The sequence below is a fragment of the Mustela nivalis genome, assembly GCF_964662115.1.
Source record: "Mustela nivalis genome assembly, chromosome: 2".
NCBI classification, from domain to species: domain Eukaryota; kingdom Metazoa; phylum Chordata; class Mammalia; order Carnivora; family Mustelidae; genus Mustela; species Mustela nivalis.
In genome coordinates this window covers 97,740,096-97,812,184 of record NC_139021.1, presented here as the reverse complement: position 1 = coordinate 97,812,184, position 72,089 = coordinate 97,740,096, and the positions used below count along the sequence as shown (strand labels likewise).

The 72,089-nt window shown below is 46.8% G+C and overlaps 1 protein-coding gene across 1 annotated transcript; it reads right to left on the bottom strand.

The window, feature by feature from the left end:
• Positions 1-25,073: 25,073 nt before the first annotated feature.
• KCNK1 (potassium two pore domain channel subfamily K member 1) lies at positions 25,074-67,467 on the bottom strand. The gene is made up of 3 exons (XM_082718944.1): positions 67,029-67,467; positions 29,335-29,730; positions 25,074-26,026 (listed from the first exon to the last, which is right to left on the bottom strand). The coding sequence occupies exons 1-3, from the start codon at positions 67,381-67,383 to the stop codon at positions 25,767-25,769; spliced, it is 1,011 nt and encodes a 336-aa protein (XP_082575070.1). The 5' UTR covers positions 67,384-67,467; the 3' UTR covers positions 25,074-25,766.
• Between the last annotated feature and the right edge of the window lie 4,622 nt (positions 67,468-72,089).

The window sequence follows — 72,089 nt, the reverse complement described above, 5'->3', positions numbered from 1 at the left end:
ACTTGTCTTGGCTTCCCTACCTCCAGTAGAGACAGCAAGGATGATCCCTCTCCTTTCTGGTCTTCGCCGGCAGCCCCGGTCCGCTCAATGAATGGTGGTCCCACTTGCCAGTTTCCAGATATGACTTTGCATCATAGCCAGGTCCCTGTAATGTCAGGAATTCTGGATGTGTTTGACTGGAGTCAGGAGATTGGGGCGGGGGGCGGGGGACAGGTGGGGGGACACAGCTCCCACCAACTGCATCTCAATCCTTGAACACCCACCTGGGTCTCTACCAATCAGCCTTCAAGAAACAGAACTTTCTTAGAGTAATTTGGACATTGTGGATACCTTTCTTACATCTGACTTATGAAACCAGCCAGCCTCCAACTCAGACCGCAAAGTTAGAGGAAGAGACTTCTCTGACCCTTCTGCTCAGCAATGGATTTAAGGATAGAACTTTCTCAAATAGTACTTTTTTTTTTCCAAATGCCTTTCCCTATAGGAATTCTAGTTTTTATATTATCCACTACACCAAAAGTCCTGCTACATTTTACATGGTGGAGAGTTTAAACCGTGATTGCTTGTGGTGGAGAGATGGGGGGAGGGCCCTGGGGAAGGGGAGGGAGGTGCTCATCTCAGATACTGAGATAGTGGGGATGGGCCACATAGTGTCCTACAGAAGAGACACCCTTGGGACGCCTGGGTGGCTCAGTTGGTTGGACAACTGCCTTCGGCTCAGGTCATGATCCCGGAGTCCCGGGATCGAGTCCCGCATCAGGCTCCCAGCTCCATGGGGAGTCTGCTTCTCCTTGTTCATGCTCTCTCTCTCAAATAAATAAATAAAATCTTAAAAAAAAAAAAAAAAAAAAAAGAAGAGACACCCTTGCTTTGAGTTTCCTTCAAGAAGTACTCATGGATCACCCACTGGACCTGGGGAAGAAATGGAGAAGCCAAAGCCCTGCTTTCTGCAGCTTATGTGCCATAGGGAAGATGGACAACAAACACGTAAACAACGATGCTTTTTTAAATTGCAAAAAAGCAATGAAAGGAAATGAACAGTATGATGAGGCGGGAGTGGGAGGAGACCTTCAGAGCATCTGCTCGAGCAGGAGGAGGTCAGCGGGCTGGAGCTGGGACAGGGAGGCCAGAACCGAGCCAGCCACACCAAGATTTGGGGGGTGAAGAGGGCACTACTGTCTATTTTTTCCCCACTGGATTTAAGACACCACTAAGAAAGAAAAAAAGCAATGTGATTATCATTGCAAATCACCATTGATTGCAAAACACATTTTGATTCCAGAGAGATTACAATGTGTTAAAATTTATGTTTTCTCATCAGTATAATACACCAAAGCAAACGCTTAGAAGTGAAAAAAGGCTTGGCTGGTTGGAGTGACTGAAAAAAAATCTGATAGGTTTGTAGCCAGTGAATTGAAGGAGAAAAAGGTATGAGGTTTCAGGAAGTAAAAGGACAAATCTTGGTTTTTTTTGCTTAAGCATCAGGGTATGATGCTGATGCCACCCGCTGAGATAGGAGAGACTTTGAACTTGCCCAGATGTACATTTTAGACTGATCTTATATATTTTAAGTGGCAATTAAGACAAGGCAGGTTAGAAGGAGATTTAATACTCATTTAAACCTCAAGGCTTATAAAAAGGCTTTTGTACCATGTCTATCACGAAACCAGGGGTCCATGAAATTGTTAGCTGAAGAAATTGAATAAGATTAACGCTGCTTTTTTTAATACATATTTTTATATCATCTGCATACTGTGTCACCATAATCAGTAAACTGATAAAGGGCCATAAAATGCTTCTACATTACTTTCCTTCTGATAGGAGGTAGATGGAATTGGCGTGTCATCCAGAAAGCCAAGTTCCTCCAAGATTTACAGTCCAGTTCCTCCGACAAACTATTTAAAGTGGTGAATTTTTCATGGAGGCCGTTGACCGGCACAATCATCGGTCTGTAGGGCTGTTTATAGCAAATGGCATGGCGTATCTTCTATCATTTCCATGCTATGACCTTCCCAAAAGGCACCTGGCAACGGGAACTGTTCTCTACAATTATATAGATGAGAAAAACTGAAGTCTGGCTCCTGACGACATGCGCAGGTACTGGAAGGGCTGGAAAGTGAACCAGAGCTCTACAGTTGCAGCTATGGTCCCAGATGCTGCAGTCCTTGGTTCTTGATCACCTACTGGCGTCATCCCGCATCCAGGCTCATTTTGTGTTTCCTACAGTGAAATCCAGGGTAAGTCCCTCCCCATGCTGTACTTTCTTAAATAGATTTTGCTACCGACATTTGCTCCCACCACCACAAAATGACAAAATGCAACCAGGTTTAAGGTTGCCAAAAGCCCATTTTAGGTGGGAATGAAGGTTGCTACCCTCTCTTAGAAATTGATCAGCCTCGCCCTTTGGACGTTGTTTGAACAGAGATCAGAGATTAACCATCTTGCTCTCTGCTTCCAAGTACTCAGGCCAAGAATGTATTGTTTTCATCCCTAGGAAGTGTTACAGTGTTAATTTTCTGGGAAAGAGGAAGAGAAAGTGCTTTTTCATCAGTTAATGAATATTCAGCCAATAGTTTTGAAGCTTGGATAATTATCAGACTTCCTTGGAGGATTTTAAAATAATGCCTGCTACTGCCTTTTTATTATATTGAAATCTCCATATTTATTAAACTTGATCCTGCACGAGTGGAAAGAAAGGGAGACATTTGATTTTTCTAAGCTCCCTAGTAATTCTGATGATTATGCATTTGGGAAATGCAGCCTTGAGGATTCCTCCTAAAATGATTTCAGCTGTTCTCCGGATTAAGCCCCTTGACCCTCAGCCAGCTCTCCCTCCTTGGAGTCTTCTAGAGAACACACTATCCCATCCCTCTCATAAATTATACCCTCTTCCCCTCTTCTGGTTCCTTTGTAAGCATTCACCAGGTTCCAGTCTTCCATCTTTAAAAACAACAACAAAAAAGTCTTTCGACCCCATATTTCTCTCAAGCTAATCTCTTGTTTTAATCAGAAAAGGTTTGCTTTTCCACGCCATCTCCAGCCCTCTACCTCCTAGGTTCTGCTCACGGCCCCCTTTGAGCTCCACAAAGTCATAGTCACTACCTTTTGCTGGTAACTGGATGCACACTTCTCAGCTTGTATCTTCCCGGGCTTCTTGGCGTCCATGACCATCAGCCTCCCCTTCCATGCTAGAATACTACCTGCTTGGCTTTCACGAAGACACATACCTTGGTTTGGTTTTGTTTTTATAGTTGTTGTTTTGGACACCACTTCTCAGAGAATTGAACATTCCCCTTCCTATGGCCCTTAAAATTGTAAAAAAAAAGATTTCATTTATTTATTTTAGCGGGGGGAGGAGCGGAGGCAGAGGGAGAGAGAATTTCAAGCAGAATCCCCATTGAGCTCAGAGCCTGATGCGGGGCTTGATCCCACAACCCTGAGCTCATGACCTGAGCCAAAATCAAGAGTCTTGTGTTTCTTAAAGGAAGATCTTCAGCTTACCTGGATCAGAATCATTGCAGGTGCTAATGAAAACTCTGGGATTCTAGACTTGCCAAAGCAGAATCACTGAGAATCTGAATTGTTAGCATACATTTTAGGTCAGAACTTCCCAAACAGCCTGCCACAAATGAATTAAAGAAGATACAGATACCCACCCCCGAGCTTACTCGGGGCTGGTGACAAAGGCCACAGGCCCTGGGCTGACTGTGCTCTCACATGAAGAGCTTCATTCATTTATCCCAGGGCTCTTACCAGCAGGATCATTGCTGGGAATGCCAAGATGTGCGGAAGTTTGGGAAGCACTGCCCTGGGCAATTTCTAAGCACAGTCAAGTTTGAGGACCACTGCCTTCAATGTTGGTGTCCCTTGGGTTCTCCTGTCTGGACCAGCTTCTTTCCCTACTGCTCTTCACACTAGACCAGGACAATCCCATTCACTCCACAGCTCCAGCTCCCATGGCCACAGATTTGACTGGATCTCCTGTCTGAGACCCATATGCCTAAATGCCTTTTGGCTGATACCTGGAAAATGTCCCAAGGGTCCCTCAAAAGCAGGCTGTGTCAGCCCAGGATGAAAAGCGAGACTCCATAGGCCCTATATCAATGTATCTGGTCTCTAGTTTGTTTCCAGAGCCTAGTAAATTGCTTTAATTGTTAACAGTTGGGATGAAACTGTGATCGTGAAGTCATTTATGGCAGGAACTTCATTTCTGCAGTTTCAATCTATCTGTCCTATTACACTTTACATAAAAGATACTCAATAACTTCTACTGGAACCTTTTCTGAGTTAGAAAAAGGAATCAGGCAGGAGATGGTTTGAGTTCATCTCTGCCGCTTAGGAGCCATGTGACTTTAGATAAGTTATTCTAGTATTCTGATAACTGGGTTTGTTTTTTTTTAACTTGAAAATGGAGACAAGAGCTTACAAAGAAGCCAGCAAACATGCCCGGCATATAGCAGGTGCCCAATAATGATTAGGGTCCTCTCCTAACATGTGCCTTAGGAGGCAGACATTAACCCCCCACCACAGAAGAGAGAAGGAAGAATCTGTCAAAAGAACATTCTCAAAGCCATCTGGGAATCAGATAACATATGTAAATTATCTAAGCGGGGCCTGGCACATGGTAAGTATCTTCCTAAATGTAAGCTTAAGACATATTTTGTTGCTGAAATAAAGTTATTTTAGAGTTGCTAAAAAAGTCACTATCCTCATTTCCACATTTCTCGGCGTGAATACATCATTATGAGTTTTCCATTCCCCACGTAGCTTGCTTGTCTTGGCCATGTATACAGGACACTTTTCCCAGACACAAGAAATAAGGTGGGATCTGACCGGGCTTCTGTTCATAGCCTGACCAAATCACTTAATAAATAGCAAAATACAAAAATTCATCTGGGAGGAAAAAGAATACAGTGTGAGATGCAGCCAAACCACGTCGGGGAAGGGATTAGGGAAACAAGGGATTAGAAAACATCGAGATTCAAAGCATTACTCGAAGGAGCAGTTTTGAAGCAGCAGAAGAATCTAGAGACGGATGTCACATTGGACCTGGCGGGTGGTGGGGCGGGAAGGAGGAGGCGGGAAGAGAAAATTGGAAACAGCAGGGTCAGAGCCCTAACTGGCATCAGCAGAGACACAAAGGTGAAAGCTGGCACTGGGACCGCGTACCAGTAATGAGAATACCAGCTGACGCAGTCAGGAGAAGTGGACACCGAGTTAGTGCCAATGATGACAGCATAAAAGAAAGCGAGGGGAACCTGAAGGGGCAGTAAAATCGAAGTCACTCAGGTGAATGTGCATTTGAAGACCCATTCATTCATTCACACACACGCCATTTCCATACCAATTCGGTTGGTCCTTACTGGGCGGTGGGCGCTGTACTAAGCGTGGCCCCTGGGACTTTGCTGATATGACACAGAGTTGAAGGGTTTACATGGCATGTTCTTTTCCTCCTCCAGAGCAGGTCTGTTTTCCCCTAAATACCTAAAAGGAATAAACATAAAAGAAGTTACAGAGTATGGCTCTTCTGGGATGCCACACACGAAGCAGCTTATAGAACACCCAGACCTCCTAAGAGGATGCTTCTGCTTCTGTAGCGACCACAGGACTCTGTGTACGTCCTGATGTGTCCTGCGGTGAATCACAGACGAGCGTATCCGTGCTCTGAAGAAATGAGAGGAAGGTCGAAGGAGACCTGCAGGAGGTCGTCAGTGTTCGGTCAGTAGAAGGTAAGTGGGAACTTGCAATGCGCTAGAAGGTTTTATATTGACCCGCAACTTCGAAAGAGAATGTAAAAATATAGTATTTCTCTCAGGAAGCAAGACCTGCTTTGCAAGAGAACCTATCTGTTCAGTGTTTAGAGCTCTATGTACTTATGCATCTAGACAGGACACATTGGGTCTCTGGATGGCATGTCAGACTGTCGCTCGTAGAGCATCGGTTCCCATGGCCTGATTTCTCACGGGCTGACACGCCCAAGGTCTGATGTCCCCGCATAAGCAGGGATGCACCATAAGGGGGCAGAACCTTGAAACTAAGGCGCTCTGAGCTCACGTACAGTAGGTGGCTGGCGCATCTGTTCTTTCCTGTTCTGGTGGGATGGGGGAGGGTAGGTAGGCTGAGCGAGAAAGAGACCTTTGCTCTGGAATGTATGCAAGCACTCTCTGGGAAAGGAGGGAATGTTCCTACTTTTTGAATCACCCACTTGAATGTAAGCAAATGATTCCACAGGAGAAAACACTTTAAATTCTCCAGAGCAATACACGATCTCTAACTTCCAAGGTATATTTGTCATTCAAGCATCCTTTAGTCCAAGTGGCCAGGAATTTTTGCGCAGAAGACCCTGACTGCAGATAAATAGGAAAATATTCATGGAGAGTGATGTGTCTTAATGCTTGAATAAATCGTATTGATTCTCTACGATCATACCTATTTTCCAAATATTTCCATTTCTAATGCGTTTGTACAACCTTCCCTTCATACCCTTTATTTGCATTGCTCCCTTCCCACACCATGGTTCACCACCTGCTCTTTCTAGAGTCCTGGTGTTTCTGCAGTGGGCCCCATGGAACTCGAGGGAAGCTGAGATGTAGAGTAAAGGAAGGGCTTCTCTCTTTGAATCTCACCCATTTCATTACCCAAACATCTGTAGTTTCACTTTTATCTGTTCTATTTATAGGGTGATTCCACATTTTAAAAATAGTTTTTATATAGGGTGCCAGGGTGGCTCAGTGGGTTAAGCCTCTGCCTTCAGCTCAGGTCACGATCTCGGGGTCCTGGGATCGAGTCCCACATAGGGCTCCTTGCTCAGTAGGGTGTCCTCTGCCTGCCACTCTGCCTGCTTCTGTTCGCTCTCTCGCTCTCTCTCTCTCTCTGACAAATAAATAAATAAACAAATCTAAAACACACACACACACACACACACACAATACCTTCTCGCCTAGCTTGAGATTCTTGGAGTATTTTCTCCTTTTTTTTCTAAGTGTCTCCTAGTTCTGTGTTTTATCCTTAAGTCCGCATTCCATTTTTAGTTAATTTTCGTGTAACTGTACAGTTGTGAAACTTACGTCAATATAGTTTTTGGGCCTCAGGGTATCAATTGCCCCATTTGTATTTGTTCAAAAAGCTCTATTTCCTTGATGAAATTATTTTTATACCTTTGTCAAAAGTTAGTCTATCAGATTAATGTCGGCCTGGGTTCTCTACTCTTGTTTCATTGATTGATATGTCTAGCCTCTATCAGGACCACCCGATTCGACTGGCTGTGTAATGAATCTTAAAGAATCAGGTAGATTGATTCTTTCCACTTCATTATTTTTCAAAATTGGTTTAGCCTTTTAAGTTCCTTTTCATTTCCACATAAATTTTTAAATATTTTTTAGAGATCTTATTTATTTAGAAAGGGAGAGCCTATGCAGGTGAGCGGGGCAGGGTGGAGGGAAGAGCGGCAGCGGGCAGAGGGACAAGCAGACTCCAAGCCCAGCGTGGACACCGATGCAGGATTCCATCCCACCACCCTGAGATCATGACCCGAGGGGAAACCAAGGGTCAGACACTTTAACAGATGAGCCCCCCAGGCGCCCCTCCATATAAATTTTAGAATGATTTCGTCTGTATCTACAAAATATTAGTCTGAGATTTGGTAAAAATTTGGATTAAACTTGGGTATCAGTTTGAGGCAAGTTGACATTTTTACTATATTGATCTTCCAATCCATGAACATGATATGTCTCTCCATCTAGTTATATCATCTTTAATATCTTTCATTAGCTTTTGTAGTTTTCAAAATACAAGTTCTGTACATATTTTGTTAGATTTACATCTAAATAATTCACTTTGAGTTGATTAAAAATGGAATTATATTTTAAATTTTGTTGTTTATATGTTCATTGTTAGTATATAGAAATACAATTGATGTTCATCCTATACCCTGTGACTTTCCTGAACACATTAGTTCTAGAAGAATTTTTTATTGTGATAAAATATGCATAACATAAACTTTATCATTTTAACCACATTTACGTGTATAGCTCAGTGGCATTAAGTACATTCGCCATCACCACTATCCATCTCTAGAAATTTTTCATCATGCCAAACTGAAACTATAGCAGTTAAATAATAACTCCCCATTCTCTGCCTCTGTGGGCAGGTACAGCCTATAAGAGGAATCGTACACTATTTGTCTTTTTGTGTCTGAAGTGTTTCACTTAGCACATCTTCAAGTTTCATCCCTGTTGTAGCATGTGTTAGAATTTCTCTCCTGTTTCCTTCTTTAAGCAACCTAGATGTCTGTATCATTTTATTTTACAAAGACAAGTCCTCTATAATACCCGAACACATGGATATTTTCCTTCTGTCCTTAGATTGAACTACATCATTGCCCAGGATTTTGAAGACAAACAAACCATTGGTTAATTTTTTTAAAAAAATTCAATTTCTTGGGACACCTGGGTGGCTCAGCAGATTAAGCCACTGCCTTCAGCTCAGGTCAGAATCCCAGGGTCCTGGGATCGAGTCCTACATCAGGTTTCTTGCTTGGCAGGGAGCCTGGCTTCTCTCTCGACCTCTGCCTGCTTGTGTGTTTTCTCTTTCTCTCTCTCTCTCTCTCTAACAAATAAATACATAAATAGATAAAATCTAAAAAAAATGTCAATTTCTTTTCTTATTTTTTAAAGATTGTATTTACTTATTTATTATTTTAGAGAGATAGTTTAGATATTTTAGAGAGGCAGAGAGCACACCTGAGCAAGGGGAAGGACAGAAAAAGAGGGAGAGAGAGAATCTCAAGCAGATTATGGACTGAGCACAAAGCCCAATGCAGGGCTCAATCCCATGACCCTGAGATCATGACCTGAGCCAAAATCAAGAGGCAGACCCCCAACTGACTGAGCCACCCAGGTGCCCCTTAAGTTCAATTTTCTTAAAGTAGAAAAGATACTATAGAGATGCAGCTAAAACTAAATTCGCCATCTTACTGGAATGAAGAATTTCTTCCCTTTCAAAAACAAAATAATATTTTATTGTATGTGTATACCACATTTTGTTGATAGACATTTGGGTTGTTTCCACTTTTAGCTATTGTGATCAATACTGCTATGAACGTGGATGTACAAGTGTCTCTAGAGACTCTGCTTTCAATTCTTTTGGTATAAACACAGAAGTGGAATCACTGGATCATATGGTAATTCCATGCATATTGTTTTGAGCAACTACTCTACTGTATTTTACATCAACTATGCCATTTTGCATTCTCACCTACAATTTACAAGGGCTGCAATTTCTCCACATCCTCACCAACTGTGTTTTTTCCTATGAGATTTTGCTTTTTAAATAATTGCATCCCAATAGGTGTGAAGTGGTATGTCATTGGGTTTTGCCTGCATCTTCCTAATGCCTAGTTATCATCTTTGCATGTGCTTGTTGTTCATTGGCATATCTTCTCGGAGAAATGTCTTGTCAAGTCCTTTACCCATTTTTAAATTTTATTTATTTATTAAAAGATTTTATTTATTTATTTGACAGACACAAATCACAAGTAGGCAGATAGGCAGGCAGAGAGGGGGGGGGAAGCAGGTTCCCTGCTGAGCAGAGAGCCTGATGCGGGGCTCAATCCCAGGACCCTGAGATCATGACCTGAGCCAAAGGCAGAGGCTTTAACCCACTGAGCCACCCAGGCACCCCTACCCATTTTTTAAAAATTGGGCTGTTTGTTTTTTGTGATTGACTTGTAGTTCTTTGTATATTCTAGATATTTATCCCTTATCAGATATGTCATATGCAAATATTTTCTCCATTCTCTGTGTTGCCTTTTCACTCTCTTGATAGTGTCTTTTGATGCACCCAAGTCTTTAATTTGAAGAAGTCCAGTTTATCTATTTATTTGTTTGTTGCCTGTGTTTTTGGTGCTGTAGCCGAGAAATAACTGTCACGTCCAATGTCATGAAGCTTTTCCTGTTTTCTTCTAAGATTTGTTTAGTTTTACCTCTTGCATGTAAGTCTTTGATCCATTTTGAGTTAACTTTAGTATATGGTGTCAAGGTAAAGGTCCAACTTCCTTCTTTTGCTTGTGAGTTCTAGAAAGTATTTGTACATTCCTTAGGCTTTTTCTATGTAGAACATGTCATCTTCAAATAGAGACAGTTATAGTTTTTCATTTTAGATACTTACACATTTTATTTCCTTTTCTTGCCTTATTGCACTGGACACCAGTGTGTTGTCCAAAATTATGATGAATAAAAGTGGTGATGGCAAACATCCTGGTATTCTCGATCTTAGGAGGGGAGTATTTGGTTTTTCATTATTAAGCATACCATTAGCTGCAGGTTTTTAAAATTTTTTGTATATGCTTTTTTATCAAGTAGAGGAAATTCTCCTCTTGGTTGAGACTTTCTGTTTTTTCATTTGTTTCAGGTGTGTTCCTAACTGAGTTTTATGATGGCTGCAGTAACATCTTTTTCAGATAATTCTAACATCTGTGTCATGTTGTCATTGATGAATCTTTTTCATTCAGTTTGAGATCTTCTGAGTTCTTGGTGTTAGTGTTTTTCAATTAAAACCTGAACATTTTTGTATTCTATAATATGAATTTTATTTAAACCTTCTGTTTTAGTTGGCTTTCTCTGATACAGCTTAGGCGGGGGAAGGTGAGGGACACAGCCCTGTTACTCACAGGAGCGGTACAAGTTCAGGTTTGCCATTTGGCTTCACTACACCTGAGAGGAAGAGGGCTCAAAGTTACCTCTAGATGGGGTGGGAATTCTAGCTTTCCACGCGGTCTCCACTGATGCCATTGTGTGAGTGGTCTGTTACCATGGGTGGTGATTAAAGTCCTGACCTGTCCTAAGTAGTAGGAAGTCTAGGCTTCCCAATCTGCCTTTGATGGCATAGATGAAATGGGATCACCGTTCTTTTCTCCCTGTGATGTTTTCTTGTCATGTCATCCTGGCTCCACTGTTCAGTCTTCTATTTCATTTACATGTAATTAGTGAGAAGAATAAGGAGAGAAAATATTCTATTCTATCTTCCTGGATACAATTTTTTTTTTTTAGATTTTTAAAAAATTTATTTATTTGACAGAGAGAAAGCAAGCACAAGTGGGGTGGGGAGGGACAGACGGAGAAGGGCAAGCAGACTCCCACTGAGCAGGGAGCCCGACACAGGACTCCATCCCAGGACCCTGGGATCATGACCTTAGCCGAAGGCAGACACTTAACGGACTGAGCCACCCAGGAGCCCCATGTCTTCCTGGATACAGAATTCCAAGTTTACTTTTACTTCCTTAGAGATTAGATCTTAATTATTCCAACCATAGAAAAAGACATGGTAATTATGTGGTGTGATAGAGGAGCTAGCTAACTCTATAACGGCAATAATATTGTAATAGGTAAAGGTAACACATCAACACATTGTACCCCTTAAACTTACACAATGTTACACATCAAATACATTTCAATTAAAAAAAAAAAGACAAGAAGGGAAGGCAAAGCCAGGAATGAGAAAATGAAGCTTTATTAGTTAGACTTAAGCTTCAGACCCCCCACAGAGCCTGTGGCAAAGCCTACAAAGAACTCCCATCATCTGAAGATTCTGCCTCATTTTAAATTATGTCCCCTGCGATTGTGAAAGTGTCAGACCTCCTCAGGAGGTTGTGAAACAGTATAAACTTGAGAAAAGAAAGTCATGTCAGAGATGTTGAGGAAGTGAGCTTCATCTATATTTAAAAAATCAAATTTGTGGGGGTATCTGGGTGGCGCAGTCAGTTAAGCATCCCGCTCTTGGTTTTGGTGCAGGTCGTGATTTCCAGGTTGTGAGATCGAGCCTTCCATCAGGCTTTGAGCTCCATGTGGAGTAACAGACTCTCCCTCTCCCTCTGCCCCTTACCCCTACACCCACTCTCTTTCTCCTTTCAAACAAATAAATAAATCTTAAGAGAGGAAGGAAGGAAGGAAGGAAGGAAGGGATGAATGAATCAAATTTATGGCCAATTTAAGCAGAAGTCAGCATTGAAGTGCTGTGAGCAGAAGTCATGAGAGGTCACCTCAGCATTTCAAAGGGCTCCAAATGTCCTTGGCGTCTCCCCTACATTTATCTTTTTGGCTTACCTTTATCTACAATACAAGCGTATCTCTTGCCCAGATATTGTCTACACATTGATCCTAAAATGCCTCTCTAGATTTTGATAATAACAATGAGATCCGCCCCCCCCCCCACTTTAGACTTCCTTTAGCTCAGGTCAGACACTGAGTTAAGGAAAGTGGATGAGACAGTCCCAGCTCTGCCTCCCTGGGCTGTGGAGTGACCACGCCGCGTGGGAGGCTCTTCCCCGTGTCAACAAAGAGAGTTCACAGCTCTCAGGGCTTTCAGGTTCCCAGCATGATGAGGAGGACAGGTTACCGGCTCACCTTATCAAACACCCTGAGGCAGATGCCACAGTCGTTCCAAATCTTGGTCTCGAATGGAGATGATGCGATTTGAAGAGCTGACAGAAACTTCAGCTTTCCGTTCTGCCACGGTGGGGTTTTCTTCTGAAATAGAGCATGGTGACCTATCTTCAAACACCTCACGGAAGGACATCTTAGCTTTCTGTCCTCTCCCACGACAGGAAACTGGATTCACACAGAAGCTGCTGTGGCTTGGAAGCCAACACGCTCCTCTCCATCGCAGCCACGAATCTGTAGACCTGATAACATACTTTGAGCTTCAAGTTACATGGGGGGAAAAAAAAAAAAGATACCTGTATTTTGCTTTACTGAAGGAAGGCTTACATTTACTTATTTTTAAAGACGTATTTATTTACTATTTGGGAGGGGGAGCCGCAAAGGGAGAGGAAGAGAGAAACCCAAGCAGACTCCACACTGAACCTGGACCCTGTCCCGGGGCTCCATCCCAGACCCTGAGATCAGGACCTGAGCCAAAAGCAAAAGTCAGTCACTCAACTGGCTGTGTCACACAGGTGCCCCAAGGCTCACATTTCAATAGGTAAATTAACATACTCTAAGGGTATTCAATCAGAGTTTTATTGCCTTCTCTTGGAAAGAAACTTACTGTAAAGAAAAGTATGAAGGGTACAGAGATGAGAGAGTTTTTCAGAAAACTGAATAATGCCTCCCTTAGAGAGAAAAAGATGACAGTTCTTTGATTCGGTTTCCAGGAAGTAGAGGAGTTGGAAGAGCTAATCAGATCTAAAGATGTAACAAGGTAAATTTCCGTTTCTTCAGCCTGGAGACGGCCACGTCATCATCAACACTAAGGGAAAGAAGCCTTTAGGCAAAACATCACTTAAGTCTAAATGTGTCAGCTCAACCAACACCTCACCATCTGCTTCTACGGATAAAGCTCTCTTGGGATTTTTGGAACATCTTTACCTCCACCGAGACAGTAACACTGACCTATGACCTATCTCACGGAAATGAAATGCCGCGGGCGTTAATTACCATACAGTGCATGGACGCACTCACCATCCATAAGGAGACTTAGATCTTGTCATTTTTCATACAATGAACACTGCGCTCTGCTACGTAACATGATCTGACTCGACTTTTTCGGCTGTGATTTGGGCAATAGTTCTTGGTCTGCGTATGCTTTTTCATCAGCCAGGGGCCCGTCCACGTTCTACTTGGAGGAAGACCTCTGGCGTCAATCAGAAAACTTGACCCAGTTTTCTGACGTCATTTATTGTACTTGGCACAACGCCAGCTAGAAAGAGAACAGCTTCCTGTCTGCATGCTCGCCGGCTCCCAGCCTTCTCCCAGCTCTCAGCTAAGTGAGTCTGACCTCCTGCACTTGGACGGGATCCTCCTATTCGCCAGCCTAGAACCCTTCAGTCCCCTTTAGTCACCTGTCACTGGCTCATAGGCCACAGGTGCTGCTCCTTCACTTCCCCTTGGGTCTGCCCCTCCAGCCTTAGCTCCTAGCAGATGCCACTCCCAACCCTGCCGTTACTGTCCCTGCTGGGGCCACACTCATCTCCCGGGATCAACTTTATTGTCCCTTCCATGGCTGGACTGTCAGCCCCTCCTTGTCCATGTAAGTGAACTCCTGGTCCTTCCTGACCCCTGACTAGGTCAAATCTGTCTTAGAGGCTCCCAGAGCCCTCTGTATCTTTGTTCCCGATGACCCTGCCCTGTTGCTGCATTCGTCGCTGGTCCCCGGCCAGCTTCCCTGGGAGACCGGCTCGGACACCCTGGAGTCCACTTGTGAGCCCTGTGCTGGTGAGTGCTTGCAGGGCGCTCACCGAGGTGAGGAGGGCCCTTGGAATGTATCCCCAATGGCACCAGAGGGCTGGGCCTTCGAACCTGGCATTGACTGTCATTGGATAGACTCCAGCAAAGAGATGCCACCTTGGGCAAGGCAGCGTTTTCCAGCAGAGGACAACAGTTGAAGGACTCAGCAGCGGGCCGTTAGCTGGTGACACTGCAGGCACAGGGTGGGGGAGGCAGTGCCTCGGTCCCGGAAGGGGCCCTGGGTAGCCCAAGACAGGGGCCCTGGGTAGTCCAAGGTGTTGTTGGGTCCCTGCCTCTGGGCCCCCATAGTGCAAGCTTCTGAAGATAGCGTCCTTTGGTTGTGCAAGTGTTTAGTGTAATATACTTGGCACCATCCAGGATCTCAGTGAACACTTGTGAGAGAACAAATGAGTCCAGTCTGTGTGACGAACCTTCCAGATTTCTCAGGACTGTCTCGGTTTTGGCAATGAAAGTCCTACATCTCAGGGAAACCATCAGTCCCAGGAAAACTGGGGCAACTGGTCACCCTACCCCTAATACACCTAAGTACTTTTACTGACCCTATACAGAGGCCACAACTTTGGGCTCACCTTGCCGACAGTCTGTTTGGTAGGGACTGGCTGGAATTCTGTCACTACTCTGCTTGCTCTTAAATGAAGAGATAGCCCTTGACTTTGCTCAGGTTTTTTGCTCATAAGACTTAAGTCCCACCATCCCTTTTCGACATCAAGCCTCTGGTTTCTGACCTACTTCTGGACATCATTGGCTGTTCCTGTAACCGAGCAGGTCTGTCTAGATTCCTAATCTCAGGATGTGCTGGTTTAGCTCAACCTATTGTCACTTGAACATCCTTCATTCTCTTTCCACTCTCTCTCCATTCATTTGAAAACTCAGGGTTGGTGTGATACGTTGTCTCACATTAGGGGCTGCTTTGCAAAGGAACAACTCAGTCCTTTCAAAACTGCAGGCTCAGTGGGAATCATAGGCTGGCCTGGATCAGGGAAAGAATGATCCAGGCCAAGCACGGAGAGGACAGCATGGTCTGTGTCGCCCTGTTGAGTCTGATCCACTCAGAGACGTGAAGGGGCAAAGAAAAGCTTGGGAATTTTCTTGGAAAAAAAATTGCAAAGAACAGCATCAGACTCTCTCCCAGTTCGGTTCCCAGTTAGGACATCTGATCTCTGTAATCCTTTCCAAGGCAGGCTCCTAGGATAAAATCTGAAATGCAGAGGTCTTGGGTTTCTTGGCAACCAGGATATTTGGCCTCACAGGGACATTTCATTTTCACACTAAAGATCAAAACAATTAAATAAGAATATCCCCGCCTTACTTCAAGGCTGGGCGTCTGACCTAAATGTCACCACCTTCCAATAACCCCTCTTAGCTTTGCACTTCACCAAAAAAATAACTTATTTTTCTATCAATTCCCACTCCTTATAAACATATCTGATGGGAATTTAATTCATTTTGATTGATGATGTTTCTGATGAATGTGGCGATCACTGGTCCTCGTTCCATGCTAGGGAGGGATAAATTCAAATGCTCAGAGATGAGTAGCCCGTCTGGTATCACGCAACACACAGATCTAGAATTTTGAGAGGAGCAAGAAGACACCTCCTGACGTCTTGGTGTATCTACAGTGGAAATACAGTGTCTTCCTTTCAGGGATGTTCACCTACAGATATCCATTAAAAGAAAGAAACTCAGAAACATTGTCCTACCAACCAACTTTAAGGAGTGTTCGCTGGAGTGCGTATTTGTATTCCTGTTGTATGAAGATGCAGTTGGGAAATGGTATATAAATTTAATGGGGTAATTAAGACCAGTCATTACCAAAGCATCAGTGCACAGGAAGGTTCCTGCAAAACTACTCTAGCGCAGACTGCTTCATCTTTCTTTGATGATTCAGACAGCACTAATGTCTCTGCATAGTCCCAGCGTAACTGTTTAAGCATTGATTATCATTGTGCAGCAAGAGCCAGTTAAAAAAAAAAAAAATCCTAGTTTCTAGCTTGTTTCTTATGGCCTGGACAGAGGAGGTCATAAACCGCCGCATTTAAACAGATCCAAGAGAATGTTGTTTGAGAATTATATGGGACACTCTCTCCCTCGTGGTAACTGATTTGAAAATGACCTTCCCGGGGGTCTCACACCACCTCTGAAGTCAGGACCTAGGTGGGGGAGCTACCTCTAAATCTGGGTTTACTGAGGCAGTCACAGCACTGACACTTAGCCTGTGGGGTCTCTTGGACAGAGACATGATTTTGGAATTGGATCCATTTGACCAATAACCTTCACCAGTGAATGGGGTGAGATAAAAATAAAATGTGTCATCTAATGTATTACTATAAAACAGCTGTAGATGCAGTGGGTTCTGTAATTAGCCATCATTTTTACCAAATTAGCCTCCTAAAATTAAGACTCTAGCCACATCAGAATAAAATAAATTGGCATTAGATATCACGTGTACGTAAAACTTGAATTCTATGCAGGATGCAAAAATATATAAATGTATTTTTTTAAATATTTTATTTATTTATTTATTTGACACAGAGAGAGAGAGAGAGAGATCACAAGAAGGCAAAGGCAGGCAGAGAGAGAGGCAGAAGCAGGCTCTCTGCTGAGCAGAGAGCCCAATGCGGGACTCGATCCCAGGACCCTGAGATCATGACCTGAGCTGAAGGCAGAGGCTTTAACTCACTGAGTCACCCAGGTGCCCCATATTTAGATTATGGCTAAATATTTCAGAAGATACAGGTAGGCATAGGTCTTTTGTTTCTGATTATTTATGTATACTATTTAAATAGGGCTCAGTTAAGTGTCTGCCTTAGGCTCAGGTCATGATCTCGGGGTCCTGGGACTGATCCCTGCCTTGAGCTCTTTGTTCAGTGGGGAGTCTGCTTGTCCCTCTCCCTCTGTCTCTGCCCCCTGCCCTGGGAAAATAAATAAATGAAATTTTTAAAAAATAAAATAAAATGTTTATCCAACTTACCATGTAATAGATGTTAGGACCCACGCTCTGCCAGTCTGGGTATCCACCCTGAGAACCTCTCATCTCTTTATCCCACTTCTGCTTTCATAAAGCCAACATGTCTACCTTGTAGCTACAGCCAGTGTCCTTTTTTTCTTTCTTTCTTTTTTTTTTTTTTTTTTTCCCCATTTGGAGCTTTCTAGCAGTTGGCACTTGGACCATTTTCTGTCTCAACACCTCCTTTCCAAATGTCAGGTACCGTACTGGTTTTCTGCACACGTCATCTCCTGTAATCTGGAAGGTCAGCATTACACCAACCCCAACATAATCACCAACCAAACTCATCTTCCCTTCTCAGCCTGTACTTTAATTGTTCTTTTTTCTTTATTTGTTTGCTAAACTGTATAAGATAACTGCTTTTAAGCAACCCCCTGCCAGTTGGAGCCCTCCGCTGGAATGATCCCTCATTGTCAAGGCTAAACAACTCCCTCCTTTCCACTTTCTAAGTCTTTCTGTAACATCACACCCCTGAGCTTCATATCAGCTCTGGGTTTGAAAGCTCTCAGTTTGCAAACTGTTGTTACAGGCACAGTAAACTCTGACTAAATACGATTTTACTTATCTGGTCTCAATTTTCCCTGTTTCTGGATTTTTGACACCATCCACCCCAACTCCCAGGAACCACTTCCTCTGCGTTCATGATCATTTTCCACCTGCAAGACCCCACATAGCACTGGAATTTCATGACCCCGTATTGTTCATTGACGTGGTCTGTTCTCCATAGAAAAGAACAGGTGAATTCCTTGAGAAGCTGTACCATGTATTGACTTCGACAGCACTAGGTAGCATTTTGTCTTTCAGTAAAGTGCCTAAATTGTTTTTGTTTAAAGATTTACTTATTATTTTGGAGAGAGAGTGCATGTGAGTGGGGGGAGAGGGGCATAGGGAAAGGGAGAGAAAATCTTCATGGAGATGACCCCTGGAGCGCTGAGCCCCACACAGGGCTTGATCTCCAGACCCTGGGATCATGACGGGAGCTGAAACCCAGAGTCAGATGCTTAACTGACTGAGCCACCCAGTGCCCCCGAAATTGGCTTTCATGGTAGCAGCTAACAGTCATGAAAATGTTTGCTGCTAAGTGCCAGGTGCTGGTTCCTTCCTTTCTATTCATCGTCTCCTTCCACCACTGGAAATACCCCCTTGTAACCCTTGAGCTGTCACACCTGCAGACAGCCCTTAGGTTCCCCTGCTCCCACAAGAACTGGTTCTTTTTAGAACCAGACTAGGGGAGGGGCACCCGGGTGGCTCAGTGGGTTAAAGCCTCTGCCTTCGGTTCATGTCATGATCCCAGGGTTCTGTGATCGAGCCCCACATCGGGCTCTCTGCTCGGCAGGGAGCCTGCTTCCCCCCCGCCCACCCCCTGCCTGCCTCTCTGCCTACTTGTGATCTCTGTCTGTCAAATAAATAAATAAACTCTTTAAGAAAAAAAAAAAAGAACCGGACTAGGGGAGAGCTCCCCCTTCACAGTCTCTTCACATGGACTGGGGTCCCCGCGGGTGATCTGGGGAAGGGGGTGGGGAATGTTGAGCCATGTGCAAAAAAACTGGTAGGGAGAGTCCAAAACTCAAGTGTGCAAATGATGTCAAATTATCTTGACTTTTTCACACACTCATTGGAGATTCCATCTATTTGCCTATAAGTAAAATGGGTGTTATATTTAGTTATTTATAGTTTGGTCATCATACTAATTTTCAGTCACTGCTTATAATAAATTAAAAAGAAAAACACAAAACAAGTCTAGGCTCTCAGATGATTTTGGAAGCTGACATTGGATTTTTTTTTTCTTTGCTATAACAATAGTGTATAACTTGTGCAGCAAACTCTCCATAGCATCCTTCTTTCTCCTTAGATCACAGGCAAAATGGTCAGGAGAGGACACTCACACGCACCTCTTTCCAGCAAGGTGGATGCTCCGAGTGGGATTTACCGACATGGATTCCCACACGCTCTGTACGCAGAGAAATAAACACACATGATTTTACCATTTTACGACCAGGGTGATCACTTGACCTGTATTCTGTCCAACATGCATAAAACACCTCTTTTCTTTCTGCCTTAGATATAGCCATGAAAACTTGAGAAACAGAAAGAAACCATTTCAAATGCAAGATATTTGGCTTTCTTTCTTTCTTTCCTTCCTTCCTTCCTCTCTCCTTTCCTTCCCTTTTTTGAAGATTTTATTTATTTAGAGAGAGAGCAGGGGGAAGGGGTGATGAACAGAGGGACAGAGAGGGGGAAGGGGAAGGAGCAGAGGGAGAAGGAGAAGCAGACTCCCCGCTGAGCAGAGAGGGGCCCCATACTGGGCTCGATCCCAGGACCCCAGAATCATGACCTGAACCGAAGGCAGACACTTAACTGAGCCACCCGGGCACCCCTATTTGGTTCTTTTCTTAAAGTCCCTCCACAATGATCTGAAATATGTCCTCAGTGGCACAGCCAAGTTCCTGCAGACCGATGCATGGGGCTTGTCCTTCTCTGGCTAGTGCCCTTTCCTAGGCATCACCAACAGGGTCATGTGGAGTCAATGCCTGGCATGGCCCGGGGCTCTGCTGTTCTCTGGGGCAGCCTGGTCTCTTTCTCAGCTCCCCAAATTCAGAGGGAGCAGCCCAGGGAAAATAAGATCCTGATTAATTAAAAAAATAAATAAAGTCTACTGTTTTACTTCATTACAGAGTTCTAACCACTAGTTCACATGCCACAGATTATGCAGTGACCTTTAAAATCTGGCTTGGTCACTGCCCAGTGGGTGGCAACAAGCTTGGTCCCAGTGTTACGGTCACATTGTCCAAAACTGCAGTCGCCATGTGGTGTACCAAGTTAGTAGCAAGGGCACAGAGGAAGGCTTTCATTATTCAAGGGAGTCCATAAAAAAGGGCACACTTCCCACATTAATGCAGCAATTTAAAGCAATAATGTTTACACAGAGCAAGAACAAAGTAATGCAAGAGTTTCAGGTAAATTATGCTGATGTCTCTGAGCACTTGTGGACTCACTGGTAAGTAAAATATCTCACTGCCAGTGGACTTGGGATTTCCAGTCATTACCTGGAAATGGAAATAAATAATAAATAATAATAAATAAACAAAATGCATGATCATATATATATGACATATATATCACACATATATATACATATACATATATATCATATATATACATGCTCCATGTATATCATATACATATACATATCATATATATCACATGCTCCAACCACTGAGCCAGCCAGGCGCCCCATGAAGAGACTTGTTTTTCAAATATAACTTCCATTGTCTGAAAAACTCGCTTAGGCTAAATACCTCATTGTATTTATATGTATATATATCATATATATACACATGTACAATATATATTTTGATCATATATATGATATATATGATATCATATATATATGATCATGCATTTTGTATATGTTGTGACTATATATATAGTCACAACATATAAATAATGGAAGAGGATTAAAAAAGACCCTCAAAGCTCAATTTCTCCAACTAAAAATAAATAGCGTCTAATTTACTTACAGGAGATTTTAGCAGTCAGGTAAATGATAGCAAGGCTATACACTCATGAACTTGCTACCTCATGTTGGAAAATGAGGTATTTAGCCTAAGCGAGTTTTTTAGACAATGGAAGTTATATTTGAAAAACAAGTCTCTTCATGGGGCGCCTGGCTGGCTCAGTGGTTGGAGCATGTGATTACTTATCTCGGGTCTGAGAATTCGAGTTCCATGCTGGGTGTAGAGATTACTGAAAAATAAAATCTTTAGAAGAAACCGCCTAATTTTAATCATTTTGTATGGAACTACATCTTCACTTACTCATCTCCTTAAACAGAATATATTAAGTATAGTTTAACATTGTTATAAAAATCACAATGTTGAAATAACATTTAAAAAAAATGTTCTGGAGGCATCTGTGTGGCTCAGTCGGTTAAGCATCTGCCTTCGGCTCAGGTCATGATCCCGGGGTCCTGGAATCGAGTCCTGTGTGGGGCTCTCTGCTCAGTGGGGAGTCTGCTTGTCCCTCTCCCTCTGCCCCTTCTCCCACTCATGCACACAAGCTCTCTCATAAAATCTTAACAACAACAACAGAGTGTGCTGTCCTGGGGGCTGTTTGCCCCTCCGGGGAGGGCTGTAGAAGGCAGTTCTTTTCTTCTGCGTCTGAGTCTGTCTTTCATGTTCAGCTCCTCTCACCGCACTTGCTAGGTTAGCATGTGGTTCTCAAAGCAGGTGGCACAGGGCCCTCAGACCCACAAACCACACACAGACAGCTGGGCAAAGTTTTACTAATGTGGAAAATCCGTTTTCCTCATTAAGTATTCACACTTCTACAATTGTGCTGGCCTGAGCGTGTCCTGCCCTTTCGCTCAGAACAGAAAAGCCTGCAGTTAAGGGAGAAAGTTGTCAGATAGTGTTGGGCCATTTTTTTTAAGTATGAAGAAGGGTGGTCTGGCAGCAAACTGTCCCCAGACTCTGAGTGGCCCAGGAGGCCAAGGTAGACGGTGCAGGAACCGTGGATGCTTTGAAGGGACGGAGATCCGGTGCTGACTTGGGTCTGCCTGATGATTGCACAGCGGGTTCCGCCAATGTGCACCATGCCTTTTAATATCTTGCCACGTAAAAACTATGAGAAGGGCGCTCACTCAAAATTTGAGAACTGGGTGGAAGCGCTCCCCTTTGTCAGTGGGGTGGAAACGAGAGCATTTTACTAGAACCGTGTGCAAACGAGAGCATTTTACTAGAACTGTGTGCAAAGCTGAGCGAGGGAAGCGAGGAGGGGCTCGTTTCCTCCTACATGTGCTTCACCCGAGGCTGCAAACATACGTAAAAACGTTCTTACCTACTTCTGGGCTCCTTACTGTGTTTTCAAAAGCGGAGTTTGCCCAACAGCTCCTATTAGATAAGTGAGATGTTTGGAAAATTGTCGTCAGCAAACCATTTCCTGTTTTGCCTTCACACCAAAGGCTTGGATGGACCAAATTTCCAACAAGTAGAACTCTCGGAAAATAATACACCACTACAGGGAAAATTCTGTGTGTGTGAAGAGACAGATGGAAAATGGTACCAGGGGAGTCAAATGCATGGTAAGTTCTGTGTGATCTCCGGTTCAGCCCTGTAAGGCGGTTTTCAGTCGGTCAGGAAGCTCTGCTCACGGCCTTCTGAGTGAGAGACAGAGAATCCTCGGGTCCCTTCCAGGTCAAGCTTGTGCCAACTTAAAATGAACTCTTAAGCAAATACCTGCTGCTTTTAAGAGGTACTACTGGTAATTTTAAAGGGTTAAAAAAGCTTTGCATTGACTATTTCAGCATTTTGCCAAATTTGTAAACATCTCCCTGTTCACCTTCAGAAAGGCTTCCAGAAGGCTGTACAATGTGGGCACGACTGTTTTCCAGGCAAGAGAAGCAACTCCCCGTCTTACTGATCGAGTCATTCCTGTTTTTGCCTTAAGTCACACCATACCATCTGTTCAGAAAACATCCCCTTCTCCCAGCCACTCATCGCCCTCTTTGGCTTTTGAACAAATCACCTTTTAAATCCCTTGGGGGGATGATTCCTGCAGAGACCAGCCTCATACACGGAGTCCTCTGGGCCCAACTTCATCTGCTCTACTTCCTGTTTTAGCTTCTTCTGGAGACTGCTCCCAGCCCTTGCGCTCCACTGCCTTGGACCTCTGGGAGATGGAGAACTCATCCTCCGTCAACACTGGTCCCTGCTCACACTGGGTCTACCTGCTGCTCCCAAATCCAGGATGCCTGCTGGGCACATGTGACTTTAAAGTCACACACAGGGGTCTTCTCCTTGAAAGAAAAAGCTTTCTGCTGCTTCTCTGAAGGCATTTGGTAAGGATTCTTAAGAACTCAATCTAGAAGGGCACCTGCATGGTTCAGAAGATTAGAGTCTTTGACTTCGGCTCAGGGCATGATCCCAGGGTCCTGGGATCGAGCCCCACGCTGGACTCTCTGCTCAGCGGGGAGCCAGCTTCCCCTTCTCTCTCTGCCTGCCTCTCTGCCTCCTTGTGCACTCTTTTTCAAATAAATAAATATTTAAAAAGGAAAATAAAATCCTAAAAAAAGAACTCAATCTAGAACACCCTTGCCCAAGAGTTGGATCCTTGTGCTTATCCTTGACACATGACTCCAAATCTCCCTGCTAGTCTTACCCCCACTGCCAGCTTCATCCTCGCTCACCTTCAGCTAGAAGGTTCCAAGGTCATTTCTCTGCTGCCCTGGGCTCCTCCTGCCCCACCCAGCAGGTCCTACTTCTTTGCTTCTGTTCTCTGACTGACAGCTGGCTCTCCCCCTCAGGACCACAGAGCAGCATCTGCCCAACGGCCAAGGATGAAAAGCAGAGCACAGGGAAGATACTCAGCCTTACATTTTGCATCCCCCAGGACGCAGGAGGCAAAAGTTGCTCCCATTTCTGCGTGTCCCCCCTTCCCATTCGAAACCACTAAGGCAAACTGGAAGGGCATTAAGGGTTAGTGCCTTCTCTGCAGATTCATAAAGTTATGCTTTGAAAATTAACTTGACCCTTGCAGGACTTGATGACCTCCTGATTCAGAATCTTCCCTTTCTGCTCTTTCTCCTTCTGTGTTTTGCGCCCCCCTCTCCGATTAGTCGCGCACATCCGTTCTGTTCCTGCGCGGAACATAAAGACACACTCTCCCCGTGTTAAAACCCACGGCTTCTGTGGTCTTTATCCTGCGACACCCTGCGCTGTGGTCACTTTGAACTTTCCAGAACCTGTCGTGTACTTGATGCATGTCCCTCCTGCTAAAGAGTCTCTAGTCCAGGGACGCCTGGGTGGCTCAGTTGGTTAAGCAGCTGCCTTCGGCTCAGGTCATGATCCCAGCGTCCTGGGATCGAGTCCCACATCGGGCTCCTTGCTCAGCAGGGAGCCTGCTTCTCCCTCTGCCTCTGCCTGCCATTCTCTCTGCCTGTGCTCGCTCTCTCCCCATCTCTCTCTCTGATAAATAAATAAAAAATCTTAAAAAAAAAAAAAAAGAGTCTCTAGTCCATTCCTTACCCCATCACCACCCCCCACCTAAGAGCAGTCCCCACTGTGGAGACGGTCAGCATGGGACACACACGGAAATGTGTTCACGGGGCAATGTCACCCAGATCCAGAGCAAGAAAACACGTATGGACTCCAGCACTGGGAAGAGGGGTCTACTGATGGCATTCTGGGGGAGCTGGGGCAGCACGGGGGCTCTGGAGCCGAGGTACTTCCTTCTTAAGGCTGTGTTGCTTGGAGGCCAGACGGGCTCTCCTACAATAAAGACAGGCCAGCAACCAGCAGCACCAGGCTGGTAACAGTGTGCCCAGGGTGGCACGTCACGGAGGTATTTCTGAGCGATCTCCCCAAGGCTCAGTGATCTCACGGGGTCTTTTTCATTTCATCTTTGAATACTCTTAACAGTGTCCTGTGCGCACCATTTAAATGCTGCCTGAACAGCTTCTGTAAAGGAGTACAAACTTCGTGTGTACACAGAGGAAGGCTTTCCTTGATACAGTAAAACATAGGATTGCGACCAGCTATGACTTTTATTGATTTCAGCTTGTAAATGTAAAAACTCTCCGATTAATTTGACAGAATCTGTTTGTTCTGGGTGCCTACGTTCACGTCCTGGGCTGTGCAGACCAGGTGACTACAAATCACAGCGCACTTTCAAAACAAAGTAACTTCTTTTACAAACCGTATTCTTCGTGAGCGGTTCCCCTCCGGAGAAAGGCTTACGAACATGTGAGACATAGATTATCGTACTCTTACAAAGGGTGGAAACATTTTTTGTAGCAGAATCCTAGAGTAACTCACTCTCAAGTGTATTGTTCCCTTATTTTATTGCAGCGACTGGATTTTTGAGTACAAAGAGAAATCAAAAGGAAAAATATCTACAATCTTGGGTTAAGAAGGATGCTGGGACCCGGTGGCTAAACCGTATGTACAAGATACAAACAGGTTTATACTTGTATGTACACAGTTAACGGTTGCCTAATCATTATAAATAGTAGGTTTAAGTTAGATTCTACAAAAATAATGATTTGGGATGGGCACATGCAAACAGGTACACATAAACTTATTTATAAAACACATCTCTATACTTCTTTTTTTTTTTTTTGCTCTTAAATATAAATGTTGCTATTTAGCCTTTAGCTAAAATGATTTAAACACAAATCCCAAAGTCCCCGATCAAAAATATAAAATCAGCTTCTACCCACAGCAGCACCCTTCTTCATGTATCCTTACCTATTCGTAAAGTCTAGGTAATTTTGTCACATGTGAATTATAGGTACGTATCCTGTTTCCTCAGAGATCACTCCTCCAGAGTAAAAGCTTGCTTTGTTCCATTATGTTGTTTTTTTGTGGTGTTTTGATTTTGTTTTTTGTAAATATTTCAAACAGTAGATATTTGTTAAAAGATCATCTTGGCCTCTACATTCTCATACAAATCAATGAGACAAAGGCTCTTTCTCCCTGCCCCGGCTGTGGTGCTACCGGGACAAGGCAGCAAAGCCCTCAGTTGCCCGCGGAGCCATCGGGGTGGGTGGAGGACTGTGGGCCCACAAAAGGCTCGTTCTGCTTCCGATCCTCCTTTGGGCCGGCAGCCTGGTCGGCAATGGAGGAGAAGGACAGCTGGTCGTGCTCTATGATGTGGACCCGATCCTCGTCCTTGTCTTTCTTCACGTAGAACATTTTTCTGAATTTTTTCAGCTCGTGGAGCTCACAGAAGGTTTCCAGAACTACCAACATGGCAATGAGGCCAAGGAGGAGGTAACCTGGGTGAGAAGAAAGACAGCGTCTCAGTGGGACCGAGTCACAGATGACTTCAGTGGTGACAGAGACAGTGTGCTGTTGAACTAATTCCCCGCCACTTTCTGAATAGCTAGGAATGTTCTTAGGTCCGTGGCTCCAAGAGGGACCACCCAGAGAAAAATGAAGAATGACTTAACATTCTATAAACTTGGGATTATTCCGAATCAGGGTGTAATTTCTGAGAAAAGAAGAAAAACTTGGAGCTGACGTGGCATCGTAAGGAGAAATACCATCCTGTATTCACCCACACCCCAAGGGTGACCTGCAGAGGCTCTCCACCTCTGCTTCATGACCAGCGGCTCTCAAAAAGCCAGTGACATGTCAGGGGCACCTGGGTGGCTCAGTCATTAAGCATCTGCCTTCAGCTCAGGTCATGATCCCAGGGTCCTGGGATCGAGTCCTGCATTAGGCTCTCTGCTCAGCAGGGAAGCTGCTTCTCCCTTTCCCTCTGCCTCCCCAGTTCATGCTCACCCTCTCACATCCTCTATCTCAAAAAAATAAATAATATCTTAAAAAAAAAAAAAAGTCAGTGACATGTCCCAAAGGGTTTTGATGGTCATGAGTGCTGGGAGCAGAGCTTGCCACCTTCTTAAGGATTCAAGACTTTCATCAGTTTTTCCACTAAGGAGTAACAAGTATTGCAGTAGAAATTATAGCTGAAGCTAGATAAGAATCCCTCTGAGAATGGACGCGGACATGAAACTGGTCTTCGTGTGGCGATTCGCACCTGACCGGGATCCACCAGCTTCTTACTCCAAAATAGAAGATAACCTGTGGATTCAGGCCATGTGCTGTTCCTTGAATTCAGTGATGGGACAGTGGTGACTCTGAGTGAGTTCCAACACATTTAAAATCAGTTTCTAGGAAATAAAAAATTCATCATGGAAAGGATAGGGAAGTGAAAATGAAAACTAAAAATAACAAAAATCCCAATTTCATGGCCCCGTGGTAAAACGCTTGCAGAGGATTTTCAGAAAACAAGTGAACCGGCTAGAATGAGCAGCATAATAGGAACAAAGAGGTTGATTGTTTCAAGAATGCAGAGAGACACGGCTCTAGCATCCTGAGAGCCTGGCTATTAAGTTTTCATGATAAACATGGTGTATTTTTGTAAGAGCAATAACAGGGATGCTGGGTGGCTTGGGCAGTTGAGCATCGGACTCTTGATTTTGGCTCAGATCATGATCTCAGGGTCCTGGGATGGAGCCCCACATCAGCTCCCTGCTCGGTAGGGGGTCTGCTTGGGATTCTCTCTCTCCCTCTCCCACCCTGGCTGTGCAAGGGTGCATGCGCTAAGATAAATAAATAAATCTTAAAAATAAGAAATAGCAATGACGTTGTCGGACGAGTTGACAATTCCCTTCCTTTTCCTTTATCCAGTGTTTAGTCAAGCCCTTGAACACTGACAAAAATATTCCACGGGGGTTTCAGGCAAAAGTGGTAGGATTTTATCCTATTCATAATCTAATACACTTTTGAAATATTCATTTGCTCTGTTCAGCACATATGCTACGTAGACCGCCTGTAACAAGCTGGTTCACACAGTAACAAGTGTTAAGATGATCAGTAAGGATTTAGCATTATACAAAAAATTGAGGGAGTTCGACAGTTGGGCAGAATTTATGAGACAACAGTGAACACAAGAGACAAGCAGCCCTAGCAAACGTAATCGCAGAAGCATTCAACTTCTCCAAGTCCTAAAAATACTACCTTAAAATAAGGAGGTAATAGTTTACCTACCACATGAAAAAAAGGCTGAGCTAACGTTTATCGGAGCTACTAAATCTGCCACAAAAACAGCCCGCAGGCTGCTGGCCCACCGACCAGGAGGGCCGAAACCGCTGTGCTCAGATCGCTATGCTGAGAGTGTAGGCCTGGAACGCCGTTTGCAAAGGGCAGGGTCGGCATGTTCTTTGAGTCCCAAGAAAGGGATATTCACTTTGGGCCAGGAATCCTACTTCTTGGATAGATATCCAAGTAGAAAAAATATAAACATATACAAATATTTACTATGGTGTTGTTTATAATGTCCCCCAACAGGAGGCAGCTGGAACAGTCAACAACAGAGGCCTCGTTAGTTTTCTGTAGAGCCAGTGCTCAAATATGCGGGGGACAGTACAAAGAATTATGGTAACTACAGGAAACTGGAGCTCGTGCTTGTAACTATTTGGTAAGCATTTCTGGAACTTGTGTGTTAGCTGGGCACTGTTCAGAGCACTGGGGTTCATGACTGGGGTCTCTATCCTGGGTGAGCCCCTGGTTTAATGTAGGTGTTAAAATATACATAATTCGGGGCACCTGGGTGGCTCAGTGGGTTAAGCCACTGCCTTCAGCTCAGGTCATGATCTCAGGGCCTGGGATCGAGTCCCGCATCGGGCTTCTGCTCAGCAGGGAGCCTGCTTCCCTCTATCTCTCTCTCTGCCTGCCTTTCCATCTACTTGTGATCTCTCTCTGTCAAATAAATAAATAAAATCTTTAAAAAATATATATATATACATAATTCAACTAAGCATGTTGTCAGGTTATGACGACAAGACAGGGCCAGGACACAGCATCTGACTGCCTGAGTCCCTCCTGTGATCTCCTCAGAAACGTGACATGAGCCGAATCTTGAAAAGTTCTTGAGACGGCAGAAAGGAAGACTGTGTGTGTATTTTTATGCAAAAATGAAGAGTTTCTTGAAAACAGGTTTCTAAGCTCTCAATACCGACATCCAATTTTAAAAAAATGTTTAAAAATGATAAACTACTGGCCATCTGAATTTGAATGCCTACTTTCCACATCCAAAATTCTGAAAATTGTTCACATATATTCTAACTTCTTTGAAAAAGAACCAGATGGACAAATGAAATACGCAACTCTTTTATGATTTTCTTGGCAAACTGAAGAACATGATTAATAGGAACAGGCTACATCCTAGCCCTAGTTTTCTGGAACTTAAAATATTTAATAAAAGCAGGAAAATTTTTTTAATTAAAAGCTGGCAATCTGGTATATTCTAGGCGGTGCATTTTTACACTAATTTACAATGCCTATTACGTTATTGGTAAGAAATTGATCAGTTATAGCATTAGTCGTTAGTAGGAAATCGATCAGCAGTTCTAAGGTACCTGGAAAAAATAAGACTCAGCAGTAAGAGTTTTGCACAAAGAGGTTGACAATTTATCAGTCAGGGCTTTTACGAATGACACTATTCATTGGAAGGTGAGGTGGGGCATGGAGCAGCAAGTAGAGGCCAAAGGGGATGGGGTCCGGGGTCCCCGATACTCACATGTGATCCCAATCTTATAGAGCTCTCTGAACTTCTGATTGTAGCCTTCTCCAGGGACGTAGTCCCCTAGGCCGATGGTGCTCAGGGAAATGAAACAAAAATAAAAGGACTCGAGGAAGTTCCAGTCGTCCTCTAAGATGGAGAACACAGCCGCCGGGATGAAGAAGAAGCAGGACACGGTGACAAAGCCGAGGAGGACGGCGTGGACGATGGCCACCACCTGCTTGGAGAAACCCCAGCGGACGTGGAAGTAGAGGACAGGCCTGCGGGTGACGTGGATGGTGACACGCTGGACCACCGCCGTCAGGAACAGGAGGGTGAACGGAATGCCGATGACCGAGTAGATGATGCAGAAGGCCTTTCCTCCGTCCGACAGGGGCACGGTGTGGCCATAACCTGCATGGGGAGGAGGTAAACTGAGGTGAGGAGGAAGTGGGAGCAGAGTACACCTCTGTCAACTCCTGCCTGCCTGCTGTCCACCCCGACCCCTTCAAACCAAGGCAAAGAGTCGGAGCTCGGGTCTGATACTCTAAAGTCTCAACGGGAACACTGCACAAAGGATGTCACTGCCCTTGGCAAAATCGGACCAGCTCCTTCCCCTCACATCCGAGCCTGGTTTTGAACCCACTGTCAGGCTGAAACAGAAACACTGTCTGAGACCAGCCAGGCAAACGCATCAGAGGACAGGCCTCCTCCCCCAGGCTGATGCCCCCTTGCCCTCACGCCTCCCCGCCCCCCGGGACCCTCATTCGTACCAAACACCAGTCTACACCTGCCTCCACCACAAACTGCTCATGCAATGTTCTAATGAGGGCGGCTGGACAGTGGGCATCTGAAGGAGACGCCAGGAAGCCACAGACCTCACCAAAGGAAAACGAAGATTAAGGCACACCAAGCCACGGGACCGAGCCTTTCTTGTACTTGCTCAGCTATGTGGCTAACAGCATATTCAGAAACTGTAACTTCCCCCCCTTGTCATTTCCAAAGGCTGCAAGATGTCGTACGTTCCCCCAAACAAACATTTAAAAAACACGTTAGGCCCCCGTGATCCGGATGTACGCCTGTCTGACTTTCCACCAGGTCTGAAGCATCCCCAAATTAAGCCATTTCCCAGGCTTCATCCAACAAGAGCCAGCAAGAGAGAAGCCAGGCGGCTGCAGCTCGGAGAACCACGTTTAAAATTTCACGAGCACTTCACCCCAAAAGGCCTAACACGCCTGAATAAGTCAGTTCAGGAAGAAGGCAACAAAATGCCTTTGTGTGTGTGTGTGTGTGTGTGTGTGTGTGAGAGAGAGAGAGAGAAGCTGGATCCTGAAGAAGCCTCACATATGTGATTAGGATTAAAACGGGATTTCTAAACCAGATTTTTCCAGCATAGCCTCCTTAAAAATAAACAACTCTGAAAACCCTTCCGCCGTGGATCCCCATTTTCTCGGTTTTATGGCTGTTTGTGGGGTAGGGCCCAGGGACGGGTGGTCAGGGAAAGCCTCCCCAGGGATTCCCAGGCACAGTGTCCACACAACAGTCGGGGGTTATCTGCTGGCCAGGGAGGCCCTCAGCTGATGAATGTGCTCCAGAGTCCCAGAAACCTGCTGCGATTGTCTGCAGCGCACACAGCCCCACGTGCCTCTTTCCGGGATGAGATCCTGGAATCTTAGATTCTTGAAAGGGGTTCCGAATGGTTGTTTTGAGCAGCCGCGCCCACCCAGCGGCTCCCGCCGTACCATGCTGGGCTCTGGGCACGGCTGCCGGGGAAGTGGGCAAGGCAAGGAGCACGGGGACGGCGGGGCCGATGCTGCTCCCACCAGAGAAGGAAGCAGGAGAAATGCAGCTCATGACCACGAGGCCCAAGTAAAGCAGCCACGTAGCAAGAGCCAGGGGAGAGGCGAAACATCAGAAGGGATGTTCTCGGGGTCAGAGATCTCTGGAAAGGACATTGCCCTTGACCGTGACGAAGCCACTGGAAAGCGATCACGAAGTTGGTGTCAAAGTACTAGGAGACCATAGAACTCAAGCAGGGAAGCCAGGGGGGCCTTCCACCGAGGCGGGAATTTTGGAGAGGAGTTGAATCAGCCAGGTTCGGCAAAAGCCCATAAGTCCATAACTTCATTATGCTTTTTTGTACTGATTTTTTGTATATATATATATTTTTTTTTCTAAAAGTAGAACACACCAATTTCCTGGTGGCCCACCTCTTCTGTGCCATCTGTTCCAATAAATGACATGATTTCAGTTCTACTAGGAAAAAAAAGTAAACAAAGGTCCAGTTTTAAAATATTTTAGGATGTAATTTCTACTCTCAAATGGCAACAGCTCTTTCCATTAGAGTGCCAACTGACTCTTCATGGACTAAAATCTTATCTCTGAGCAATGCAGATAATCATGACGAGGCTCTAAGCCTGTCCCCTGCAGTAACGCCTTTTTAAAAAATTTTTTGTTATTATGTTCAGGTCGTCACTGTATAGTACATAATTAGTGTACTAATGGATGCGGTGTCCATTGATTCATTAGTTAAGTATAACATCCAGGGCTCATCACAGTACATGCCTTCCTCCATACCCAACACCCTGCCACCCTCCCCAACCCTCTCCTCCCTGAAACTCCCAGACTGTTTCTCGGGGTCCACAGTTTCTCATGGTTCATCTCCCTCTCCGATTTCTCCCCCTTTGGATTTCCCTCCCTCCCGCTGTGGTCCTCTGTGCTATTGCTTATGTTCCACAAAGGAGTGAGACTGTAAGATAATTGTCTTTCTCCGCTTGACTTACATCACTTAACATAATCCCCTCCAGTTCCATCCACGTCAATGCAAATGGTGGGTATTCAACCAATAGCCCCGATGAACATGGGTGCCAAAATACTCCACAAGATCCTAGCTACTAGGATCCTACAGGACATTAAAAGGATTATTCACCACGACTAGTGGGTTTTATGTCTGAGATGCAAGGGTGGTTCAATATTCACAAGTCAATCCACGGGTAGAGCGCATCAATAAAAGAGAAGAACTGTATGATCCTCTCAACTGATGCAGAAAACATTTGACAAAATACAACATCCGTTCCTGATTGAAACTCTTCAGAGTATAGGGATAGAGGGAACATTCCTCAATATCATAAAAACCATCTACAAAAAGCCCACAGCGAATATCATTCTCATTGGGGAAAGTCTAAGAGCTCTCCCCTTAAGGTCAGGAATACAACAGGGATGTCCACTCTCTCCACTATTGTTCAACATAGTACTAGAAGTCTAGCCTCAGCAATGAGACAACAAAAAGAAACAAAAGGCATTCAAACTAGCAAAGAAGTCAAATTCCCCCTCTTCGCAGTAATGCATTATCAAAATGCATAAAGCCAGTAATATGTTCCCACTAAGAGATTTAAAATCACCAACATGTAGATGACTCACTGAAAGCCTGTTTCTTCTCCTGAGGTTACATAGATAATTTTGGTTAATGGAAAATAAAAGTGTTAAATTTACACTCCATTGGTATTACCTATACTTCCGGTGCAGGCCAGACTGGGAAAACTAGCCCCTGCGCAGAGCGCCCAGCATTTCTTTTGCAACGGACAACCCTGAGTGCATGAGATGGAAGCCTTCAGTGCTGCTGAATTTTAATGAAGTGGTGAATAATTTACTCAAGTGCAGTCAGTTGAACCCCCAGACGAATCACAAAGTAAAGCTCCTATTTTAAAACCTTCTATTAAAATCCATTACAAACCACCAAGAATGTTGCAAAAGAGTAGTAAACCTTACATAGCTGGTGTTCTTTGCGGAACCTGGGCCTTCCGGTTTTTCTGGTATTTAAGTCCTCCTGAACAAAGTCCAAGACAGAAAATCTTTGTGGGCTCCTACTCAGGTCATTAGAGCAAGTCACCGACGGGCAACTTCTTCCCACACATGTTTCTGAGAGAGGGACAGTTGGTTGTTACGCCTCTGGTTGTGATCCTGCCCATATAACATATACTGTCATTTATTTAGATTATTTAGAATGATCTAGTCTAACATAGACACTTCCCGGTCAGCTCGCTTGATACCTGCTTAAAAACCATCTAGGACAGAATCTCACCCTCTGAAGACTAAGGCCAGTAGAGATATTGAAATAAATTACAATGTTTCCTCTCCTGTAAAATAGAGTGCAATTTGCAATCCTGGGCCTCCGCTTATTATTTATCTCTCTCCCACTGAGCCGTGAGCCCGTGATGGGGAGGAAATCCTGTCCTCCTCTACTGTGAGGCTCTCCTGGCTCTCCAACCACGGTGCCATCCAACACACAGGAGGGCCACAAATGCACTGTCTGGCAATGAAGAGTCTTCTGGTCACGCCGACTTTGCTACTGTCACTGTGTCTTTTGTTTGCAATAAATTTTTGTTCCAAGGATTCAGTATGTGGTTACCTTCCAGACACCCCACACACAACATGCCTTTGTAGTTCCGTGTTTTACTGCAACACTTTGCAAAGACTCGCACGTGGGTGAACTCTGTTCATCCCTTCCATCAGGGTCATGGACAGGACGTGGAACGTCCAGCTTCTCTCACTTTGCTTATAACGGAAGTAGTTTAGGAAAGTGAGTAAACCACCAGCTCCCAGCAGAGGCCATCCCCAGGAGTCCAAACACCCAGCTCCTAGGTGGTATTGGCACAACGGTGCTTACTTTCTGGCACAAGCATGCAGTAAACAGACTAACCCTCTGTCCTGCCGCCTTTCCTACCCACCTCCTATCACCTGGGCCCACTTTTATGTGGGTATGGTTTTCGCTAATAGTGCTGGGAACACCACAATATTTTTTCTCTTGGCCTTCTAGAGTCGACATAGAATCTTTCACATACGAACAAGTCCTTTTGTTCCTATGATTCTGACTCAATAGGCAGTTTTTCGTTGTATTCTACCTGTTGCTGGCTATGCTGAAGTACTCAACCAAAAATATTTCATTTTTCTCATTTTAAACTTTAGGTGAGGAGTCCGGCCAACTTAGGAACTCCTATTATGGACGCTTTCTTTCTGAAGCATTATCCATTTCCTGCAACTCTGAAACGTGTACTTTTTCATTCTATGTCCCAATAAATAATACTGTCTCTCCATCGTTTACAGTTTACTCTCATAGTTTTTAAAAATTTATTTATTTATTTGAGAGGGAGAGAGAGTGAGCATGAGAAGGGGGCAGATGGAGAGGGAGAGAGAGAAACCCAAGCAGACTCTGCATTGAGCGTAGAGCCCAACACGGGGCTCGATCTCACCACCCCAAGATCACAACCTGAGCCAAAACCAAGAGCTGGATGCTTAACTGACTGTGCCACCCGACGCCCCTCTCTGTCATTTTTAAGGACATATATCCCTGCAATGTCCTCTCTCACACTAGCCTCTCTGAGTAATTCTTGCAAGGCAAGATCCCCCATGAAGCCCTGCTTCACCAAACTGAAATGAGGAGGGAAAGGAGTGCACTATTTTCCAACTATCCATCCTCCTTTCTGCCACTCCTGATCAGGCCAGCACCAGCAGGACAGCCCAGCTTCCCACCCACCTTGTCTTCCTGCGTGAGCCTAACCATATCGTTCAGTTTTAATCTGGAACATTGGCAGGAAGATACTCTATGTCACAGTAGTAGACAGGAAATCGTCAGCCAAGGGCGTTTTTTGCTAATTGTCATAATTATACATGTTCCCTATGGAAAAAAGCAGGTAATCATCCCCACCTACCCCTGCCGGCTTGTCCAACTATACCATCTGTTGAGCACTGTGACTTACGGTCTTGGTTAGGTTCCCAGAGGCAGGAAAAGGGAGCTCATGACCCACTACCCAATAGGAGGCTATAACCAAATTATGTCACATTTTTAGTACAGCTTTCCCAGAATTCCAAGCAGTTGCATTTCTTGTGGTTCCTACGGAAAGGAACAGGCAAGGCAGGGTATGCCGGCTGGTGTGAGAAGTTTCAGCTTGGGGCACAGATGTTGTCCCTCATTGTCCAGCATCTGGCCTTGGGGTCACCAAGGCAGTGGGACAGTAGCTCGGAGGGTAAGAGGCCGATAAAGGAGGAGCTTGGGGGTGTGCGCTCTGGGTTGGTCGGGTTGTATCTGGAAGGTGGGCTCATAGGTAAGCCCTGATTTCTCTAGGAATGGTTGACCCTGGGAAGGTGGGTTCCTTCAGGAGCAATAAGGCTCCAAGAGGTCAAAGCGTCAAAATAAAAAGACATAATAAAGCAGGAGGCTGGTTCTGGGCGGGCATGTGCAGAAGCAACAGTGAGCCTCCAGGGCCTGTTGTAATAGGCACCCCAGGAAGAGTCCAGTGGACAGGGTACAGGTGCGGAGAGAGATGCCTGCCAGCATTCCAGGAGGGGCACAGCACATGGCCCGTGAATAACTACTCCTTCCATACTCTGAACTCCTAGAACCTTTACGGTCTCCGGGTGTTCCTTACTTGTCAGCTCTGGCTTCGCCTGAAGACCTGAACAGTGTTCCAGAGAGAAAAGGAGGGCGGCTGGTGGGTGAGGCCCCAGGCGGTGGACATGGGCAGCCCTCAGAGATCGGCAGGCAAGTCCGCCTCTTACAGGAAAGGAGACTGTCATTAGTTTAGCAAAGTTCAAGCAGGCAAGGGAGGCAGAGATGAACCCTGTGTTTACCGATCTTTTCAGTTGGGGCCCAGCGGCTGTGTCGAGGAGGAACAGGGAGAACAGAAATGGGGTGGCAGCCGATTCCCCAGTTACCTGGGGAATAAAAGCTGGAGAAATCCCTGGAGGTTTCCAAGGAAAGGAACCTTCTAAGAAGATGAGACCTAGGACAATGATGGCAGCGCTTGGCTACCTTACGCTGGGACCTCCAGAAACTCCCCAGCCCTGGTGACCTCCAGCTCCAGGCCAGAGCCAGGCTACCGCGACAGAGCACTGACTTGTCCCGATCCCTGCTGGACCTGACCCTCCCGTTTTCTTGATTCACGGCTGCCTTTGCCTTGAGGTTATTCCCAAGATTTCTTTCCACTTTCGAAATTTCATCTAAGTGAAATCATTTCTGATCTTCCGGTCCCGATTACATAAGTCAGGGGGCTATCCATCCTCGCAGTGACCGCAGGCCCCGTCTCCTCCCGCAGACACGAGCCCCTGCTGCAGAGGCGACAACGCCGTGGACGGGCCCGGGGTTCCCATACCAGCTGCTACTGGGCATGCGCACCCCGGACTGCAGTCCCTCGGCACCCCCTGCGGAGGGGTCGGCACACGGGCGCAGGTACACACTCCCGCCTGCCTGTCTGTTACACACGGACCCACTGTTTCACCGCTGGGACGCCTGCAGGGACAGTGAAAACAGACTCAAAGTCTGATCGCTGCGGAAAATGGCACAGCCGAAGAGGCACCCGTCAGATTCTAGTCTGTGTTTTTCATTATTTAATTTTATTTCCCCTCCCACCCACTCCTGGCCATTTCTTAGGAATTCTGGCAGCAGGACAACCAAGCGAAGCTGAAGAAAGTAACAGAACAATGGGTTGAGTTTTTCCTAGAGCCCCAATATTTCAGACAAGGCTTCCCGATCTATTAACTGAAGTGGTTTGTCCTCCACCTGCCACTTTGCTCAGGTTTGCCTTCAGGTTTGACATAATCATCCCACAGCCACGACGACCATGGGGTTTAAAAGAGATCCTATTGGAAAGGCCTGCCAGGGATGCACTTTCAGAACAGGCTTTTAAGCTTCATGCTGTCGGCACGGATGCTGGGCAGACAGCTCAGGATTTCAATTTCTTTTGCCCTGGGAACAGTTGGGCACTTTGCCCTCTGGAAGACAGGCTCAAAAGGTAATAGAGAAAATGCTGGATGACAAGACGACACACCATTTACTTGACGCTGAATTTCTACCTCCCAACCCTGCGTATCATCAATGGAGATCTTGCCTGGCCCAAAGCTTGACTTCAGATTAGTAGAAGCCACAGTGGTCCCCCACTGTCACCTGGTGAAAAGGAGTGGGGGACACCTAGACATCTGCTGAATCCAACCACGTTTCCATGCCTCTCTTTATAGGGTCTCAAAACAGTGATGTTCCAAGGGTTCTAGGGGCTCTGGGAGGAAAGCACAGGTGTCCGCCTGGCTTGATGGGAAAATCTCCACATTTTTTAGAGGGAGAGGTTCCTGAAATAAAGCCAATTTTTTTTTTCCTTTTCCATCAGAACGTAAAGACTCTGAGGCTTGAGCTCTGAGAACACCGGGAGGAAGGTGCAAACAAAGGCCACACGTGTAAACTCAGCAGAGCTTCAGGAACAGGAGGAATCCGATTTCCTAGACGGAGCCCTGGCTTTGCTCCCTACTCGCTGTGAGGCCCCGGGAAACTTTGTATCTATATTTTCCTCCTCTATCACATATGGGTCATACTTTCTACCCTCACGGAGGGGTCAACGAGGTTTACATAAAATAACCCACATGAAGCAATTAGCACAGACGCTAGTATGTCCGAAGTACGGGGAGGGCGAACTCCTCCTTTGATGCCAAAAGACATCGCTAATGGAATGATCTCGACAGTAAGTCTGTTCTTTCCAGTGGGTCACACTCTTTCTAGGCACGCTGATTAAAAACTGTCTGCACTCTCATCTCTGTTCTCTGCACACATGTTAATTCTTCTCACATCCTTCAAGGTCACTTCTTTCACACCGACGGTTTAAGCAGTTCCTGAGAGTGACCGGAGACCTAACAACAGCACTTAGGGGCCAATCGGATATAGGAACTTTGTGGCCACTCCGCAACCGGAGGGTCTACTAATGACCCCAGAGAAAGATCTAGACTCCCTTTCAGGTTCTCATTCCCTCCAGTGTAAACTGATCCAATATGGTAGCCGTTTACCACAGTCCCATTTTCATGGGGAGATACCAGCAGATTCCAATGACCAAAGGTAGGGAAAACTGCAGGTCCCCTCCCACAAAACTCCTCTACTGGGTGGCACATTACACCAGAAAGAGGCACAGAATAGTTATACAACAGGTTATAAACTCGGGGCAATTCCAACCCTTTCTCCTTTAGATCCTTGAGCAAGTCTTTCGTTGAAAGGTTTGCCAGAGTCAGAGGCAACACTGTTTTTGAAGCTGCAGTCAACTCCCTTCTGGCAGCTGAAAAATCAGGTGATGAAATACTCAGGTCCTTCCTTAAGTGACAGAGCACAGAACAAGACCGAGTCCTAGGGCTTAAACACAGTTGTGAGGGGTACCCACTTGCTGGGCGCACAAAGATCTTCTACTCGCTCCAAGCAAGAGCAGACAAACGACATCCAGACATTTCTAGTTGGTCTACATAACTTGACCTCCCCCACTCTTACCCATGCAAAACACCCCTAGGACCCCTTAGGTGAATGAATGACCTCTCTGGTCTAGTTGTTTAGGTACTTGCTGACACAGACTGAGGAGAGGAGATTCCTAGTCAGTCTTTTTTTTTTTTTTTTTTTTAAGATTTTATTTATTTATTTGACAGAGAGAAATCACAAGTAGACGGAGAGGCAGGCAGAGAGAGAGGAAGGGAAGCAGGCTCCCTGCTGAGCAGAGAGCCCGATGCGGGACTCGATCCCAGGATCCTGAGATCATGACCTGAGCCGAAGGCAGCAGCTTAACCCACTGAGCCACCCAGGTGCTCCAGTTTGTTTATTTTAGACGAGGAGGAAGAGAGAGAGCGCGAGCGCGCACATGCGCATGAGCGGGGGAGTGAGGAGCAGAGGGAAAGAGAGAGAGAATGTCAAGCAGGCTCTACACCCAGCCTGACATGGGGCTCGATCTCACAACCCCAACATCAGGACCTAAGCTGAAACCAAGAGTCAGCTGCTTAACCATCTGAGCCACCCAGGCTCCCCTCTAAGTGGTTACCTTCAAAGGTGCCCCAGGAAAAGCAGATTGGAAACCCGGGGCAGGAATCCTAAGCTCAGGTCCTTATTTAAACGTCCAGACTTGGTATGAGCAGGGTTGAATTCCTGTCAAATGCCTGGAGAGTGACTCAAAATAGCCCTTTTCTCTGCAGACTTGCGCAGGTGGAGGCCCACCTTTCTGCCTTGGCCCCAGAGTAAAGGTGGGGGGCAGGGCCACCTGCACCCACCAAGGACATGGTTACTGGAAGCCACCAAGACTTGGGGGCCATGTCACCCCAGCACCGCCTTGAAAAAATGGACTAATATGCTAGGATAAAATAAAAAGGTGGGGAAGGCATGTGGGACAGATGAAACAGGACGGCAGAATTGAATGCGGACAGCTGGCCTGGGGGTGGAGGGAGTCCTCATTACACAATTCTCTAATTTTACAGGTTTCATAATATCTATAATAAAAAGTAAAAACGTCGAGACTTTGAAATGTGGACATTAATAGCTTTTCATCTAGACAGCCTCTGAGGAAGTCCTAGACTGTCTCTATTCCTTAAAATCCCACTTTTACAGTCAGTACCAACAAGGGTGCCCGGGTGGCTCAGTCGGTGAAGCGTCTGCCTTTGGGTCAGGGTCCTGGGATCAAGCCCTGCATCGGGCTCCCTGCTCACCGGGGAGCCTGCTTCTCCCGCCCCCTTGGCAGTTCACCCTGCTGTGCTCTCTCTCCCTCGCTTGCTTGCTCTCTCAAATAAATAACTAAAACCTTAAAAAAAAACAACAAACTAAATAAAAGCATAACAAGATGAAGCAGAACCCAGAGGTATAGCGCTTACACTCTGGTACAGCCAAATGTGCTTTCTAAACCTTCTAAACCTCTAACAGTCTCATCATCTCCTCAGCCAGAAGAGTTGAAATCTCCAACTGTTCTCTGAGGGCACATACTCCTGGGCCATGGGCAAGGGGCTGAGCAGAGAGAGTCGGGGGTTTCCTCACAGTGTTTCCAGGGGTTTAAAGCAAGTCGTCTATCGGCTGCCATCTGTGGGACACAATTCTTGGGGTGCACCTGCCAGGTTGCTGTCTTCCCCCCCCCCCAGACTCCCCAAGAGTCACCAGTTAAGGCTGGGAACCACTGATCTACCCTAATGACTCCCAAATGTACTTGCCTTCCCCTTTTTCTGAGCTCCAAATTCATGCCGAAAACCCGATTCAAAATCCCATCTGGGATGTGATACAGGCACCTCAAAATTGCTAGATCCAAGAAAGATTCCTTGATTACATCACACAAAGGACCTCCTGCCCCCACCATTGTCCCTTGCTGTGAAAACCACAGCCCAGACCAGTCCCTCTTCTAGTTTTCCTCATTCCAGTACTGTTACCTGTTTAGTTCTTCAGGCCAAATACCAGCTAGATTTTTAAAAATTCCTCTTTCCCTTGTCCTTAGCATCAAGTCTATCAACAAATCCTATTGGTTTTACTTCTAAAGTATTTTCTAAATCAGAGCACTTTTGTTTTAATCATTCCCATGCCCATTAACCCAAGCCACATGATTTCTCCCCACTGACTGGAAGGAACACACTTCTCCTACCCCCTCTGCCCTACGCCAAGTCTGGGAGACACCTGTGCTGGTTTCCTGCGGCTGTCCTAACCAACCACCACCCGTGTGATGGCTTAAAACAACAGACAAGTGTGTGTCACGGTTCTGGGGGCCAGAAGTCTGGAATCAAGGTGTCGGCAGGCTGCGCTCCCTTCAAAGGCCCTAGGGGAGGGTCCTTTCTTGCCTCCTCCAGCCTCTGGTGGCTCCAGGCTTCAAGGAAGGTGGCTTCCTTGGCTTGTGGCAGCATCACTCTGCTCTCTGCCCCCAGCTCCACTCAACCTTGCCTCTGCACCTTCTCAGCTTCTGTCTCATTCAAGGACACTCGTCATCGCATCTCGGGCCCATCTGGATAATTTGGAAGATCTCCTCTCAAGATTCTTAATAAGGGCTGCCTGGGTGGCTCAGTCAGTGAATCGTCTGCCTTCGGCTCAGGTCATGATCCCAGGGCCCTGGGATCAAGTCCTGCATCGGGCTCCCTGCTCAGCCGGGAGTCTGCTGCTCCCTCTGCCTGCCGCTCCCCCTACTTGTGCTCCCTCTTTTTGACAAATAAATGAACAAAAATCTGAAGGAAAAAAAAGATTCTTCATTATATCTGCAGGGACCCTTTTCCAAATAAGGTTCAGGGGTTAGGACATCGCCACAAACTTGGGGGGCTGCCACCAATCCACTACAACACTGTAATTTTTAATAATGAAAATTATATCCCATTACTCATTAGATCAAATTGCTCCAACAACTTTTCATTGCAAGTGCTAGAAAGAAAATGTGAACTTAAATTCCTTGCTATGTTTTCTAAGGCTCTATAGGATTTGGCTCTTGACTAAATTCTGTGACCAAATTTTCCCACTACTATCTCCCTCACATACCACCCTGTAGGGACACCAGCCTTGTGTGTACTCTTCATAAAGTCCAACCTCCAACCCCAGGGCCTTTGCATGTGCTATTCCCCCCGACTTCCAGGACTGGTGCTTCCTCCTCATTCTGGTCTCAGACTCAGTATCACTACCTCAAGAGCAGGCTCCCAGGTTGCTTTCTCTGAAGCAGCTCCATCCCCTCGCAGTTGCTGACGCCCCCCATCCTACTGCAGTTTCCGAACAACATCTTACTCAGTTTTGTGCTGGCTGCCTCCCCAGCCAAAATGGAGACAGGGCCCTTGTTCGTCTTGTTTATTGCTGTATGCTTACATGCCTAGGAGCGCTGCTTTGCCTGTAGGGTGCCCTTACTACGAATTTGTTGGCCGCGTGAATCAGAAGGTTGTCTGTTTGGGGAGCATCATAAAACCCCCTGAGATGGTGAGTTTAATTGGAAAGAAACATGAAATGCAGCATAGCTCTCTGGGGACTGTGGACCAGGAAAACGAAACCCAGCAAGGGAGGAAGTACAGTGACTCAAGGGAACTCACTCTGGGAAAAGCGCTAAAAATAGGAACCCATCAGAGAAAATGGTGCACCATGGAAGGAAAAGTAGAACTGAATTCATAGAGACATGATTTCCAGTCAGCGTGAAGCAAGGGGGCCATTCTCCAACCCCAGAACTCCCAACAAGCCGTTAAATTTCAAATAATACTTACATGCACCCCCCGCCCCCAAACCCGAAGTCCCCGGTCCATACGTACTCCAAACCCCCACCTCTCTCATCAAACCTGGCCCTCCATTCCCGCCCCGCTGGACAGACCACAGCTGCCTCTAACCCAGCACCCAGACGGACACCTGCATTCTCTAGGTTAAAGAACAGCTCCACTGTCCACCCACCAGCTGCCTAGCAGTAACCCCCAACTCTTTGGGCCTCCCCCCTAACATTTGAGTGAACACCAAGAGCCACTGACTTTGGAAGAATTTCCACAATTTATTCCTTCTTCTCTATCACCCCCCTGATGTCTTAGATGAGGCCTTTATCATGTCCCCTGTACAAAGAGCTCCTGCTCACTTTTCTCCTACTCTGCCCATCCCCCCCCCCACTATCATCTCTTGCCCCTCAGGCGTAGGTCTCTGGATGGGCTCCCATAACAGGTTACACCCCAGAACCCAGAAGCTGCACACTTCCCTTCCCTGCCGCCCCAGAAGCTGGGAGCTGACTGTCTGACAGAGACCCGGCTAAGGAGCTATGAGTGGGAATCCACTAGAGGGAAGCTGGTCCAAGGAAAGCTTTGTTTCTTTCTACCTTTGTTTCAGACGGCACATCTGGAGCTGAGCGCCCATCCTGGGACTCCTGGGGCACGGCGTGAGTGTGACAGCCCCCTTGGATGAAGGGGCCAGCCAGGCTGAGCGGCTAGACCAACTCCAGCAACGGCTCACAGCCAGACCTCATAGCCAGAGGAAAACTGCCCCCCCGTCAATGTCAGCCACTACAAACTGGAACTTTGGTTAACCAGAGCTGAAAGCAATCTTAACTGGTCAGTGACTTGTATAATCATGATCAGTTTACATGTGTCTTTAAGGTACACTTGACCCCTGGTGCTCTTTGCTTATTTCTCTAACTCTGGAGCCTGGCACAGAGCCTCGCAGGTGGGAAGTTCACACAGCCATGAGAGGCAGCGGACATTGTGCAGAAGGAAAGCAGTCCTGAAAGGCTGTTACCAGCAGACACGAGACAGACCTGACCTTTAGTCTCAACATTTTCCCAGAAAACCATCTCCTTTGGAACAATGTACAGGGGTACCTCTCCAAGAGATGAAAAATACATATGTAAAATGTAACCAGATTTCCAGCATGGGGAAATTAGTTCACGTGAACAGAACCTAACTGTTGAGGCCAATTCATTTTACCACTAACATGTAGCTATAATTAATGATTTCCCTGTCTGTTTTCTCTTTCAATGGAGATGAAATTAGCAATATGATGAGTCTGTTGAATTCGGGCTAATCACTAGGTCAAAAGCAAGGCTGGGCTTCCCAAAGGTCCCTAAGATGGTTCAGCAACAAGAAGGCAGGCCCCTTATGCCATTATTCTTTACCTGATCAGCCTACAATGAATCGGTCTGAGTTAAGCCCACACGGACATACTGCAATTGTGATTTCTTATAAGTGTTTCCAGGCCTTTTGGAATCTACCGTGGTGCAAAAAAAAAAAAAAAAAGTTATATTTTATCAAAGAACTAGTTTCCAATTTACTTAAATGTTGCCAAAAATGTTTAACGCCTCAAACAAGTATCATATGGCTTTCTCTCACTGGGGCTTCCCACACACTCGGGGGATTACAGTCTTTCTGTTTGGAGAAGAGAATCCGCAACTCAGCTCTCTCTTTGGATACATGTGCGAGGTCCCCTTTGCAGAGCCTCACTGGAAAAATGAGAATATTGAAGTAAAAGCGGTGACCCCCAACATATACTTAATTTGTAATCTCTCTTTTCCATTCATCCCCAAAACCGCAGGTTAGCAATGGCATAAAGCAAGAATGAGGCAGGAAGAGCCCCACTGAGGCCCTTGATCAGGTACATTCCAACCTGGACCACGTGTAGGATGGACTCAGCATTCAATACCACTTCGCAGAAAGGAGTTTTCAGGATAAAATCCAGGAGTACAAAGTGAAAATCCAAACTGAAACCAAGCTAACATGCGAACAAACCACAGTGTCAGATTCACGGGATGATTGATAGCCTGTTGTTTTTTAAAAACTGGACAGCTTAAAAAGCATGGAGACCCCTCTCCGGATTCCCTGGGGAGTAAGATCAGGTATTCGACCCAAACACACAAAGAATGTTCATTCAGTGCTTTGTGAGACGTTAGATTCTTCTAACCTTAAAGATTCTTGGCAGATAAGTGAGCAGGAAGTTTGATGGTCCCACTAGGCAACACAAAACTGTATCTAAGCCCAAAAAGCAGGAGTAGAGTTTGACTGTGTTGGCTGTGATGTTCAGGTCTCTAGGCCACACCCATGAGGTGCCAAAGGCTTCTGGATTCTTCACATGCTGCAGGTTCTTCAAAGAAACAGGACCAGAGCTCCTCTCCTCTTATGAAAAACAAAAGATGTGGAAACAGGAAGAGAGCATCTTAAAAAATGCAAAAAAAATGCTCTACATAAGAGAGGAAGAAGAGGGTCAGCCCACTCTTTGCTCTGGTCCAGAGTCAGGGTCCCAAGAATGCAAAACGCTAATCCTGCATATTCAATTCAAATCCTGTATATTCGCCTCTTGTCTTGGTGCCTTAAGACTTGAGCCCAGTCGTGGAGCCAACAGCCATGTGCGCGATACACACGTGGGTGCAAAATTGAGGGGAGAAGGCTTCTGAAGCCTTCTGGTCCAAGGAAGCTAATTATCACCAGGCTTACGGTGTCCTTTCCCAAACAGTGAGTGGCATCGTTTGTTCTGTGGGCCGTTACCCTGGGGGTAGCGGGAAAAACCTACGGCTGCTTCTGTGGACACACACGCACCCCCGTCGAGCCAAACGTAGGCAGCACAAGCTGCTTGGAGGAGTCATGTGAATCCCTCCCTTTCTAAAAATATTCCTCTCTGGCATACAACGCTACCGAGCATGGCTCGACTTAGTCATCGAGCCCATGGCTGCAGAGCTGGAGTACACATCCCACCGGGCACTGCCCCAGCTGGGTCCCCTGGCCCTGCACCTGTGCCATCAGACAGCCGGCCAGAAGGGACCGTCAGGAGACCCTCACTGGAGGAGACTCAGGGGCCAGCAAGCTCTGGAATTGTCACAAAGCTGCTGCATGACAGTGTATCCCACAGGGCTTTGGTCCCATCTAAGGAACAGGAAGCATTCTCGCGTGTGCTGAACCATCGTTTCTAGAGCTGATCCCTTCTTTTTTTTTTGTTTTTTGAAATTGATCATCAAACACACACATACACACCAGAGAAATAACAGAGTCACTTTTTCTCTTCTCCTAACCCACAGCTTTGTGTGACATCAGGAAACAGGGGTTGTGAGCTCTCCTGTTTAGAGCAGGCACGATGCAGAGTCAGGAAGCAGTGGAGGCACACAGGGGCCCCCCCACTTCAAGCATGTCAATCAGACACACCATGGGCTTTGTTCTACTACATAAGACGTGTCAGCTAACAGCGATGGATATCCAAACCAGTACTATACTAGCTTTGAAAAGCAGTAGTCCCTTCAGATAAACAACCCAAGGAAAAAGTAAACCCATCATGGGAGAGAGTCTGGCTTCTCTGGTTAGGGGAGGGCAGATAACCCTTTACCATTTCGTCTTCCTGAACATTCCATCAAGCACTAATTTCTGTAATTTGCATGATAAATATAAAATATCTACTTCGTACTCACACTACCTCTCTCTCCCCTCCCCCACACATGTTGAGACTCTACAGCCCTTGCTCTTAAGGGCCTTAAATGTTGAGTCTAATCTGCCCAAAAGAACCACCCGAAAAATAAGATGAATTTCTTGCACCTCAAACAGCTGAATTGCATTTACTTTTAATCCAGAGGCTCCCAAAAAAGACATGACATTCAAAAAAAAAAAATTCCTATGGTGTAGGTTTCATACTGATGAAAATCTCATCACTGGCCAGGCCCTGGGAAACACGCTACCGTCAGAAAGATCCCACTTGAAACCGCAATCATTCTGCGTTTAAGGAAAGAGGAACACGTGCCGCCAAATGGAAACTTTGGTTTGAAAGAGCTCAGAGGCCAGCTTGGAAGCAATGATGGTGAACACTGAGAGATGGGTAGAAAAACTGGCGAGGTAGATCGGTGCGTTTTTCAAACTCCTTTTGTATCCACGTCTCCTTATGTTGTTCTCCCATGGAGAAAACAAAGAAACCCACACCCAAGAGCTGGCACAAGAGCGCACTGGCCCATCCCTGCACCTGTGACAAAGACCCCAGCCTTTCTCTTGGGTTTCTGATGCCAGCTCTCCCCTGGAGCATGAGGTGCCAGACCCACTCGCCCAGCCCAGGACCCAGGCCAGCATGTCAGCATGATTTCCATAAACGTTGTTAACTCTCCTGCCTCATATAAACACACCGACCCTTCTCCCGTCCGCCACTTCCCTCCCAGATGCCACCCATTTTTCTGTTCCTTAGAAACCAGTACAGACCTCCTGCCTTCAGTTCATCACCTCTCTCTTTTTTTTTAAATAGACTTTATTTTTTAGATCCGTTTTCATTTCACAGCAAAACTGAGCAGAAGGTACAGAGAGTTCCCATGTACTCCCTGCCCACACGGGCACAGCCCCCCCGCCAGGAGCTCTCCCGGGGTACATCTATCACAGTGGATGAACCCACACGGACACACGATCCTCGGCCAGAGTGTCCGTAGTGGACACCGGGCTTCACTCTTGGTGCCCTGTGGTCTGCGGGTTTAGACAAATGGATAATGACATGTATGCGCCACGGGAGTGCCACGAAGACTGGTTTCACTGCCCTAAAACTCCTCTGTGCTCTGCTCACTCACTCCCCCCCCCACACACCCCACCCCTGGTAACAGCGTTTTTTACGGTCCCCGTAAGTTATGCTTTTTCCAGGACGTTATAGTTGCAATCCTATCTTGTCCGCAGCCTCCAGCCTGCCTCACTTCCCTTAGCAGCAGGCACTGAAGGTTCCTCCAAGTCTCTCCAAGGCTTTGTAGAGTGTTTCTCTTCAGTGGTGAGTAATACTTCATCTTGGATGGACCGCAGCTTATTTATTCACCCACCTCCCGAAGGACACTCTCATTTGTTTTGGAATCTCACTCAGACTGGGCTTTTACCGGCACCAAGCCAGGACTTGCCCTTGCTAAATCTTCATGGCGGTCTCGGCCTTCACCTGCTGACCCACGGGTGGCATCTGACACCGCTCATGCGTGCCTCCTCTCCATGTCTCCATTATTTTCTTTGTAAGGTTTTATTTATTTGTCAGAAGGAGAGAGCGTGCATAAGCAGGGGGAGCAGCAGGCAGAGGGAGAAGCAGGGAGCCCAAAGAGGGGCTCAGTCAAAGGACCCTGGGATCATGACCTGAGCCGAAGGCAGATGCTTAACCACTGAGCCACCCACGGGTCTCAATGTCTCCATTACTGATTGCTTGGCCTCTGGGCCATGGTGGCCACCTGGCTTTCCCATGACCTCACTGATGGCCTTCCCAGCTTCTCAATCAGTCCCTCCTCTTTCTGACCTGTGATGCTGCACTGCCCAGACCCACACATCCAACCATCGTTTCAGTGTCTCCACTTGGCTGCCCATTCCCCCCAGGCATCTAAACTTACCACGTCTCCAGGAGAGCTCCTGGGTCTCCTTCACCACCTCCCAACCTGCTTCTCTGGGTTTGTCCCCTCTCGGTCTGTGGCACCTTCAACTCAGTACTTCACGCTGAAAACCCTACAGCCATGCTCTCTCTTCTTGGTTCCTCGCTTTCACCTCTGTCTAATCCATCATTAAATCCTGTTGGTTCTACCACTAAAGGATGTCCAGAATCTATCTGATTCTCACCATCCCTGTTCTACTCTTGTGGTCTAAGCCATGGACCTCTCTCTGAAGATCACACTAATGGTCTGCCAACGGGTCTCCCTGATCTGTCCAGCCTCCTATACTCTGTTCCCCAAATAGCAGCAGAGCGACCCTAGAAAACAAGTATTACTCTTCTGCTTCAAATCCTCAGGTGGTACTCACTCAGTCTCTCACTCATAGTGAGACCCAAAGTCCTTATTATGGTCCATATGATTCTGTAGGATATGACCCCCACATCACATCTCTTGATCTTCACTGGCAATTATACCCTGCTATTCACCCAGCTCCAATCACACTGGCCTCCGAGCTTCACGTCTGCATACTCCTGACTCAGGGCCTTTGCACATGCTGTCCCTGCTGCCCGGAATGGTCTTTCCTCAACTATCCATTTGGCTGGCTTACTCATGGACTTCAGGTCTTTATTCAAAAGCTGCATAACTCAGAGAAGCCTACACAAGCCACCTTAGGTAAAATATCAATGATCCCCTCATTCAAACCTTACTTCATTCACCCTTCCCTACTTTATTTTTTCCCTTAGCATATATTTTATTTACTTATATTGCTAATATCGTCATTCTTCCCTTCTAGGAACTAGATTCCACGGTGGGAACTGTGGTCTACATTGTTCCCTGATGTTCCTCAGCACCTAAAAATGTGCCCCGCATAATAGAGGTGTTTGAAAAGTGTTTAATACAAGTACTAAAGAATGCATGAGTGAATGAGAGAGCAAATGAATTCCACTTGGCAGAATCAAATCCATTGCTTAATCTTTTACAAGAACCCCAGTTACTAGGTTTGGTGTCTCACTGACTTATTACTCACCACATCACATGCAAAGAAGTACCAAAATTTCAAATAAAATACACAAAGCTGTGATGTTCTACTGGCTCAAACTTCCTATTTTATTCAAGAACTTAAAAGCATGAAAAGCAACAAAAATGTGATAGTCTTGGAGCCAGGTTCCCTTTGGGCAAGAGTACATTTGCTCTGTTTAATCCCATATTTAAAGCCTAGCAGAGGTCGGCTCACAGTGGGAATTTAAAAAATATTTGTGGCTTGAATGAACACTAAATGTGGCTTTTGTTTTGGTCAGATGTCATTAGTTCTTGAGCAGGCTAGGCTGAACACACCCTCGGGGGTAGAGAGGTCTACCCCCACCCGTGCCCATATACCTATAAAACCTGTAAAGCATTTCTATGGAAAAGATTTTTTTCCCACTCAAAGGCTGATAATTGCTATTAATCATATTAAAATGGCTCCTGAAATAGAGGGGGAAAATGGGTATTTACCTGTCAGCTATCATGAGAACTACAATTTTGGAAAAAGATTTTGTTTTTTTAGAGCAGTTCTAGATTCACAGCAAAATGGAGCAGAAGGTACAGAGAGTTCCCATATACCTCCTACCCCCACTCTTCCACAGCCTCCCCCCTCATCACCACCCCCTCTGCTGTGGGGCATCTATTATGACTGCTGGACCCACAGTGACACAGCATCATTACAGAGAGCCCACAGGTTCTCTTGGGGCTCAGTCTTGCTGCTGTACAATCAGTGGGTTTGGATAAATGCACAGCCACACACATCTATCATCATGCTATCATACGGAGTCACTTCACAGTCCTAAAACTCCTCTGCGCTCTGCCTACTGCTCCCTTCCCCCACCTCAAGATAATTCCATCTTAAAGCACTGGCCTATACAGCAGACAGGTTAGACCAGAAGACTACCTACATTCACACCTTCTCTTTTTGGAGTTGGGCCAACTCAAGTAGCAATGAAGGTGATAATATGTCAGTTTCCCTTTGGAAGGAAACAATTGTTTCCTTACCTATTTAAAGGGTTCCATCTGGATGAAATGACCACTTCATATGCAGATGCGTGAGCTGAATCAGGCGTCTGTCTACTCCCAGGAGATGATGAGCTTGATTTTCCTTCAGCTTTTCATTAATTGATCTGAAGGAAGCATAAGTACAGGTTCATCAGCCCCAGGAGAGTTTTCTGGTGATCCTTTTACCAGTTCAGAACCCAAGGCCCCTCACAGAATCACGTCACCATGGGCAGCTGTGGCCATCACCATCCCATGAGCCCTATTTCTACTGAACACCTCGCCACCACACCTACTTGACTCTCTCAAAATCTGTCCGACTCCCTCAAAGTCCTCCCAGGACTGTCAGAGCACTTGGACTTGAGTCCCTATTCTGCCACTCCCCAGCTGCTTCTGGTCATACGTGACCCTCGTGGTCTCTGGTCGGTTTCACAGCTGTAAAACCCCGTGAATGGAGGTCTGCTCTGCCGTCCACACCGGACAATCCAAGCAAGGAACGGTAGTGAGAGCAGCTGGAAAGTCTCCAAGCGGTATCGAAATGCAAATATTCTTCTAGAGTGTTATTTGTTACTGTCCCCTCTTTATGCGATTCATTGTCAGGGCCAAACACCTGTTGTCACGATTTCTTGCACCCAGAAGAGAGTCCGTGAAACAAATGGGACTACTGTTCTGCTGTGGACAGAGGAGTATTCTAACATGTCCCCCCACCAGCCCCTCCTAAAAGCCACGATGGTTTTCCCTTGACGCCTCCATGAACAGTTCGGTCATGGGCCTCTTGTACCTCTCCTTTCCAATCATCTCCCCATACCTCAACAACAAACCAAAAAATCCCCCAAAAACAAACCATGGCATTTCAGACCCTGGAAACTATCAAAACTCATCTCCTTTTCAGACCATCTCTAAACGCTAATTTACTATTTTTACAGGGTGTTAGTCAAGATTTTGGACAAATTAGCACCACAATTTATTCTTCTATAGAGAAAGAGCAAATAGGACTCTAAATTCTCTCTTACAAAACTGGCAGTTGAAGGACCGTATAAAGTCAAGTATTCTTAGATTCAAGAATATTTCTCGAATTCATCAGAAAAACAAACATGAGGTTTAAATGGGCTAGCAACGTTTCCCAAGTACAATTATGCTAATCTGGCTTTATTAATGTACTGACCTACAGGGAAATGCCCTGGGGAAATGCCCTAAAATCTACACTCTAATGATGTTTTCTTCTTAAAAATGTCAGGTTTTTTGTAACATACTTTTACGGTTTCATACCGGCCAGAAGGATGCAAATGACAAGTCTGTCGAATATATAGGGTAGATTTCTAAGGGTCAGGGGATGAACCAGCCTTTGCTACAAAAGGCTCTCCAGCCCTGCTTCTCAAGGATCTCATTGCTACTGTCGTACAAAGTCACGCATTAATCGGTACCATTTTCGCGGAGATGACTTTGGGATCAAACCAAAGTTAACAACGGCTAACCCAGCCTCTACAGGACCCACAGGGAGCCCGGCTGCAGAGCAGGTGGACACGAGACACTGGGAAGCCAGCTTTCTTAGCATTTCTGGGAAGAAAAAGTACAGTCTCCTGGCTCTCGTCTTTACAGGAAAAGGCTGTTTCAGAGTTGAGAAGCTGTCCCCAAGGAAGTTCTGAGAGCTGACTTGCAAGAGAGCCTGATGAGGTGGAAACGCCAGAGGCAAAGCAGACAGGACGGCCAGGAAGTGTACCCAGGGCGCCTTCTGTGAAGGGGCACAAACCCAGGATAATCAGAAAAGCGTGGCTGTGCCCTTGAGATTGGCACATGGACAACAGAGGCCCCCGGTTAAGTGAAGGACAATGAAGCATGTCCGGTGGCTGGTGTGCAGCATGTGGTCAGCTAATGGTAGTAATTACTGGAATCATGGACCAGACCCCTGGTGAAGTCCAAGCAGATGGAGGGGACACAGCATTGCCAGGAGCCAGCAGCAGAGTCTGCACTGATCTCGGAAAAAAGGATAAAAAGCCAGGACTGGTAGCATTATGAACAAAGGCACCCTTCAAGCCTCTTGTCCATTAACTGGCCTTATCCCCCTACCTGGTCAAAATGACGACTACAACGTCCCTCTGTGACTTCACCTGGTAATTTGGTTGTTTGCATGTCAAAACCTATCAGCTTCAAATTAGAGTTGATATGTTTGGTGGGGGCGGCGGGGAGAAGAAAAGGAGGAAACAGGGCAACTCTGGCCACGAGAAGTCTTCACATCAGGAAAGGAATCATTCCTTTGGGCAGCAGCCTTTGAGGAAGGGAGATAACATTCCCTGAACTGAATGGGCAGAGCACGAAGTCACCCCTGCTAAGAGGCTCTTCAGGCAAATGTCATTTTCATACCAAGCAGAACACAGAGCAGTTTTCCTTCTGGAACGAGCCAGTGGCACACACATGCAGCAGCAGAGAATGAGGGGAACTTCCTGTCGTGGTGTCTTGGGCAGACGCTGCCTGGTTTGGTCTCAGGGAAGTCCCCGGTGCCTCTTAGGGCCAGGGGCTCTGTAGGGACCAGGGCAGCCATTCCTCCAGCCCCAACCAAAGGGCACCAAACCAGAAGACAGTCTCTGCTGCTAAAGCTTCTAGAAGGCACTCTCCATTTAATGGGAAATGGGGCACGAGCTGCTGGGGAAAAGGTAGACCCTATAGGCACTTCAGGAGAGTGAATGAGTGAACGTAGGAAAAAGCCCAACGTGTGAGAACATCAAGGATGTTTCTTCAGGAACACACAGCTAGACTCTAGCCCAGCCTCATCTCACAGAGGAAACGAGTGGAAACAAATAAATGGTCTCACTCTGTACCCCAGTACACAGGAAGCACGCTGATCAATAACCATCACGCCTATTAGAATTACTAGTTACCAACCAGACATATAAATACGACAAACTGTGCATGATGCCTAATTCTCAGGGCCAGGTCTCCGTTTTCAAGAAAGCATGCTAGAATGGAAGGAAGGGTGACGTTACTATGGGTATGATACTCAATCTACTCTAATTGTTTCAAGTAAGTCTTTTGGAAATACCAAAGTTCATCTGTATCAGTCTTCTATGGGGTTCTCTATTGCTCTGAGAGCACACGACCCCAGAGCCTTGGAGTGGGGGGGCGTGTCTGACCCCAAGATTTACTAGAACCGATGCTCAGAGATCAGATGGCAGATTTTGAAGAGATTATAAAAATCTGATTCACTTTGCTTTTGCTCATCAAACACGGCCCCGTACTGGTCTATTCTCAGATTTGCTTATGAACTAGATCACGTACTGGTCCATCTCTCAGGTCCTTTGGGCAAAAACCTTGGCTAAAATAACCACCTGTGCACATGTCGGTTCAATATGGACCTAGTTTTTGAGTCTACACCATTCAAATAAGGTGACAAGGGAGAAAGAAAATTCTGTAGGTATGAATGTGTGTGCAGTTAAAAAAACAACAACAACAAAAACCACATCTAATGAGAAAGAAATTAAGATTATAAATTTAAAGATTTACGCTAGGGGCGCCTGGGTGGCTCAGTTGGTTAAGTATCCAACTCTTGATTTCAGCTTGGGGCGTGATCTCAGGGTCGTGAGATCGAGCCCCACACTGGGCTCCACGGTGGACATGGAGCGTGTTTAAGATTCTCTCCCTCTCCCTTGGCCACTCCCCCCAATTAAAAAAAAAAAAAAAGTAAGCTAAGTGGTGCCCTTTGCTCAAAGCATTTCTGAGTGTGCTATAGCAGTTTCATCATCCCAGCTTCTCCATGAAGTCAGAACAGACCTGGAATACTGGACAGCCTTGGGCAAAAAAATAAAAATCCTGAGAGATTAAATGGGTGCCACGCACTAAGAAATTACCTTGAGCAATTACAAAATGCAAAGAACTATATTTACAATATGTGCTCTTTGAACCCCCAAATATTCACTAAGTTACAGTCTGGCTACTTGGGCCCTGGGCTACGATGGGGATTTTATCAGGTCAAAGAAGAACTGACTTAGAGCAGATGAAGAGCAAGAACATGATATAGGCAATGGCTAGTCTACTAGAACTTTCTCAAACTACTCAGCAATGCCCATTTGTAACGAACTGAAATCCTAATTACAAATCATATCCATAGCCACAGCCTCAAGGGCTTATATCATCTCCTGGCCAAGTCCCTGAGAAAGCAGGGTGGAGGGCCCAGCTCCCCACGGCTGCCCAGGGCCCCCAGAAGCCCGTGCAAAGCCAGGCATCTGGTCAGCCATGCCTGTGTGAGGAGGGGAAGGGGGACAGAACTGGTGCTTGTTCTCTTCCATGTTCCCTGCCACAAACACCTAGAAAGAACTTACAGTCCTAGTTCCAGCAACAACTTGGCTTCTCACCCGCGCCTCAGGGTGAGGCTCGGTGTCCTGGCTGAGAACGTCCTGCTCTGCCAGCCCGGGATCATCTCTCTTATCCCACCGCACCTCAAGGCCCAGGAAGTCCTGGTTATTATGCCCACCCAGGCGTCCTGTGGGAGGTCTGCCCTTGGCTCTCCGTACCCCACCCCTGCAACTCTGCCTTCACGCCCCACTGTCCTCTGGGCCATTCTTGCCCTGTCCTTGCTCACTCTCCTCCACAGGCCAGGCGGCTTGTGGGTGAGCCATGGAGGCCAAGGCCTCGGAGCCAGGCTGCCCAACTCCAGCTGTCCCTGTTTCCAGCCGGGTGGCGGACAGCCGCACTGTCACAGCGTGGGTCAGGAGGTACATGGCCCCCTGCCCTTGCTCAGTCCAGAGCTTCCCGTGGTGGCAGACCTCTGCCTCCACGTCTACGCCTCCTGGCTGCCACCGGCCAGCAGGAAGCACCCCACACAGGTCGACCCTCAAAATCCTAGAGCTGCTGCCAGGGCCCCAGTCAACTCAGCCATGAGCTCTCCCTGCGTTTGAGTTTGACGGTTTAGTCTCCGCTGCTGCCAGTCTGCAGGCTTTTCAAGGTCAGGGCTTAACCCTTCCCAGCACTCTGTATGTGTCCTCACCTGGGGGCACAGGGCAGGCAGTCCACCTTCCAGACACTAGAGCCACAGAAGCTTAGAGCCCACAAAGGATCTTTCTTGGTCCTTTCATCAAATCGAGACGAAACAACTGAACTCTGCAGACCTTACCAGCGAGTGTGTGCGGCTAACGACTTGCAGGGAGAGAACCCAGCCCCCCCTAGTCCATAGGCCAATGCTGCCCCCCCCAGTCGATAGGCCGATGCTTTTGCACCTCTGGTGTGCACCAGCCCGCACTTACGTCCCTGGGCCATATTTCTTCAAGTTCCCCAGAAAATATTTCTAAGCAACATCTGACCTAGTCTATATAGGGCTGTAACATGTCCCCTAAAAAAAGAAGTCACGATTCTCACTTTTCACTCAGTCAGGCCGTACTTTTCAGTACTAGTTCAGTCTGGTACCATGACCATCCTACTCGACAGCAGCATTCCCTGGCTCCTGAGGGGAAATTCACCCCCCACCCCCCTGGTTATGAGGGGACCCTGCCCTGTGCTGTTCCTGCCCTCAGCTGGCTGTGTGCAGGGGCTAGGACACCGAGCAGTGACAACGCGGGATGGCAGAAGCAGCTTCCCCAGACATACACAGCCCCGCCAGCCCCCGGGGAGCAGGACAGGCTGGCCAGGCGCGGGAGGACCACCAGCACACATCAGCACCCAGGACGCAGCTGGGTGACGGTGGAGGAAGGAAAACGGACAAGCAAGTTCAGGGGCAAACCTGTCTCTTCAGCCTCATTGGGATTACCTTCGCCAATCATAGGTGTTTGGCCAGAGCTGCTGGAAGAACAAATGCAGATTTAGGTCACATTCCAGAAACTACCAACCAACAGCACTTAGCCTTTTCCTTTTTCTTTTGTAATTTTAGTTTTGTTCTTCCCACCTTTGTTGGTTCAATTTTTAAACCCGGGATGCACTGCAGAGTTGCACCCTGGGCCCGGCCTGGCGGATGACAGATTGCTGGTCCACACAGCAGAGAGGAGCCCTGCTGTGAGCGCGGGCAGCCTCCGCCCCCTCCCGCGGAGAGGTGCACCTGTGCAGGCTGCCCGTGGGCAGGGCTCCTGTCGGGGTTCCTGTGGGTCCTGGGGGGCACTTAGGATGGGGGGTAGATGGGTCACGAGGTGCGGTCTCCTCCCCATCTCAGAACTCGGGGAGGCCCTGGGACAGGCGGCCAAAGTAGGACAGTCTCTCCGGCGCCTTGAATTAACCTAATCCCCGAACCACAGTCCTTAAATAATTGAACGCCCGGGTAACCAGTGTTCAAACATTTAAAGAATTTTAGCTACAGGGGCGTTTTAACCTTCCAGTTCTGGCGTCAAACAGTCGGCTCTCCCTCCTGTTGGTCACAGGCTCAGGCGACATCAAAAATATGGCATTTGGCACCCAAAAGGCACACACCTCAGATCCTCAATCGAGTACCTAGGAGCCATGTTATTGGAAGGGGATCATTTCAAACGGTAACCCAGCCAACTTAAAGCCAAACCAGAGAGATGAAAAGTACTCAGGTGGTTTGTCGTTTCACCATCTGTTACAAACTGTAAATGTGTCTCTTTGAAGCTGACAGACCTCCTGATAAAATGCTTAGATCAATCCTTCACGGGGAACAAAAATTATGTTTTTCTTATTTACTCCCTAAAAACAGAAAAGACCTATGCTGATTTCTTGGTAATTAATGTTAGCTGCTCCTAAAAAAAAAAAAAAAAAAATGCACTGAAGATACTTATTTACTGTTATTCTTTGACTATATATAAGGCAAATTTTAAACTGAACTATTATGTCAAATACTAAATATCTTGTTGTTAAATTTAACAAAAAAAGAAGCAAATCCTTCTCTTCCATCCATCCCCCCAGTTTTCCATACAGACTTATTTAATAGTAATTTAGAAATTTAGATACTCTTTCTCCATCTGGAAGTTGAAGTGTTTTAAATGACTATATATTTTAAATATATATATTTTTGTGTGTATATGTGTGTGTGTGTGTGTGTGTAAAATTACTATATATTTATTGTTCATCAAATGGCAACTCGACCCAGAAAATTCGCCCACTCCATCTGGAACACTTTTCCTTCATCTCTACCTATGGACGCGGGATTTCAAGGCCAAGCTCAGATATCACCCCTCAAAAGCTTTCTTAAACTCGGCCGTCGGATACATGGTGCACGGGATGTAAGCTGGCATCACAGCTGTTACAGGGCGAGCCTGGCCCTCAGGAGGCCACGTCAGAGTCAGTGCAGCCTCGTGTGGACCCCAAATACCCAGTAGCGACCTCAAGTCTGACGTGCCCATGGCTGAGCTTCAGATCCTCCAGCCAAAACCTGCTCCTTCCCTGGCCTGCTCTGTGTCCTGGCAGGACTCAGACCAAAAACCTTGCGCTCAGTCTTGATAATTCTTTTCCCAACACCTCCTATCCAGCTCATCAGCAAACCCTATTGGCTCCACCATCCATGTGTATCTGAAATCTGACCACCTCTCCCCACCTACTTCCACCGCCTGCTCCAGAAGCCACCCACGGGCCTCATCTGGGGCACAGCAAATGTCCTGCTTTGGGCCCCCGCTTCCACCCTTGTCCCCCGACACTGGCCTGAGTGACCCTGGTAGAACAGTGGGTCTGATCACATTACCCTTTCCCGCAAACTCTCCCAGGGCTTTCCACCTCACTCAGAGAAAAGCCCAAAGTTTTACAGTGGCCGAGGACATGCTGTCCCATCTGCCCCCTTCCCTTCTCCTTGACCTTGGCACGTGCTGTCTTACTCAGCGCCAGCCACGATGGCTTTCTAGCCACACCTCCAATGCAGGGACTCTGTTCTAGAACAGTTCCCCAGACAGCGGTAAGCTGGCTCCCTGCAATTCGACCCTATTCTGATGCTGTCTGCTTGCAGGTGATGTCAGATCCCACAGGTGAAGGGCTCCGTCCCACAGGACCATCCCACTTCAGACGCCTGTCAAGTCTAGGTGATCAGCTGTGCTTCTGACTTGGCTGCCGCAAATCCGAGTTTCCATGATCCCTGCGCTGCGATCAGTTAATTTGCTAGAGCAGCTCATAGAGCTCAGGAAAACAGTCTGGTCACTGGGTCACCAGTTTATCATAAAAAGATGTAGCTCAGGAATAGCCAGAGGGAGAGAGGTACGGAAGGGGAGGCTGGGAGGGTCCCAAGTGCAGGAGCTTCTGTCCCTGTGGAGCTGGGGGTGTGTCCATCCCCTAGTGCAGATCTGTTCGCCAACCTAGGCGCTCCCTGAACCCCGAGTTATGGAGATATTTATGAAGGCTCCCTCATGATGACACAATAGAGGCTTAGCCGCATTTCCAGCTCCTCTCCCCTCTCGGGCTGATGAGAGTGGGGCTGAAAACTCCAAGCTTCTCATCATGGCTCCATCTGTCTGGTGACCAGCACCCCCTGCCCAGAGCACAGGCAGAGCTGCCTTATAGAACAGAAGGCTCTCTTGGTGCTCCAATCGGGAACTTACAAAGGTTTTAGGTAGGAGCTCTGTGCCAGGAACAACAGGGCAGAGACCAAGATGTGTCTTCGATTATCTCCCACTTAGTCATCTAATTTACCGTACATCCTTCCTCCTGAGCCTAAGTGCTCAATAAATATTTGTTCAAGAATGCGTGCCTCTCTCCTTTTTGCAGATTACTCAGGGCCTTCCACAGTGTACGTGTGTACACAAGGCCCTCAGATAGGACTATCTTTACAGAAATACCTACAGGAGCCACTGGAGCACCGTGAGCCTGTTTCCTTATCAAGATGGTGAAATTAGATCTAAGGTCTCCTGAAAACCATTAAGAGCTTCAGAAACGTCCTCCTTTTACAGAAGAGGAAATAGATTCAGACACGGGAAGAAACGTGCCTTCCTCTGCACTTACTGACCTCCTACTGAGTGCCAGGAATGCAGCATGAGGCCAAGACAGCGCTCATTCGCGAAACCTCTCTTTCAGGGAGACAGACATGAAAACGAATCATTTCCGTCCGAGGTCCTTCCTAAGTGCTCTAACAGGGAGAACGGAATATTCCAATATAAGGTGGTGTCCCGGATGTCATGGGGACCAGCAGGCAGAAGAGAAAGAGCAGGGATTCCCCCTCCCTGGGAAGACCGGAAGCAGAGCCCGCCTCTGTGCAGCCTCCACCCTGTGGGTGCCCAGCTCAGCCTTCCCTAGGGCAGCACTCTTCCCTGGGATATGAGCGCCCCCCCACAACGCCCCCCGCCACTCCCCTCCTCAGTGCACACTTGGGCGACAGGGGTCACCTTGAGTAAACAGCTTAACTTGGGTCCCCGGGCCACCTAAGCATTACAAGACACAAGCCTTATCATTCAGCCTCCGTCCTTCCTCCTCCTTCCCCTTCCCTTCCTTCTTGCCTTCCTTTTAGTTGAGGTACAGCTGACACACGACACTGACAGCATTACATTACTAAAGGTGCACAACATAGCGATTCGACAAGTCTGTTCTTCAGTTCTTATTTCTAATGTGCAACCCACTGACCACATTCTGAAATCAAACCATTTTTTTATTGCATGTTTTTTCCTTCTCAGCTCCGCCCCCACAGCCAGGTTCATATGGACTCTACATTACCTGGTCACTGAGTCCCTGGGCAGCTTTCTGCCCGAAAGCTCATCACCAGGTACCAACAGCTAAAGCCACACAGGCTTCAGAATGCATGCTTTCATTTCACAAAGCAAGTCCACCTTGGCCAGAGTACCCCATGCAAACAGTTAGAATCTGACCCCAGAAGCAGGAAGACAGTAGCCGGTGAGGAAACACTGCCCATGTCAAACACAGCCCAATTAATCTCTTTGGTATAAAAACTGATTCTGTTTCACAGATCAAAGAACGGGAAGACGAATGCAACTAGAAAATACACGACTGCTGGTCTGACTCATGCCCAGGGACAGAATCACAGTCCTTCTAGCTCTACCTCCTCGATCTCCTCGATGCCTCCAAATCCCCCTTCACCCCAGTCTTTTTTTTTTTTTTTTAATATTTACTTATTTATTTATTTGACAGAAATCACAAGTAGGCAGAGAGAGGGGCGGGGGGGGGGAGGCTCCCCACTGAGCAGAGTGCCCGATGCTGGACTCGATCCCAGGACCCTGAGGATCATGACCTGAGCCGAAGGCAGAGACTTAACGTACTGAGCCACCCAGGCGCCCATCTTCACCCCAGTCTTCATTTTAACCTTCGGTCAGGGGCATGGCCCTGCACCCAGAGAGTGCCCACCAACTCTGAGGACAAGGATCTGCCAAGATTGAATAAAGATGTCAGAGCACAAATGGAGTCTGGGAGACTAGAGGACACCCCTCACCTCCCACTGGTAACAGGCAACGTGATCGCGGCCCAGTCAGACATCCCAGTACCCCATGCATTTGGCTCCAGCTGGGATCGAATGATGTCTCTTGAGAATAAAATCTAGCACAGTGCAATTCTATGCCAAAGAGAGGGTAGGATATAGACAGTCTCTCTGTCCCGAAACCGACTTGTAGGTAGTTGAACCACATGAAATCACTGTATGGGTCAAAACAACCAAGCACCGACAATTCCACACACTCCAAACTTAGCGTCCTCTTCAGCGCTGCGGAGGACGGATGCTCTCCCCGCCAACAGCAGTCCAAGGAGCAGCGTCATAAAACAGCTCGTCCTGAAAGGCACCAGATTTCCCACTAGGTTACTGGGACCATAGAAAATTACATTATTGACAAGATTTACAGTTAAGTCATAAAAGCAAATGTGTAATTTCTTTCGTGTTGTCATTTATAATGGCAACAGTATGTTCCAAAGGTCATACAATAGGCATAGATAACAGCAAATTTATAGTTTAAAAAAAAAAAAAACCTTCGAAATGCTGAAGAACTGATGTTTTATAGACAGGGATGGGCTTACACAGTAAGCACCAGGACACAGTCTATCACTAGGTGGAAATGTTTCTAGGATTTATTACACATTTCTCTGCTTTCTTAAATAGAGACATACTGAAATATTATTCTTGATAATTCAGGGTTATCAATTATTCTGCTGTGTTCTCAAATAATGATGTCTTATTCATATGAAGTTGTTGGTTGCAAAAGCAAAGACATAAACATTTTGTTTCTTAGGGCACCATGGCGGCTCAGTGGGTTAAGCGTCTGCCTTCAGCTCGGGTTGCGATCTCAGGGTCCTAGGATGGAGTCCCACATCAGGCTCCCTGCTCAGTAGGGAGTCTACTTCTCCCTCTTCCCCTGCTCCTCCCCAGCACTCCTGCTCTCTCTCTCTCTCTCTCTCTCTCTCACCCTCTCTGTCTCAAAAAAAATCTTAAAAAAAATTTTAAAAATTAAAAAGAAATGCTGTTTCTTGTGCTCCTATATTTGTTTTTGTCTGTTTCACAGTTCAACAACAACAAAAAACCCCATACAAAACAGCACTTCTGTGTTCATTTACTGGGGCTTCCATAAAAAAGTACCACAGCCTAGGGGGCTTGAATAACAGAAATTTATTTTCTCAAGGTTCTGGAGGCCGGAAGTTCAAGATTAAGGTGTTTGCAGGCTTGGTGTCTTCTGAGACCTCCGTCTTTGACTTGCAGATGAAGCCTTCACATTGTGTCCTCATTTTAGCTTAATCACTTCTTTAAAGGCCCTATCTCCAAATATACAGTCACATTTTTTTTTTTTTTAATTTGAGAGAGAACACACAAGCTGGGAGAAAGGCAGAGAGAAAAGCAGCTCCCTGCTGAGCAAGGACCCCCCCCCATCCCCACCCCCACCCCCCATGCAGGACTCCATCCCAGGACCCTGAGGCCGAATGCCGATGCCTAATGACTGAACCACCCAGGCGCTGCCACTGTCCCATTTTGAAGTACAGGGGTGAGGACTTCACCTTATGAGTTCTGGAGACACACTCAGCCCATAACAACCTCCTATTGCTAGACACCATGCAAATTTCAAGCTCTTAACCCAGATACATCAGGATTCAAATCAAGGCTACCCCATTTCTAGTTCTGTGACATAGGTAAGGTCACTCAACCTAAGTTTTAGCTGCGGCCTCTGAAGTGAGGATAATGACACCAATACCTCGAGACAGGTTTTTACATAAAGTGTGCAAGTTGGTTTTTCAAAATATCACTTCATTTTTCTTATTTTTGAAGTGTTTGTCTTTTCACAGCCTTTCCCTTAGGCCTGCCCATAGCTGTGCCTTTCCTTCTTGAATCTGTTGGGGGCTTCCAAACCAGATGACTAAATTTGTTAGAATTAGATATAAAGGCTCAAAACCAAGCGCTAAGGCTTTCCTGCGAATAAGGAATGCAAACTTGAGCACGTGGGATTTCAGATTTCTTGCAGCTGATAGTATGCTTGTCTGTTTCTTGGCATTTCTGTTCCACATACAACACATCTGCCACCCACTTTAGATGGGGCAATTCTAATGTGAGGTGTGGCTTTGTCAGCACTTATAAAGGGGGGGGCAGTGTCATTCTATGATAATCATTTTTGTTTTGGAAGAGGTTGGGATGGTAGCAACTAATTTAAAAACTTCATGCCCCTGAAAAAACAGCACAAGGAAGTCTCAGAGGCTAAACCGTCTTCTAGAAAGTTTTCCAAAAGGAAGCGGAGCACTGAGCACCCCTGACTCAGAGCTCCTTCCAAGTCTCATTCTAAAAGTTTGGCAAACTTTTTCTGCAAAAGGCCAAGCTGTAAAACGTTTAGGTTTTGTGGACACACGTGGTTTCTGTCACAAAGACTCAACTCTGCCACTGTAAAGATGTGACCCAGAAACCATCACCAGCCCACCGCTATTAGCTTCCAAAAGTTCCATATGGATTTGCTGCAAACAGTAACCCATTTCTCCTAATGAAAAGAGTTTGAAAACTCAGGGTCAACCTGGCACCCCCATTTCTTTCTCCCACCTTCTCTTTCCTGAAAACAGCCAATGCTGTAGCAGCTCCCTGCCTTACTGAACCAAAGGCCACTGCAAAATAAGCCAGATTGAGTTCCTGTCCTCAGCGCTTTATTTTTATTTATTTATTTTTTAAGTAGGCTCTACACCCAGCACAGAGCCCAATGCAGGGAACACAGGGCTTGAACTCACCACCTTGAGATCAAGACCGGAGCTGAGTTCATCAAGAGTTGGACACTTAACCAGCTAAGCCAGTCAGGCACCCCTCTGAGCGCTTAAGAGTTCTGAAACCTCTCTTGGTAAAAAGGGATAAGGCAGCGAGTCCTGATGATGGGGGAGCAGGAGGCTGGCTGAGGACAAAGCAAAAGCTGGCACCTTGCACCCCCTCTCTACTCGCTCCCCTCGGTAATGTGTGTGACATTCCTCAGGCACCCCTGACCGCCATAAATGAGAAACAAAGAGTTAACTTGCAGAAATCACAATCCTGCAAGACAGGAGTCTCCCTTGGTTTACCAATGTCCTAGAGATTTACAACAAAGAAGTTACCTTATCAATAGCAGAATTTCCAGAGGCAAATAACTCAGTTCCTCAAGCCCTAAATAAAGTTAAATTTCGGGATGCCTGGTGGCTCAGTTGGTTAAGCAGCTGCCTTCAGCTCAGGTCATGATCCCAGCGTCCTGGGATTGAGTCCCACACATCAGGCTCCTTCCTTGGTAGAGAGCCTGCTTTTCCCTCTGCCTCTGCTGCCACTCTGTCTGCCTGTGCTCACTCTCGCTCCTCTCTCTGACAAATAAATAAATAAAATCTTAAAATAAAATAAAGTTAAATTTCTTCTAAACCCAAATCTCACTAACAAGGACACTTGATAGGAGAAATGTGAAACTTTATCTCTAGATCTCCAAGATAGTGTCGAGAATCATTCCCAAGCATATGGCCCATTGATACACATCTAAAGGGTCTCACAAGATTTTTAGTACTAGTAATAAATAACCTTTCTCCCAACAATAGCTAGCCCCTCAAGGTCCTGGAGACCTTGCTTCCAAAATTCCTTAGAGACTAACATCACCCCCTTTGTTCTCACCCACTCCTCAGGATAACGGGGCAGCATCTCAGTCTGCCCAAGGGTCCTGTCCCCGTGCTCTAATAAACCACCATTTTGCACCAAAGATGTCTCAAGAATTCTTTCTTGGTCATCGGCTCTGGATCTCAGCCCACAGAACCCCACCTAGGTTCTAGAACTTCATCACTGATACAAGGCACCAAGCTGACAGTGGACAACAACCGGCTGTCTTGGACTCCTACTTACAACACAGCACAAGGAAGAACCACCTGAGAGTCACCTGCCCACAAAACTCTATTTTTACCAATCATCAGCATGACAGAATCCTGCTTAAGGGGATGAACAAAGAAGCAAACATACAGTACACAGACATGACAAATTGTTCCTTATTATTTCTTAATTCCCAAGTGTCACCTACATGTCCCTTCATCCTTGAAAAAAAAAAAAAACAAAAGAAAAGAAAAAGCAAAAAACAAAACCACAGTATCAAAGTTGTATGGGAAATACCTCAGTCTATAATGCCTCCTTTTGTTTTTATACAGCTCTTCCCTCTGGAAAGGTAAAAGGGTACCGCACTTTCCCCTCCCATCCCCACACAGATCCCATGTCCGTGTTGCTGTATCTTTTTCAATCCAAGAGAAGTAAAGAGACATTTGGTTGTTTGAAATCATTCACGGGGTCCTTGGGGGAGCAGAGATTCAACTCAACATCCCTGAATCACCAACCTAAGTCTTCTTCCAAAGAGACCAGAAGCCTCGACCAGGTCCTCACAGGAATGGGAGCTGATACTCTCTGAGATGAGAACATTCCGCCCTAAGCCCATTCGTGTTCCTGGGTTACAGCGATTTCTACTCAGAACATCAACTCTGTGATGCCCACCGTTAAGGCTCTGGGCAAGCCAGGGCTGACTGTACTGAGAGACTGGGGGACAATGAGCTCAGAGATTTGCCATTGGCAGCGCTGGAAGAGTTAAACAAACAGAACCACAACATGCCTTAGAGCTCTCTGAAAGAGAAGCATGGACCACAATTCCGCTTCAAGTTGTCTAGTATTTTTCCAGAAAACATTTTTCTAGTAATGAAGCAGACTGGCTTCATTCGACAAACCGTCTGACCCCCTGCCACCACACCAGTGTGCTGCTACCACCTGGGACATCAAAATGTGCCAGATCCTGGGTCAACACAAAAATGTAGAAAATTCTGAAGCTTACCGGAACTCTATTTGAATTAATCAAGTCAATTCTACCAATGACAAAAATTCATTGATTTGCAGACTTTACAAACCAAGAGGCACATCTTTCATTTAGTGTATCCTTAAGTGCCCCCAAGTGAACTCTTGTTTTGCATGAAAACAGACTTTCCTGGGAACTACAATGTAATCTGAATACCAATAATAAGACATCTATCCCCACTTTAAAAAAAAAAAAAAACAAAAAACCAGGAACTGCAATTTTCCTAATTTTCAAAAACGGAGGAGAGGGAATCTGGGAAGTAACTCTCTATTCAAGATGTAAACTCCTATTTTTGAGATTTAAATGGCTTTAATTGTATTTAATTTAATGTGATGAGATTAGGCATGAGCTGTGTCAGTCATGGAAAAAATCCCACCCAGTAAAAGCAAACACTTAATATTGTTCTTATCGTGGTTCTGCCTTTAAAATACCAATACTTAGAAAACACTAGAAATGTTAACGTTTACTCAACATTGTGACCCAGTTCTAAGACCTTCTGTAGTGGGTGGAAACAGTGCCGCAGAGAATGAATGATTTTTGATTGAGAAATCATTCAAATGTACTTCAAAGGAAAAGCATGGTGACTTAAATGACGGGAGGCTGGGAGCCTGACAAAGACAATGGAGGCAGCCCTTGTCAAAATAAAAAAAGACTGGTGTTGGCAAAGTGGGAAAGAGAGCACTCTTGATTAGCGCGAAGCTTATCCCCGTCTCTAGAATATCACAAAGCAAGCTAGAATTGTTCACGGCAGTTTGGTAATGCACCCCAGACTTCCAAATCGTTGTTTTACAGAATTTATATGGAAAGTGTACTATTAGTATCACTTATTACCAAAACATTCAACCGGGTTTAGCCCAAGGGCATTACAAATAAACCCTGGGAGGCGCCGAGCAGGTGGAGTGAAGAAGAATTGTTGCCACACAAAGTTGATTCACCTGCTCCGGAGGTGGGGGTGGGGCGGGCCCGGTATCCTAGCAGGGGTCACCCGGGGCCCGGATTCCAGGACTGCCCAGGTAACTAGGAAGTGCGTGACCTTGTTCCAGCCAAGACCGACGGCTGAAAGATTCCATCTCCTGGATAAAAAAGGGGACTTCGCTGAACGTTCTTTGAGAGACTTTCCAGGGCTCAAATATCAGTTTATAAATATCTCCAGCCAGGTGGGTGCGCCTCGCTTAGCCGCCGGGAAAATCCAGCGTTCATTCATCTAATCCCGCACAGGAAGGGCGCCCTGGGGCACGCGCCGGCCGCGCCCGCACCCCAGGACGCTCCTCCACTCCTGAGCGTCCTACGGGGTGAGCAGGGCGGGGAAGTGTCGCTGCGAAGTTTAAGGGCGGCCTCGCACACCTTAAGTTGAAAAAACTGCTGAATCAGGGTGCCCCCATTTCGCCAGACTCGAGGCGATCGGATGCTCCCTTCCCGCACCCCTCCTCCGACTCCGAAAAGAAACCGGATCCGCCAGTCGGCTCAGAGGTCACCCGCGAAGAGCAGGGTGATGTCATCCGGCCACCCCTACAACCGCTCCCCAAAGAGCAGAGAGGCGAGAAATCTATGCATCACCGGGACGGGGCACCCTCCGGAAGGTGACCCCTGAGCGCAGCCTCGGCCCTGCGGGGTGGGGGCGGAGGACGGTGCGCGCACTCGGAGCGGTGGACCGGCTCCAGCATCCCCTCGCCCCGCCGCGCGGCGGCCGGGATGCTCCAGATCCCCACCGGACAGGCAGGGGCAGGGAACCGCGGAAAACGGGACGCGGGCCCTGAAGCCCCCCTAGAAACCCCGGCCGAAGGCTTTAGGGACCACTCCCCGGAGTTACGCGCGGCGACACCCAAGGCGCGTTCGGTGGCCGCCGCGCCGGTTTCCGGCTCCGGAGCCCGCGATGCGCGCCGCTGGGGGGCCGGGGGAGGGGCCGGGGCGGCGGGCAGGGGGCCGCGGGCCGCGGCCGCCCGCGCGGCGGGCCTCCCTCTACCTGTGGTGGAGAGCACGGTGCTGGCGAAGAAGAGCGCGGAGGTGAAGTCCCAGTTCCAGTTGCCCGAGGCGTTGCTGAGCACCGACACGCCGTAGTTGCTGGCCTCCAGCACGCGGCCCAGGAACTGCTCGAGCTGCTGCTCCGACAGGCACTCGTGCTCCTCCAGGAAGCGCCGCTTCAGCTTGCGCAGCTCCTGGCGCAGCAGGTCCTCGTAGGGCAGCTCGACCGACGAGAAGACCACGGCGCCGAACACCAGGTAGAGCAGGTAGCCGAGCACCAGGAAGCCGAAGCACCAGGCCGAGCGGTGCCGCTCCACCAGGCGCACGCACGAGCTGCCGGCCAGGGACTGCAGCATCTTCCCCCGCCGCCGCCGCCGCCACAGCCGCCGCCGCCACAGCCGAGGCCCACGCCGCAGACCGGCCCGAGCGCGGCCCGCCGCCCCGCCGCCGCTCGGCCCCGCCCCTGCCCCGCCCCCTCCACGCCCCGCCGCCGCTCGGTCCCGCCCCCGGCCCGCGCCCACTCCCCACGCGCGCCCCCGGCGCTCCCCGGCGGCGGCGTCTGCCTGCGATTGGCTCGCCGGGGAGAGGTTTTTCTTCCTTCTTTTCCTGCTTCCCTGCAATATAAAAGGCCCCGATGATGTGGCGCTGACGTGGGTGCCGGCTCAGGTAACCCGAGAGCCGGCTGAGACCGCGTGGCAAACTTGGCCGGACCGCCGGGACTGGGAGCGCGGCCCGGGCACCCCCGCCCATCGCGTGGTCCCGCGGAGTGGACGGGGGTCGCTGGCGCGCAGACCCCTGTCCCGCCGTCGCCCCCGGCACCTCCTGCTCCCTCCTGGCTTCTGTAACCAAAGCTCGGCGGACCGCGGGCCGGGGGTGACCGTCTGCGCGGCAGCGCGCTGGCTGTCCCAGCCTCTGCTCCCACCCACACCTCCCACCTATTTTGTCTTAATCGGGGCCTGTATTACCAAATAGCGAGCTCTGGAATCCCTCCTTCGTCTGCCCAGTGGCCCAAGCCTCGAGCGATGTGGTGCCAACGGTGATGGTGAAAATATCAAAACCCCAGGGTTGGAAGGCACCTTGGGTCATAGAGATCTACAGTCCCCAACCCCGCAAAAGAATCTGAGAGTAAAGTAGAGTTTGGGAAAGGCACCTTTCTGAACTCTCGCTGTTTGAAACGTGAAGAGGGAAGCAAGTTCCCAGTGTGCCAACGAACAGAAGAAATTCAGCTTTCCCAAGTGTTTCTTTTAAAGTGACAGGGTCAGTGAGCCACCTGACCGTGGAGGAGAGTGAAAACCGGGGCACCCTTCTGGAAAGGCAATATGGCAATACATTCCCAGAGCCTTGAAGCATTTGTGCTTCAAGGTGATTCCATGATGTGTCCTAAGAAAAAAATAATCGGGTAAGGATTTATAGACAGGCTATTCATAAATAATACAGGGATATTATTATATATGCAATATGTATGCATGTGTTTATTATGAAATGAGTAAGAATCGGGAACAATTAAAATGTTTCAAGTACGGGAATGGCTAAATAAATTATGGTATCTCTACAGCATAGATATACAGCTGTGGAAGATGGATCTGAAGACTACTGAAGCTACGTGATCTTATGTATTGAAGATACACAGTCTTATGTACAGAGTCTCAGACACATCAGCTGGCTCCCAAAAGTCGTCTTTGAGTGATAGTGGAGTACATAGGTGACTTTTATTTCGTGTACATTTTTATAGTTTTCAAATATTCTGCAGAAATGTTTTTTTTTCCATGCAGTCGATCTATTTGTCATATACTATTATATTTTACAGTACAAAATACAAATATTTTACATATTTGAGATTCTTCCAGCTAAACGGGACCTAACTCATGAGCTATAAGAACACGGTTGCTATTTTCAGCCAGTGAGTTCTGAGGTAGCTGTTTACTGACAGACAGCCCGGAACAGTAGGATCATGCTGAGCCTGACAAATCATTAGAAAGGTTCTTCAGATGACTTTGCCATTGTCTCCTGTATTTCACTTCTCTGACTTAGACTCTGTCCCGGGTCCATATTACAACTGGGCCAAGGAATCCCAAATACCTTTTTTTTTTTTTTTAGTTTTTATTTATTTTTAAAATTTCTTTTCAGTGTTCCAGAATTCATCGTTTATGCACCACACCCAGTATTCCATGCAATCCATGCCCTCCCCCACCACCAGGCTCACCCAACCTCCCACCCCTCGCCCCTCCAAAACCCAAATACTTTTAAATCATATGTTACTGTCGACTGGAGCCCAGAGGAGGGGGTGGGCTCAGAAATGCAAGTATTTCTGTAGTTTTGGCTTTCAAAGTGAACCTGAATCTTGAGGACTGAAGTCGGCTGCCTCCCTTCCTCTTCTCAGCCCACTGCCCTGGGCACGTTGGTCACCTGTCTTTGTCATCAGAGAAATTAGCAACCTCCGCAATGTCCAGCTAGGCCTTCTGTCGACTGGCTACTTCCCTCCTGTGAAACACGTGAGCAGGAGCTGACGTCTCTGACACCCCACCCCCACTTGAGCATGGCAGAGGTCAGCCCATGCATTTCTCAGAAAAAATTCGGAATATGGAAGAAAACACAGGGGAAGGGGTGAGGATTCGCAAGAGGGGATCAAGGGTGGGCTGGGAGGGGGTGTGTTGGATGTCAGAGGTGTGGGACTGCTTTCTGCTTTGGTGTTCACGTTAATTGACATAATTTGGAGACAAGTGACCAAGCTTTGTGAGAAACAAATCTTGTGCTTGGCACAGAGCCTTGCAAGTTAATCAGACATAGAGATAATGATGTAAATGATCACTATTGTGCTGGATGATAATTAGGCATAAATCGCAAGCAGTTTCTGTGAATAGGTTTAATTCTCTCAACAGAGTAAGATGATGAGAACAATTTGTAGAAATGGTAGCACCATAGGAAAGTCTTTCACTTTCAAAAAGTGAAATTCACAAACACGGTGTTAGGGAAACCCAGCGCATCAGCAGCAAGTACAAAATAGCGTTCACAGTTCCTTTCCTGCCTTTATACCTGAGAGAGTTGGAGGTAGAACTTGAAGAGGCATTTTGCATCCATGTTCACAGCGTTCTCCACAACAGTCAAGGTGAGGAGGCACCCAAGTGTCCATCAACAGATGAATGAATTAGCAAAATGTAGTATGAACTTACAATGGAGTATTTTTCAGCCTTAAAAGAGAATGAAATTTTGATGCACGCTACAATGTAAATTGAACTTGTGGACACTTTGTCAGGTGACATAAGTCGATCGCAGAAGGATGAAAACTGTATGATTCCACTTCCGTGAGAAATCTAGAGTACTCACATTGACAAAGACAGGAAGTAGAGTGAATTGTGTTTGCCAGAGCCAGGGAAGAAAGGGGAATGGGGAGTTAGTGTTTAATAAGGCAGAGTTTCAGTTCATTGAGATAAACAGTCCTGAGGATGGTTGATGCGGATGAGGGTGGCACAGTCACATGAATGTGCTTAATGCCACCAAACCGCACACTGAAAAATGGCCAAGACAATAAATTTTATGTTACATGTCTTTTAGCGTAATTTAAAAAAAAAAAATGTTAGCATTTGGGTTGACAGGAGGAGGGCAGTTTCTCTGAGAACGGACTGAAGCTGTCCCACCAGTCAACAAGCTTCGGGCTGCATCTCTGATGTGGGTCTTTGAAGTAGACATCCTTCACCCCCGGAGAGTGCTGGGACAGTCTGGGGAGTGGGGGTGCCCAGTACAAGATATGGCCCATACACTCATGAGATATACCTGTCTGATGACGGGTCTGGAAGCTCAGCTTGGAGAAATGGCAGGAGTATCCCAGGCATTTGCCTGGAGGAAAGAAAATTTAGGATGATCGGATAGCTGCATGCAGACAAAAAAAGCGTGTGAATTTATTTTGTGGGTCTTCAAAGGGCAAAGCGAAGACTAATGGGCAGAAGATACGGGCATAGGGCTTAGAAATCACTGTAAGAAAGAACGTTCTAATTATGACTTGGCTACCTATGGAATGAGCTGCCTCTAGAAACGGTGAGCTCCAGCCACGAGTGTCCAAGAGGAAGGCAAACCATTACAAATTAGAAAGACACAATGGAGAGCATTTAGCCTATTAAGGTTCTTTCCAAGTCTGTGATTTTATATATGCAGCATTTACAAGGTCAAATGTGTGGGGAGGAGAGGCGTGAAGCAGGTGACATACAAACTTGGCCCTCTGACAATTGCAGATGCCTCACCAGGAATCCCAACATGCTCCAAACCTTAAGCCCTTAACTCCTGTTCGTACCATGACCATGTGTCAGGGGACCCCAACAGAGCAGACCCCAGCTTCTCTGTCATCTTTGGCAAAGAGTGTCACAATGTCCCTTTACTGTGGTGGGAGGTGTCCATCCTGTGAGAAATGCAGACCAGGTGCAGCCTGAGGTTCGGTGGTAGAGCAGCAAGCACCAGATGACTCCCCTTCGGGTCCTTCTGCCCACACAGGCCTGTGTCACACGGTCTGCCCTGGCCTGGGCGATGCTCGTAATGTCCCTTCTCTCATCTCCATCTCTTAACCATGCCTCCGATCCCACTTTACCTGTGAGTGTCAAACAGAATGGATCCCTGCTTACCTCTTCAACATGCCTTCCATGGGTGCAAGAAATAAGGAAGGAAGGGGAAGGAAGATGGGGGTGCTCCTGGAAGCAAGAGATCAAATAGAACAGGGAGAAGTTGGAACTCAAAAAAAATTTTTTTTTTAGTTAAAAGAAAAGCTGTTTTAGAGAGTGTTCTATTGACATCCTCTGCTCTACCCTGCCATGCATACTGGGAGGGTGTTTCCCACCCCCAGCAGGACTTAACTCCCACAGTCTCCCCACTGTCCCCTGCCTCTGAAGTCCTGCTGACCTGAGCAGTGGTCACCCAGCACTTTAGCATTGTCCAAAACTGGGTCATGTGTCTCAGCAGCATAGAATGGGTTACCCCAGGCTTAGTTCTTCCATGATCTCAGTCTATTACCGTGGGGGCGTTTACGGCCCTAACACCAGAAAAGAGAAAGAAAGAAGAGTAGGGCAGTATCTTTTTT

Excerpts from the sequence above, each read along its gene's own strand:
- KCNK1 (XM_082718944.1), bottom strand. The coding sequence starts at position 67,383 with ATGCTGCAGTCCCTGGCCGGCAGCTCGTGCGTGCGCCTGGTGGAGCGG. Across the intron at positions 29,731-67,028 it reads CACCGTGCTCTCCACCACAG|GTTATGGCCACACCGTGCCC; the intron begins GTAGAGGGAGGC and ends CTCCCCATGCAG. Across the intron at positions 26,027-29,334 it reads CTATAAGATTGGGATCACAT|GTTACCTCCTCCTTGGCCTC; the intron begins GTGAGTATCGGG and ends CTTCTCACCCAG.